The following is a 72,089-nucleotide window of genomic DNA, read 5'->3' as shown; positions in this document are numbered from 1 at the left end:
TTAAAATATGGCATTAACTAAAGTCCATACTTTATTCAGATTTCCTTAGTTTTTCCCTAATGTCTTTCTGTCCCAGGATCCCACATTACAGTGTGTCTTCAAGTCTCCTTAGGTTCCCCTTGGCTGTGATGGTTTCTCAGTCTTCCCTTGCTTTTGATGATGGTTGCAGTTTTCAGAACTGCTCAAATATATTGTAGGATGCCCCTCTATGGGATTTCGTCTGCTCTTTTGTCATGATTAGGCTGGGGTTATGGGTTTTGGGAGGAGGATCACAGAGGTAAAGTGCCATTTACCACATCACACCAATGGTACATATCAACGTGACACATCACTGCTGATGTTGACCTCGGTCACCTGGCTAAGGTGGTGGTTGTCAGGTTTCTCTACTGTGAAGTTGCTATTTCCCTCCTTTACGTACTCTACTCTTTGGAAGGAATTCACTATGTTCATCCCATAATAAGAAATGGAGTTGTGTTCCACCTCCTTGAGGTTGATGCATCTATATAAAATATTTGAAATTATCTTAATGGAACATTTGTCTCTTCTTCCTCATTTATTTACTTTTTCAACAACTTATATTATTAGGGACTCATAGACATATTCATACTATACTCTGGGTTATAATCTAACACCATTTAATTTGTTGTTCAAATTGTTACATCTTTAGCTGTTTAGAGCTCTTTCAGTTGGCTGTTGGTCCCTTTGGCATCCTCTTTCACTGTCATCTATCTATCTATCTATCTGTCTATCTATCTATCTATCTATCTATCTATCTATCTATCTATCTATCTATCTATCTATCATCTATCATCTAACTATCTATCTAATCTATCATCTATCTATCTATCATCTATCTATCCACTTATCCATCCATCCATCAATTTATTTATCTATTTATTTGTTGATTTGTTTTTAAGCACTTCCTTACAGGATGTTCAAGGCTTACTTTGGTTATCTCTTGACCCAGTGCTACAATCAGCCATTTCTCCAAGGACCCTTAAGTGTGCTTCTTGCTACTGGAGCATCATTGTTTCTGACACTTTCAGCTGATAGAGCAAATAAATATGTGTGTGTGTACTAACCCATGTATGTGGACATATTTATAAATATTTTTATATGCTAACACCGGTATCCAATGCCTTCAGTGCAGCTTGGACTTCTTCCTTTGGGACCATCAGTTCCTGATCATATTCTGCTTCTTGAAATGGTTGAATGTCGACTAATTCTTTTTGGTATAATGACTCTGTATATTCCCTCCATCTCCTTTTGATGCTTCCTGTTTAATATTTTCCGCATAGAATCCTTCACTATTGCAACTCAAGGCTTGGACTTTTTCTTCAGTTCCTTCAGCTTGAGTTGAGAAATGCCAAGCATGTTCTTTCCTTTTGGTTTCCTGTCTCCAGCTCTTTGCACATGTCATTATAATACTTTACTTTGTCTTCTCGAGCCACCCTTTGAAATCGTTTGTTCAATTCTTTTACTTCATCATTTCTTCCTTTCACTTTAGCTACTCGATGTTCAAGAACAAGTTTCAGAGTTTCTTCTGACACCCACTTTGGTCTTTTCTTTCTTTCCTGTCTTTTTAATGACGTCTTGTTTTCTTCATGTATGGAGTACTTGATGTCATTCCACAACTCATCTTGTCTTTGGTCATTAGTGTTCCATGTGTCAAATCTATTCTTGAGATAGTCTCCAAATCCACTCAAGGTCATACTTTGGCTCTTGTGGACTCATTCTAATTTTCTTCAGTTTCAACTTGAACTTGCATATGAGCAATTGAGGGCCTGTTCCACAGTCATCCCGCGGCCTTTTTCTGACTGATGATATTGAACTTTTCCATCATTTCTTTCCACAGATGTAATCATTTTGATTCCTGTGCATTCCATGCTGGGTCCACATGTTTAGTTGCCATTAATATTGGTGAAATAGATATTTGCAATGAAGAAGTTATTGGTCTTGCAAAATTCTATCACGTGATCTCCAACATCCTTTCTATCACCAAGGCCATATTTTCCAACTTTTCCTTCTTTGTTTCCAACTTTTGCACTCCAATCACCAGCAATCATCAATGCATCTAATTGCATACCTGATGAATTTCAGGCTGTAGAAGTTGATAAAAATCTTCAATTTCTTCATCTTTGGCCTTAGTGGTTGGTGCATAAATTTGAATACTAGTTGAATTAACTCGTCTTCCCTGTAGGTGTATGGATATTATGCTATCACTGACAGCTTGGAACTTCAGAAGAGATCTCAAAATGTTCTTTTTGACGATGAATGCAATGCCATTCCTCTCCAAGTTGTCATTCTCAGTAGAGTAGACCATATGACTGTCTGATCTGAAATGGCCAATACCAGTCCATTTCAGCTCACTAGTGTCTAGGATATTGATGATTATGTGCTCCATTTTATTTATTATTTATTTTTTATTGTACTTTAGATGAAGGTTTACAGAACAAACTAGGTTCTCACTAAACAGTTAGTACATATATTGTTTCATCACATTGGTTAACAACCCCATGATATGTCAATACTCTCCCCTCATGACCTTGGTTTCCCTATTACCAGCTTTCCTGTCACCTCCTACCTTCTGTTGCTTGCTCCTGGGCTGGTGTGCCCCTTTAGTCTCATTTTGTCCTATGGGTCTGTCTAATCTTAGCCTAAAAGGTGAACTTCTGGAGCGACTTCATTACTGACTTTATTTTTGATGATTCCCAATTTTCCTAGATTCGTACTTCTTCATACTTTCCACATTCTGATTATTAATGGATGTTTGCAGCTGTTTCTTCTCATTTTGAGTTGTACCACATCAGCAAATGATGGTCCTGAGAGCTTGACTCCATCCAGACGTCATTAAGGTTGACTCTACTTGGAGGAGTCATGCTTTGGGTGCCTTCTAGCCTGAGGTGCTCATCTTCCAGCACTATATCAGACAGTGTTCCACTGCCTATTCATCAGATTTTCACTGGCTAATTCTTTTCAGAAGTAGACTGCCAGGTCTTTCTTCCTAGTTTATCTTAGTCTGGAAGCTCAGCTGATACTGTCTGCATGGGTGACCCTGCTGGTATCTGAATACCGGTGGCACAGCTTACAGCAACACACAAGCCCCCACAGTATAACAAACCGACAGACCTGTGGGGGTGAGCCCCAGGCACTATTTAAGTGGCATGTTGTCACATTTAACTACAAGCAATAACTTGATTAATTGTGATGCCACTGCATGCTATTGTTTTTGTTATTGTTTTTGGGTCCCATCAAGTCAGTTTTGACTCATAGCAACCGTGTACGGCAGAGTAGAATTGCTCCCAGAAGGTTTCCTAAGCTGTAACCTTTACGAGAGTACATCACCAGATCTTTTCTTCCAGGAAGCCGCTGAGTGGTTTTGAACCACTGGCCTTTCAGTTAGGAGCCAAGAGCTAAACCTTTGTGCTACCATGGCTCCATTTACAATGTATAGCACAGGTTAATGCTATTAGCATTTCACACACACAATGTGCTCAACAAAAGCACAGCCAAACCAATCCAAAATCCCCATGTTTGAGGATGGTCTCCTAGGACTGTGTCATGGATTGAATTGTGTCCTCTCAAAATATGTGTCAAGTTGGCTAGGCCATGATTCTGTTTTGTGTGGTTGCCCTCCATTCTGTAATCTAATTTTCCTATGTGTTATAAGTCCTAACTTCTTTGATGTTAATGAGGCAGAATTAGAGACAGTTATGTTAATGGGGCAGGATACAATCTACAGGGTTAGGTTGTATCTTGAGTCAATCTCTTCTGAGACGTAAAAGAGACAAGTGAGCAGAGAGGAGAGGGACCTCCTCCTACCACCAACAAAGAAGAGACAGGTGCGGAGCCCAGGGTCTCTGTGCTGAGAAACTCCTAGACCAGGGGAAGATTGATGTCAAGTGTGATGGTTAAGGTTGTATTAAACTTGCCTGGGCCATGATACTCAGTGGTTTGGTAGTCATACGATGTTGTGATCAACTCCATGATGGAATCTGCTGTGCGTAGCCAAGCAGTCGAAATAGAGTTTCCTTGGGTGTGTGGTCTGCTTCAAATACATATGGACATTCTGGCAAGGCTCGTGGGCTTTTTGCTCATACTGGATCCTGTAACTGGCTCCTGTTCTTCTGACCTTCAATTCTTGGGATTTGAGCTAGCATCTTACCGTCAGTCTTGCCTGCCAGTTTTGGAGTTCATCGATCTTTGCTGCCTGTGAGCAAGAGCCCTGCTCTCTGACCTGCTGATCTCGGGTTTGTCAGCCCCTGCAGCTAAGTAAATCAGGAGAAGCCTCTATTCTGACCCACAGACTTGGGACATTCCAGCCTTCACACTCCTGTGAACCATTTCCTTGCTATAAATTGCTGTCTGTATATACTTACACGTCTTGCTGGTTTTGCTTCTCTAGAGAGCCCAGCCTAAGACAACAAGGACCTTCCCCCAGAGCCAACAAAGAGAGGAAGTCTTCCCCTGGAGCTGGCACCCCAAATTTGGATTTCTAGCCTCCTAGACTTTAAGAGAATAAATTCCTGTTTGTTAAAGCTGTCCATTTGTGGTATTTCTGTTACGGCAGCACTAAATAACTAAGATAGCTTTGGCACTGATTTTATGCTAGTGAAGGTCTACTCAGGAGGCAGAAACCACACTGGTAATTTGAAAAGGCAGAACTTTAGTAAAATACTGCTTTTTCAGTGAAGCATTCCCAAACAACCCTTTCATGCCCAGTGATACATAAAGCGACCAGGAACTTTTTCAGCCTCTGGAGCTTATTGGGAAGCTGCTATACCACTGACAGTGCATGCTGCTACAAAACAGGGGCCTTTATGACTTTGAATTCAAATGAATAGAGGTGTGCCTCAAATTACTGTTCTGACGAGATATTGTGTAAGGTGTCTGAATTTTTGGTAGGAAAAATAGAAATTTTGAAAATGTTTATTTGTTACAGATAGGTACCAATAGACCCCAGCAGGGACTCTGGGGTATGATTGGTGACACTTCATATGTACCACTAAACATTTAGGGTAGGCTTGTAGAATGGAGCAGGAAAAAAATAAGTCCATATTACCTACCAAAAATTCAGACAGACTTTACGATTCAGCATGCTTCCATTAACGAAAACACACAGTATCAACGAAAAATTCAAAGCAGAAAATAATCAGGTGACCAAAGGGTTAAAATTGCAGCTCATTCATACATTTCTAGCCCCTCTTGACTTATTTTCCTCCAACGCCATTAGTGTCGTTCATTAATATATATATTATTTTTATGTGTTTTATACACCAAAATATAAGCTCCCTAATGTCAGAGACGTTTGCCTGTTTTGTTCATTGCATTATCCCCCACCACCTAGAAATCTGCCTGGGATACGGCAGGCATCAACATACATTTGTCACATAAATTGAGTGGCTTCCATTACAAATAAAGAAGGACGGGGGTTCCTGGGTGGTGCAAACAGCTGCTAACTGAAAGGTTGGAGGTTGGAGTCCACTCAGAGGTGTCTCAGAAGAAAGGCCGGGTGATCTACTTCTGAAAAATCAACTGTTGAAAACCCTGTGGAGAACAGTTCTGCTCTGAGACGCCCTGGGTTGCCGTGGCTACAAACCAACTCAACAGCAACTGGTAACTAGACAGAAGGAAGGGCTTGAGTTTCCTTCTTGGAATTGGGACAAATCATAATCCTGGCATTTTTAAGAGACACATACGTATCTTGAGAAATCTGATGAAATGTTGTTTGAGAGGTAATGCTGAAAAAATGATATTGTCTTCATGAAAGTTTTTGGCTTTAAACATTAAAAGCAATTTTGTGGGAATGCATTTCTCGACCATTTGAGAAAAAGTAAAGAGAATATGTTTTGTCTTTTTAAAAATTCTTTATATTAATAATGATGGCACCTAACAGCAACAACAAATAATGAAATTGAAATTTGTGCTAAAGAACTGATGATGTTGCAATAAAGTTGTACATTTAGTGGGTATTTACATGCTTTTAGCTTCAATAAATGCTCTAATATTTCTGACACTGAAAATGAATAAGCGCTTAACATCCTGCCGTAGAAAAAGTGTCCCATCTGCACGTTGGTTATATTTGTCTTTTCTGTTTATGTCCTGGCCTTCTTGCCCAGAGCAAAAGGAGTAAAAAAGAGCCAGTAATGGTATTTATTACAAAGCGTAATCAAGCATAAAGACTATAATTGAACACACAAGTGTAGTCATTACACGATTAATTTCTTTGGCAATTCAGCCTCCTACAGATATCAGAAAAACATTCCGAGGAGACCAGAACAGAGTGTGCAAAGGCAGGCCTGTCGTGAGCATACTTATTGCCATCAGCAGCTTATTTGTTTTCAGTATTTCTCAGTTTTCACCATTTTTTCTGTCTGCTAATTCTGCATATTCACAGCACTTTAAAATAAATGCTTTGATCCTCAAATGGTGGCAATGCAGGCATTGGCTGAGGCAAACGTTTTTTCAAGTTTCTGTCACACACACAAAAGATTAAACAGCGATTTATTTGGCAATGTTTGCATCTATTGTTGACTGATATATTACCAAGCACCTTCCTAATAGTTCTATAATGCCTCACTTGTTTTCACTTGTTTGGAAGGCAATATATCAACATTTTTTTTGTTTTGTTTTTTCCTCAACTTACAACCAATTCAATGTGCTATAGAAGGCACTGGAAAAACACTGCAGAGAATGAAGTCCTGAATACTGATTGGTGAGGGATAGTTCTTTTTGACTCTGGATGTCATCATGCCCGAAGTGTAAACCTAGAACTTCTGCAGCCACCCCATGTCCCTGAGGGGAACCAGCCTGAGAAGAAAGCTGATGCTGTCAGAGGGCAGGTGAGAGATGGGAAGGCCCCAGCACATGGACGCCTGCAGAGTCTTGAATAAAGTAGTTAGAGTTTGCCTTGAATCTGGACTTCGCATCTCTTCAGGCTGTTTCTCTTGCTTAAAAGCCTACCAGGTGCCTCAATTACCGACATCATATTATTAAAATCATTTAGCTATACAATCAAAAGCAACAGGAACCTAGCTTCAACTTATTTCTCACAGTCTACCTTGGAGTCTTCTTTATGTAGTCCAAGCCCTCCACTCAAATTATTCATTTTCTCCCAAAACTTATGATGGAATTTCTAATACACATACTTTGATCAAAACACTTACTGAATGGTGTATGTTTCCTCTTATCTGCTTCATAAGAGAGTGAGTAGCTGTCTTTAAACCAGTTGCTGTCAAGTTGACTGACTCATGAGGACCTCGTGTGTGTCAGAGTAGAACTGTGCAGCACAGGGCTTCCAATGACTGTTTTTATGAAAGTAGATCACCAGCCCTCTCTTCCAAGGCTTTTCTGGATAGACTCAGATTTGGTAGCCTTTTGACTAGCAATGATTGCATTAACTGTTTGTGCCACCTGGTTGTCTTCATGACACTCCAAATTCTATCCCAAGATGACTGGCCGAGGTGACGGCACCTCCTTCAAGCTGGGCCATAGGTTTCTTTCCCTAAAGAAATTTCACACTTGGTCTGATTGTTTCAATAAATGATGAAGATGTAACTCTGGAGTGTGGGTGGTCATGTTTTCTGGCAGACTGATTTAAGAAACTTTGAGAATTCATCTTCATTTGCAAAAAAGATAATAGGAGATTTGGCCACTCAAACAGAGGAGATAATGGAACAGTTTGGGAAGGTGTTTTATTATCATGTTACACATTGAAAGAGAAAAGAAAGCCGAGAAAGCATAAGGCTAATACAGTAGAATATGGAAAAAGTTTTTTTTTTTAATATAAAAATAGCCTTTAAAAGATAAAAATGTATTCTCTACAATTAAAGAGAAAAAAACTCCATGGATTTGACCAAGGATTGCAAGGATTGATTAGGTACAACTCAGAAAAGGCATAGTGATTTGGAACATGGAGCTGAGGCAATCAGAAATACAGCATAAAAACATAAGAAAATATGACAGTGTTTACCATAATTGGCAAAACAAAAGAAGGGACAAAACAATAAGACTTGAAGGAGATGTAAATAAAGAATGAGAAAAAGTCAATAATCAAGGGAAATTGGTATATGTAGTTTCAAATATTGGAGAAAAAAAATTACTTCTTAGATTGAAGGAACATATTGACTCTCGAGCCAGACTAGTCATGAGGCATTTACTGCTAGAAAAATCACAGTGAAACTGAGAAAGTCAGGGACAAACTCTTACCAGCTACCAGAGATTAAAGATTACATTAAAGACAATAAAGTTAGGGCTAACTGCAGACTTCTCCTTAATAACAAAAGATGCCAAAGGCAGTGCAATAATATGATGCTCAAAGTTCTGTAAAAAATAATTTTCTACCTAGAATTTTCTGCCTAGAAGAAAATATAGGGGAGACATTTAGACAAATACAGAGAGCTTGTAGTTCACTGAGTATCACTAAAACAGTATTCAGAGACGCCCGTTGGCTAGTATGAAATTAAGCTCACAAAGGACTAGAAGACTAAACGCACTGATGAGCAAAGACATCGGCAAACTTATCAATCTGTCGAAATGGTCATTGACTGTAAACAAGTAGTTATCGATGGAAAAATTTAGGTACATTTTAAAGAGGGATGATGGATGACACCAAAGAGAGAGGCAAATGAAGACCCAGAAGATACCAGATAAAGTTCTTTGATCCAAATTAAGGGTTTTCCAAGTCCAGTTGAGAGTGTGTGATTATAATCGTTGACACACAGGTCTGATGGGCATGAGCCGGTCAGTAAATGCAGGTTAGGACGAACGAAACACCCCAATATTTGTCTCATAAATTGTGCTGATGGACTTCATGCAAAACCAAAAAAATTACAGAAGCAGCAAAAGAATCCAGCTTCTGACCTCTGGAATATTATCACCTAAAACTGATACCAGAAAGTAAAAGTGAATCTGAACAAATAAATCATGGATCCCTTCATTGACTTCAGTAAGGTAGGTAGACATAGCTGCCTTTGAGTCGGCTCTGACTCATGGAGAAGCCATGTGCAACAGAAGGAATTACTGCCTGGTCCTGAGCCATCTTCTTGATTGTTGCTATGTTTGAGTCCGTTGTTGTGACCATGCTGTATTTCGAGTACTTCCAACCTACAGACTTCGTCTTCCAGTACTATACTGGACGACATTCTGTTGTGATCCATAGCATCTTTATTGGCAAATTTTCAGAAGTAAATCACCAGGCCTTTCTTCCTAGTCTGTCCTAGTCTGGAAGTTCTGCTGACAGCTGTCCAACCTGGGTGGCCCTGCTGGTATTTGAAGTGCCCCTTGCGCAGCTTCCAGCATCACAACAACACACAAACCACCACGGTACAACAAACTGAAAGATGGGTGATGGCCAGTAAAGTAAGTTTAATTAAATTAAATCAGGTGTTCAAATATATGTTTGATTTCCCATGGTTTTTGTCCTCTTAAAATCAGTTCATATTTGACTCTGATTATTTTCTAAGCACCATGTGGAAATACATCTAGTCCTAATTATTGCTATTTTCCCATTGAGTTCTTTCGTAGCCCCGCTGGCACTTCCTCTCCTCCTCATTTTTTCATCCCGAGTCCTTGCCTGTGATTGCACTTGGCAGGACTTCCACACTGAGCAATGATCAGCATTGCAGTGTACATGCTGAACAGAAACAATTGTGTGCATGTTACAGTTTGTTAATTAAATACACAAATGGTCCGTTCCAGGTTTTTATGACGATCTGGAATTTACCCCAGAAATTAATTAAATTCCTTTTTGCCATCACTAGCCACATGATTCATAAAAGCTTGCAGAGATTAATTCTAAATTATTATATTGTCAAAAGAGAAGACTATGTGATGAAAATGCAAATGACAAAAGATGTATCCCTAATTATTCTGATATAATTGTCTTAATTATTAACATATCTGATTTTATGCATCTGCATCTATGAAAATATCTGCCTTTCAGATATCAGAGGCAGATATTTTCAACAGAAACTATTGATTATGTTATTCAAAGATGAGACTACTCCATTTATCCAGACATCATTCATGCCACAACCTAAGATTGCTAAAAAGAAATCCAGTAGACCTGAAATAAGTGGAACACAATGTTTCTGACCAGCCATAGTAGATATAAACCACTACAGAAATATTATATGCACTTAAGAAAAAAATATTTCCATACATTTAGAACTCTCCAGTATCAAACATAAATGTATTATTATAGTTTAAAAGATTATATAACTAAGACCACACATTTGATTATCATCTATTTTTCATGGGAGACTTCCTTCAGGAATACTTGCCATTTGTTCAGGGTACATGAACTTGCCAACAACACTGAGCCAAACAGCATGTTAGAATGGAACACTTCTACAGGCAAACCTTTGGCAACAAAAGGATTAGGTTCTAATACATGTATTTATATGTATTTTATTTCTGTGAGTGCAAGTTGGGACAATATTTGGAGCAAAAATATAAAAAATGATTTAATGAAGTATATTTTGTTATATACTTTATTTGATTAAGAACTTTCTTAATGAAATGAAATTCCTGATGAATCACCTTATGTAAGAAATATTTTTTCAAAGCCTTATTCTTTGTTGTGAATATGAAGATACCTCATAATTCCTCATCCAAGGCCACCTAATATTTAAATTTAATATATATCTATCAAAACAAGAAAAAAAATTATATTTGATGCCCTACTAAATTGACTTTTATTTTCTTCTACTTACATATTTTTAAGTCAGGTTCATTGAGGTGCCTTTGCCTACAATGACATGGACTCTTCTCAGTGCACAAACTTGTGAGTTTTGGCAAATGCGTACAGTCAAGTGAAACCACTACAGTCAGGATATAGAACAGTTAGCTCAATCCCTCAAACTCCTCCGTGCCATTTTTGTCACCTCCTCACCCAAGCCCTACTGGCTTGTTTTCTGCCCCCATAGATTTGTGTTTTCCTGAAAGTCATACAGATGGACTCACACAGTGTGTAGCCTTGTTAGTCCATTTCTTTCACTTATAATACTACATTAGAGATTTGTCCATGTTGTAGATGTCAGTAATTTTACTTAATTTCAAAAAGCAAAAACTCAATTTTGATGTGGCACAGTTGTTAAGTGTGCAGCTGCTAAATGAAAGGTCAGCAGCTCAAACCCACCAGCTGGTCCATGGGAGAAAGATGTGGCTATCTGTTTCTGTAAAGAACAGCCTTGGAAACCCTACGGGGCAGTTCTACTCTGTCCCATAAGGTCATTACAAGTCAGAACTGACTTGACAGCAAGGGGAATAGAGTTAGAAAAAAAAATAAAATAATCAAAGAAGCATTAGCCGACATTTTAGGAATTATAGACTATAGGGAAGAACATGTTCAGCACTTCTCAAGGTGAAAGAACTAAAGAAAAAATTGAAGCTTCCAGTTGCAATAGTGAAGGATTCTATGGAGAAAATATTAAATGACACAGGGAGCATCAAAAGAAGATGGAAGGGATACACAGAGTCATTATACCAAAAAGAATTTGTCGATGTTCAACCATTTCAGGAGGTAGCATACGATCAGGAACCAATGGTACTGAAGGAAGAAGTCCAAGCTGCACTGAAGGCGTTGGGGAAAAACAAGGCTCAGGGAGTTGATGGAATATTAATTGAGATGTTTCAACACATGAATACAGTGCTGGAGGTGCCCAGCTATCTATGCCAAGAAACCTGGAAGACAGTTACCTGGCCAGCCGACTGGAAGAGATCCATATTTATGCCTATTCCAACAAAGGTGGTCCAACCAAAAGCAGAAATTATAGAACAATATCATTAATATCACACGCTAGCGAAATTTTGCTGAAGATCATTCAAAAGCAGCTGCAGCGGTATATCGACAGGGAACTGCCAGAAATTCAGGCTGAATTTAGAAGAGGATGTGGAACCAGGGATATCATTGCTGATGTCACATGGATTCTGGCTGAAAACAGAGAATAACAGAGAGATATTTACCTGTGTTTTATTTACTATGCTAAAGCATCCAACTGTGAGGATCATAACAAATTATGGGTAACATTGCAGAGAATGGGAATCCCAGAACACTTCCTTGTGCTCATTTGGAATCTGTACATGAATCAAGAGACAGTCATTCAAACAGAAAAAGTGATACTGCATGGTTTAAAGTCAGGAAAGTTGTGCGTTAGGATTGTATACTTTCACCATACCTATTCTTTCTGTTTGCTGAGAAAATAATCAGAGAAGCTGGACTATATGAAGAAGAACGCGGCATAAGGATTGGAGGAAGACTCATTAACAACCTATGTTATGCAGATGACACAACCTTGCTTGCTGAAAGTGAAGAGGACTTGAAGCACTTGCTGATGACAAAGACCACAGCCTTCAGTATGGATTGCACCTCAACATAAAGAAAATAAAAATCCCCACAGCTGGACCAATAAGTAACATCATGATAAACAGAGAAAAGAATGAGATCGTCAAGGGTTTCATTTTACTTGGATCCACAATCAACACTTATGGAAGCAACAGTCAAGAAACCAAAAGACCCATTGCATAAGGCAAATCGGCTCAAAAGACCTCTTTAATGTGTTGAAAAGCAAAAATGTTACCCAAGACATGATGTCTTCAGCCACTTCATATGCATGCGAAAGCTGGACAATAATAAAGAAGACTGAAGAAGAACTGGCACCTTTGAATTGTGAAGTTGGCAAAGAATATTGAATATACCATGGACTGCCAAAAGGACAAAGAAATGAGCCTTGGAAGAAGTACAACCAGAATGCTCCTTAGAAGCAAGAATGGCAAGACTGCATCTCACATACTTTGGACACATTATCAGGAGAGATCAGTCCCTGGAGAAGGACATCATGCTTGGTAAAAGAGAAGGTAGGTGGAAAAGAAGAAAACCCTCAACGAGATGCATTGACACAGAGGCTGCAACAATGGGCCCAGCATAGCAGCAATTGTGAGGATGGCACAGGAATGGGCAGTGTTTCCTTCTGTTGTGCATGGGGTCACTGTGAGTTGGAAAGGACTCAATGGCACCTGACAACAACAACACACATGATAGCATAATAATTATTCAAGACAAAAATAAAACTATAACCACAAACTGAAGAGAAAAACAGTGACAGAAATACTATATATAAAAAATGCCATCAGCAAATCCTGTAAACACCAAGTGATATTCATAAATTTACATACTCTTTAAAAAATAATATTAAAAATCAACTCTGAAATAATGCGATACACTACAAAAGCCCACTAGAAATAATTCTGGAAAATAAGAGGAATAAAATAATAATTGATGATAATGTGTATGTAAAATAAAGCAGGAAAACAGGACTTCCTTTTTATATCCATTGCTCATAGCTGCGCAGACTTCACCCATTAGAAGCAAGTCTCCATCTCTGTTTTTCTGCCTTTCTGTCTCTCTCCCTTGCTCCGTCAATAATAAACTCTTCTTTGTGTACAGTGTTCCAAGAATTTAAATGTTAAAAAATACATTCATACTTTATCACACCTGTAATCTGACATGGTATAGGTGGCACGTTTTTATTTTCTTAGTTTCCAAAAGAAAAATGTTTTTTTACAGAATTCAATTTTCCTTCTCCTTGAGTTTTGAGATCTCATCGAAAATTAAGAGCAAAGTTTCAGTCAGGATCCCGGGAGCTACTGGGAAGAGAAGTGGTGCTCTCTTCTCCTCCAGAACTTTCTAAATGGGGAAGGGAGTGAAAAGAGAGGCAGAGCACAGGCAGTGAGTCTGTAAATGTGTTAGCTGGAATTCCAAGTTTTCCAGTAAAACAATGATGGATGGAATATTTTTACCCTTCATTTTTGGAAATGCATGAATTTTTGATCTACTTTTCTAAAGAAAAAGAATGTTCTTGCTCCCGTAGACACATTCTGTTTAAAATTAGGGATTGGTTTATTTGGAATCTGGAAGCCAACCTTTCTGAGTTTTGTGAGCTTATTATGATTAGTTATTGTTGAGTCAAGTTTTAATCATGGCAGCCCCAAGTGTGCAGAGTAGAACTACTCCATAGGGTTTTCGATGACTGTGACCTCTCAGAAGGATATGGCCAGGCCTGCCTTTTGAGGCACCTCTGGATGGGTTCAAACCATCAAATTTTCAGCTAGTAGCTGAGCACTTAACCCTTTGCCCCATGCGGGGACTTTGAGCTTATAATTTCTCTCTCTTTATTTGTTATGTGATTTCCCCTTTACACCTTCAATTAAACTATGTTGTGATGCATGCTAGTTTATAAAATGTTGGCTGTTCTTGAGTTTTGTGGGCTTTTTTTGTGAAATCACTGTTGAATTACTGACCTGCATGCAGTAATATTTTCCCTCATTTTGTAATTTGATGAAAGTTATAAGCTCTTTAATGAATCAATTTTCTACCCTTACTGTACTTGTCAAACTTAATGTTTCATTATCTATGGTTTGGCACCCCAGATAGCACACTTTTAGAGGTCTATTCCTCTAAAAAGAAGTAATTCATTTTCAAATTATGAAAATTAAAAAAAAAAAAAAGATGCAGACTTACTCATGCATAGCAAACCTATCTTAATTACGGAGCACTTGTGAGTGAGTTAACTGAATTAATCCTTGCCTGTCTTAACTCCTTATATAAATAAGTGCTGGAATACCTTCTGTGTATCCATGCAGGGTAGGCTGGTCTTCAGTACTTAATCACCTCTCAAGTGCTATCTTCCTTAATGATAGTGTAAGAAATCACTGCTGCAATGGACTTTGTGATAACACACATAAAAATTATTGTAACATCATATAGAATGTAAATCCTTTGGCCTGGGACTTTTATCTAATTTGTAATGGTTAGGTGATTTTTTAATACCTTTCCATCCATCAGGACTGGTAACCCCCTCTTTACGAGGTAAGCTGTGCCTATCAGAGTATACAGAACCGAAGTACAGGAGCTTTGTTTCACTGCCATCTTTCTACTCATTTTTTTTTTCCTTCCCCTTATACCATCTGTTTCAAGTCAAAAGAATCTCACATTCTTATTGGTGTTTCTTGCTATGCACATGGTCTGTTACAATTGTCTTTTCTTATCTTGTATTTTTCTAGAGTCAAGTTCACCCCAGACAGGTCATCTTTCATTGAATATGTCACATTTTCTTTCCATACTGAAAAATTCACATGTTCAGAGTCCCCCAACCTTTACAAATTGAGTTAAATTGTAAAGTTTCTTGAAGTTTCTCAGTGTAAAATCAACACTATTTTTCAGAAGCATTCAAATTCTTCTCTCTTGGACTTTAAGTTTGTAGGTATCCACCTACAAAAGATGTGATTTCACACTGAGGTTTGTGAAAGCATGGGTTCTTTAAAAAGACATCAGCTTATTGAATTGGTGGCTCAGATGGACATTTTAATAAATGGTCATGATAGCTGAAGATCTGTTTTCAAGATGATGAAATTGGATCCATACTTCACACTGTAATCCAAGATAAACTCAAAACAGGTCGTATGTACATAAATGTACTATCAGAAAACAGGAAAATTCCTTTATAACTGGAGAGTAGGCAAAGGCTTTTAACTGCAACTTTAACTATGAAAAACATTATAAACATAAGTCAAGATCAAATGACAGGTGAAGGATAAGACAGTACACAATACTGGGGAAGCCAGCACAACTTGTACAAGGCAAGGTCATTGAAGCTCTGTAGAAATATCCAAACTCCCTGAGGTACTGAATTACTGGGCTGAGCGCTGTGAGGATCATGGTCTTGGGGAACATCTAGCTCAGGTAGCATAACATGGCTTATAAAGAAAATGTTCTACATTCTACTTTGATGAATAGCCTGTGGGGTCTTAAAAGCCTGTGAGCAGCCATCTAGGATAATCCACTGGTCTCACCCCTTCAGGAGCAAGGGAGAATGAAGAAAACTAAAGAGAAAGATTAGTCCAAAGGGCTAATGGTCCACATCTACCATGGCCTCCACTAGACTTGAGTCCAGTACAAGTAGATGGTGCCCAGCTACCACCACTGACTGCTCTGACAGGGATCATAAGAGAGGGTCCTGGACAGAGCTGGAGAAAAATGTAGAACAAAATTCTAACTCAAAAAGAAAGACCACACTAGCTGGCCTGACAGAGACTGGAGAAACCCTGAGAGTATAGCCCCCTGGATGCCCCTCTATCTCAGTAATGAGACCACTCCTGAGGTTCACCCTTCAGCCAAATATTAACAGGCCTAAGGAAAAAAACAAGACTAAAGGGGCACACTAGCCCTGAGGCAAGGACTAGAAGGCAGGGGAAGGGAGGAGAGCTGGTAATAGGGAACCCAGGGTTGAGAAGGGAGAGTGTTGACGTGTCATGGGTTTGTTATCCAATGCCATAAAACAATACGTGTACTATGTGTTTAATGAGAAGCTAGTTTGTCCTGTAAACCTTCATCTACAATACATTAAATAAATGAATTAATTTAAAAAAAGATCAAATGACAAACTGGGAAGAATATTTGGGTATATGTTGTCAAAAAAGCAAGTTATATATAAAAAATCATTTAATATATAAAAGTAGGGTATAAATACATGTATATTCATATTTGCATTCATATTTATATTTGTTTAGAAAGCAAGATATAGAAGGGATGAGCCGGAAACTACTGAAACTATAATCTCTTAAGAGTGGGGTATGGGAAGGAATGGAGATGAGGTGAATGGTTGCAGTACATCTCAATATATTTTTTATAGCTTTAATTTTTGAACTCTGCAAATGCTTTGTATTTTCAACAGAATAAAATTAAATCAAAGTCAGTCACAAAAAGATAAATATCGTATGACCCCAGCTATATGAAATATCTAGAATCAGCAAGTGTGTAGAGATCAAAGTTTATTTCGAAGGGTGGATGAGGAGGAACAGGAAAGGAAGACACAATGAGTAGGGGGCAGTGAGCTTTTGTTAAGGGCAATGGGAAATTCCAGGAATGCTTAATGGTGATGGTTGAAAAGCTTGATGAACGTAATTAATGTCACCAAACAGTACACGTGAAGACTGTAGAAACGGCAAATGTTCTGTTACCTATATACTTACCAAAATTAAAAAAAAAAAAAAATTAAATTAAAAAAAATCATCAGCAAATGAAACTGGAAACAAATTAACTTAAAGTAAAATAACTCCACAGAGAAAAAAGAAAAAAAAGAAGTATTTCAAATAGTTTAAAACAGTATTTTGATTGCACATTTTTACTGGGATACACTCCAATAACAAAAAGTACCCCAAGCAAATTTTAAATTTCATTAAGTTATATTGCTTATTGTAATATTTATATCAATCTATTAAAATTATATTAAAATAAGTAATTGCACTAATGTTGTTCAAGCAACTTTTTTTTTCAATTCACAGAAAGTTCTGCAATAACAGAAGACCAAGGAGGCAGAAAGTACGATTAGCAATCCAGAAAAAAAAATGTGGTATCTAAACACCTTTTCCCACTAGAAGTAAAATGATGGGTCTTGGGGGAATGATTTCTGATACATTCATAGATTGTTAGATAAATAGATGGTAGATAGATGGATAGATGGATGGACAGATACATACATGCATGCATACAGACATACATAGATACTGATGGTATAACATATACAAGGCAATCCCAGAATAACCTAAAGTACCAGACTTGGAGGACCAGAAAGAGAAGAAGACCAATGGATCCTGATGAATCATGTCAAAGAAAGGTCACAGGTCACCATGAAAAGGCTTCTACTTCATAAAGTTAGGAAAATTTCAGCATTAATATACACAAATCTATAATTATACTTAAGAAAGCCTTTTAAAAAATACACCTCATTTGTTGCCAAAGGAGATTTTTAAAACTAAATTTAGAGAATTAAGTATTAATCCTGCATTTTAAAAGGAAGTATATTTCCAGGTTATATATATACCCCCTTTTGATGAACGAAAGCTCATCAAATGGCTGTCTTTTTTTTTTTTTTTTTTAAACAAAAGAAGGACAGTTTATCAATATAGAAGAAACAATAAGATAAGAACATCAGAGGCAGGGCCAAGATGGCTGACTAGGTAGAAACTACCGCAGATCCCTCTTGCAACAAAGACTCGGAAAAACAAGTGAATCGATCACATACGTGACAATCTACAAACCATGACCATCAAACACAGATCTAAAGAGTTGACCCAAGTGACAGGGGACCGAAAAGCCGTGCCCGGAAGCAGTGACCGCCTCTGGAACCAGCATCCCGCTCCACAGTCCTGAGCCCTTGCGGTTCCCTGGTGCCGAGTGGCGGGGCTGATTGTGCCTTGCTGACGCGGGGCAGGCACAGGACACAGCCCTAACCCCTAGCACCCTGGGGTAACTTTGGTAGAGACTCAGCCAGCCCAAGCAGGCTGCACACTGATGCGGCTAACGAGAAAATGAGCAACCACGGGGAAGCAGCGACTGTTTTTGGAGCCTAGAGCCAGTGTCCCAGTCAGAAAACCTTGGCACCGGGCTTTGGACTGGGCATAGGAGAGCTGAGCACGGCTTCCTGAGATGGCGCAAGCATGAGACATAGCCCTAGCCCCCAGAAGTGACCTCGGGGGAAACCCAGCCAGTGCATGCAGACAGCGCAACAACGTGGCTGACAGGAGGAGAAGTCACGGGGAGGGAGCGACTAGTTTTGGAGCCTAGAGTGAGGCGTTCCAGCGGGGGAACCTTGGTGCTGGGCTTTGGACTGGGAGCTGAGGAACTGACCACGGCTTCTGAGACAGCACAAGCACGGACACAGGCCTGACCCTCACGAGCAATCTCGACCCAGCCAGCTCACATAGGCTACATGCCCATCAGGAATCTCAGATAAAACAGTCATCACCAAGCAAGATAAGTAACTTTGTCTATATTGCTGGGTGCTACTCTCTCCTATCTATCTGACCCCTCCCCTACCTGCCCCAGGCAGCTTCATTAACACTGGAATTTCCTGGGCCATGGAGTGACGTGCTCTGTGTTTTTCTGTTTTTGTTTTTTCCCCAACCCATTCTCCTGGACTGAGAAGCAGCTACTAACAACCCAGGGATGAAAAATCCTTCCCTGACTTCCCTAAACTGGAATAAAAATACAGAACCAGCTCCAGCCAAGCATATGAGATCCACAGTCTTTGGCTTTCATCCCTACGGGGAACAAGGTGGCTATTATAATGCAAAGGCAATTCTGATAGAGATCTGATTGTAATTGTTTTAGCAGATCACTGGAAAGACAAGTTTTCCAGGTCTGATATCTCTGCCTATTAAACAGAGCCCTCACTGATCCACAATGGAGAACTGAGGGCTGAAGCTCCACCCAAACCATCTAGCCACCTGTGAAAGGGGTCTGAGGATACTGACACCTACCAAGCTTTAGAGGCACAAGCATTGGGTGCCTAAAGTACAGCTGCAGAGCCCAATCACCAAAGTGCTTTAGGAATAGAGACACACCTACCTCACTGGCAGATGGGAAGGCTGTCAGCAACCTGCCCCCCTGGAATGTGGCCCCCTGCCACTACTAGAATCTGGTGCACACAACTGTCACCACTACTCCTCTAAGTGAATAGGTGACAGTCTACACCACACACCTGGTGAACCAAAATCAGAACACCTAAGCTGATTCTATTCAAAAATAGTGAATGGACTCTTAGGCTTATATATCTGGTAACAGCCCAAACTAGCTGGTAATAGGACATAAGTGATTCAAAGGCTACAACAATCAAGACAGCACAATCTAGTAGCCCATCTACACATATTGAAAGAAAACAAAACAAGATAAGACACAGCAAGCAAATATAAAATAAATCATTATGATATCTTTTAGGTGGCTTGGAGACAGCAGTCGATATCAAACCACATAAAGAAGCAGACCATGATTGCTTCTACAACTCCCCAAACTAAAGAGTCAAAACCTTTCACAAATGAAGATACAATCCTGGAATTGCCAGATGCAGAATATAAAAAACTAATTTACAGAATGCTTCAAGACATCAGGGATGACCTCAGAAATGAAATAGGGCAATCTACAGAAAAAGCCAAGGAACACACTGATAAAGCAGTTGAAGAAATCAAAAAGATTATTCAAGAACATAGTGGAAAAATTAATAAGCTGCAAGAATCCATAGAGAGACAGCACTCAGAAATCCAAAAGATTAACAGTAAAATTACACAATTAGACAACTCAATATGAAGTCAGAGGAGCAGAATTGAGCAACTGGAATGCAGAGTGAGGGAACTGGAGGATAAGGCAATTGACACCAATATAGTTGAAGAAAAATCAGATAAAAGAATTTTAAAAAATGAAGAAACCCAAAGAATCATGTAGGACTCTATCAAGAAGAATAACTTGCCTGTGATTGGAGTTCCAGAATGGGGAGGGATAACAAAAAATACAGAGAGAATAGTTGAAGATCTGTTGGCAGAAAATTTCCCTGGCATCATGAAAGACGAAAGGATGTCTATCCAAGATGCTCATCGAACCCCATATAAGATTGATCCAAAAAGAAAATCACCAAGGCATATTATCATCAAACTTGCCAAAACCAAAGTTAAAGAGAAAATTTTAAAAGCAGCCAGGGATAAATGAAAAGTCACCTACAAAGGAGAATCAATAAGAATAAGTTCGGACTACTTGGCAGAAACCATGCAGTCAAGAAGGCAATGGGATGACATATATAGAGCACTGAAGGAGAAAAACTGCCAGTCAAGGATCACTATCCAGCAAAACTCTCTCTCAAATATGAAGATGAAATTAAAACATTTACAGATAAACACAAGCTTAGAGGATCTGCAAAAAACCAAAGCAAAGCTACAAGAATTACTAAAGGAAATTGGTCAGAAAAGCGATAATATCAGATAGCAACACAACAAAAGGCCACAGAACAGAACATCCTGACATCAACTCAAATACGGAAATCACAAAAACAAAATAAGATTAATTTTACAAAGAAAAAACTGCTCAAAACGGAATCATTGAAGTCATTATGTAAAAGGTCACAATAATCAAAAAGAGGGACTAAATACAGGAGGCATAGATCTTCCATACGGAGAGGAAAACAAGGCTATATAGGACAATACAAGTTAGGTTTTTACTTAGTAAAATAGGGGTAAATATTAAGGTAACCACAAAGAGGTCTAACAAGTCCATAATTCAAAATAAAAACTGAGAAAAACATAACGACTCAGCAAACATAAATTCAACTACTATGAAAATGAGGAACACACAACTTACAAAGAAAAACTTTTCAGCAAAAAAAGTAAGTGGAAAAATGAAATTGTCAACAACACACACAAAAAGGCATCAAAATGAGAGCACTAAACTCATACTCATCTATAATTACGCTGAATGTAAATGGACTAAATGCACCAATAAAGAGACAGAGAGTGGCAGAATGGATTAAAAAAACATGATCCATCTATATGCTGCCTACAAGAGACACACCTTATACTTAGAGACACAAAAGAAACAAAAACTCAAAGGATGGAAAAAAATATATCAAGCAAACAACAATCAAAAAAGAGCAGGAGTGACAATATTAATTTCTGACAAAATAGACTTTAAAGTTAAATCCACCACAAAGGATAAAGAAGGACAGTACATAATGATTAAAGCGACAATTTACCAGGAAGATATAACCATATTACATATTTATGCACCCAATGGCAGTGCTGCAAGATACAAAAAACAAACTGTAACAGAATTGAAAAGTGAGATAGACACCTCCACAATTATAGTAGGAAACTTCAACACACCACTTTTGGAGAAGGATAGGACTTCCAGTAAGAAGCTCAATAGAGGCACAGAAGATCTAAATGCTACAATCAACCAACTTGACCTCATAGACTCATACAGAACACTCTACACAACAGCTGCAAAGTATACTTTTTTTTCTAGTGTTTCACATGGAACATTCTCTAGAATAGATCACATACTAGGTCATAAAACAAACCTTTAAAGAATCCAAAACATCAATATATTACAAAGCATCTTCTCAGACCACAAGAACATAAAAGTAGAAATCAATAAAACAGAAAAATTAGGGAAAAGAAACCTAATACCTGGAAACTGAACAACACCCTGCTCAAAAAAGACTGGGTTACAGAAGACATTGAGGAGGGGATAAAGAAATTCATAGAATGCAATGAGAATGAAACACGTCCTATCAAAACCTCTGGGACACAGCAAAAGCAGAGCTCAGAGGTCAATTTATATCAATAAATGCACACATATATAAAGAAGAAAGAGTCAAAATCAGAGAACTGTCCCTGCAACTTGAACAAAGAGAAAGCGAGCAACAAAAGAATCCATCAGGCACCAGAAGAAAACAAATAGTAAAAATTAGAGCTGAACTAAATGAATTAGAGAACAGAAAAACAATTGAAAAAATTAACAAAGCCGAAAGCTGGTTCTTTGAAAAAATTAACAAAATTGATAAATCATTGGCCAGAATGACTAAAGAAATACAGGAAAGGAAACAACTAACCCGAATAAGAAATGAGATGGGCCATATCACAACAGACCCAACTGAAATTAAAAGAATCATATCAGATTATTACGAAAAATTGTACTCTAACAAATTTGCAAACCTAGAAGAAATGGATGAATTCCTAGAAAAACACTACCTACCTAAACTAATACAATCAGAGGTAGAACAACTAAATAGACCCATAACAAAAGAAGAGATTGAAAATGTAATCAAAAAACTCCCAACAAATAAAAAGCCCTGGCCCGGATGGCTTCACTGCAGAGTTCTACCAAACTTTCAGAGAAAAGTTAACATCACTACCACTAAAGGTATTTCAAAGCATAGAAAGTGATGGAATAATACCTAACTCGTTCTATGAAGCCAGCATATCCCTGATACCAAAACCAGGTAAAGACAGCACAAAAAAAGAAAATTACAGACCTTTATCCCTCATGAACATAGATGCAAAAATCCTCAACAAAAGTCTAGCCAATAGAATTCAACAGCATATCAAAAAAATAATTTACCACGACCAAGTGGGATTTATACCAGGTACGCAAGGTTGGCTCAATATTAGAAAAACCATTAATGTAATCTACCACATAAATAAAACAAAAGACAAAAACCACATGATCTTATCAATTGATGCAGAAAAGGCATTCGACAAAGTCCAAAACCCATTCATGATAAAAACTCTCAGCAAAATAGGAATAGAAGGGAAATTCCTCAACATAATAAAGGGCATCTATACAAAGCCAACAGCCAACATCATTCTAAATGGAGAGAGCCTGAAAGCATTTCCCTTTAGAACGGGAACCAGACAAGGATGCTCTTTATCACCGCTCCTGTTCAACATTGTGCTAGAGGTCCTAGCCAGAGCAATTAGGCTAGACAAAGAAATAAAGGGCATCTGGATTGGCAAGGAAGCAGTAAAATTATCTCTATTTGCAGATGACATGATCTTATACACAGAAAACCCTAAGGAATCCTCCAGAAAACTACTGAAACTAATAGAAGAGTTCAGCAGAGTTTCAGGTTACAAGATAAACATACAAAAATCAGTTGGATTCCTCTACACAAACAAAAAGAACATCGAAGAGGAAATAACCAAATCAATACCATTCACAGTAGCCCCCAAGAAGATAAAATACTTAGGAATAAATCTTACCAAAGATGTAAAAGACCTATACAAAGAAAACTACAAAGTACTACTGCAAGAAACTAAAAGGGACCTAAGTAAGCGGAAAAACATACCTTGCTCGTGGATAGGAAGACTTAACATAGTAAAAATGTCCATTCTACCAAAAGCCATCTATATATACAATGCACTTCCGATCCAAATTCCGACATTTTTTAATGTGATGGAGAAACAAATCACCAACTTCATATGGAAGGGAAAGAAGCCCCAGATAAGTAAAGCATTACTGAAAAAGAAGAAGAAAGTGGGAGGCCTCACTCTACCTGATTTTAGAACATATTATACAGCCACAGTAGTCAAAACAACCTGGTACTGGTACAACAGGCACATAGACCAATGGAACAGAATTGAGAACCCAGATATAAATCCATCCACATATGAGCAGCTGATATTTGACAAAAGCCGTGTCAGTTAATTGGGGAAAAGATAGTCTTTTTAACAAATGGTGCTGGCATAAGTGGATATCTATTTGCAAAAAAATGAAACAGGACCCATACCTCACACCATGCACAAAAACTAACTCCAAGTAGATCAAAGACCTAAACATAAAGACTAAAATGATAAAGATCGTGGAAGAAAAAGTAGGGACAACGTTAGGAGCCCTAATACAAGACATAAACAGAATACAAAACATTACCAAAAATGACAAAGAGAAACCAGATAACTGGGAGCTCCTAAAAATCAAACACCTATACTCACCTAAAGACTTCACCAAAAGGGTAGAAAGACCACCTACAGATTGGGAAAAAATTTTTAGCTATGACATCTTCGACCAGTGCCTGATCTCTAAAATCTATATGATTCTGTCAAAGCTCAACCACGAAAAGACAAACAACCCAATTAAATATTGGGCAAAGGATACGAACACGTACTTCACTAAAGAAGATATTCAGGCAGCTAACAGATACATGAGAAAACGCTCTCGATCATTAGCCATTAGAGAAATGCAAATTAAAACTACGATGAGATTCCATCTCTTTCCAACAAGGCTGGCATTAATCCAAAAAACACAAAATAATTAATGTTGGAGAGACTGTGGAGAGATTGGAACTCTTATACACTGCTGGTGGGAATGTAAAATGGTACAACCACTTTGGAAATCTATCTGGCGTTTTCTTAAAAAGTTAGAAATAGAACTACCATACCATACAACCCAGAAATCCTACTCCTCGGAATATATCCCAGAGAAATAAGAGCCGAACAAATATATGCACACCCATGTTTATTGCAGCACTGTTTACAATAGCAAAAAGATGGAAGCAACCAAGGTGTCCATCAACGGATGAATGGATAAATAAATTGTGGTATATTCACACAATGGAATACTACACATCGATAAAGAACAGTGACGAATCTCTGAAACATTTCATAACATGGTGGAACCTGGAAGGCATTATGATGAGTGAATTAGTCAGATGCAAAAGGACAAACATTGTATAAGACCACTATTTTAAGATCTTGAGAAATAGTTTAAACTGAGAAGAACACATTCTTTTGTGGTTACAAAAGGGGGGAGTGAGGGAGGGTGGGAGAGGATTATTTACTGATTAGATAGTAGATAAGAACTACTTTAGGTGAAGGGAAGGACAACACTCAATACAGGGAAGGTCAGCTCAACTGGACTGGACCAAAAGCAAAGAAGTTTCCTGAATAAACTGAATGCTTCAAAGGTCAGCGGAGCAAGGGTAGGGGTTTGGGGTCTATGGCTTCAGGGGACATCTAAGTCAATTGGCTAAATAAATTCTATTAAGAAAATATTCTGTATCCCACTTTGAAGTGTGGCATCTGGAGTCTTAAATTCTAACAAGTGGCCATCTAAGATGCATCAATTGGTCTCAACCCACCTGGATCAAAGGAGAATGAAAAACACCAAGGTCATAAGTTAATTATGAGCCCAAGAGACAGAAATGTCCACATGAACTAGAGACTTAAGTCATCCTGAGACCAGAAGAACTAGATGGTGCCCAGCCACAACCGATGATTGCCCTGACAGGGAGCATAACAGAGAACCCCTGAGGGAGCAGGAGAGCAGTGGGATGCAGACCCCAAATTCTCATAAAAAGACCAGACTTAATGGTCTGACTGAGACTAGAGAAATCCCGGCAGTCATGGTCCCCAAACCTTCTATTGGCTCAGGACAGGAATCATTCCTGAAGAGAACTCATCAGACATGGATTGGACTGGACAATGGGTTGGAGAGAGATGCTGATGAAGAGTGAGCTACTTGTATCAGGTGGACACTTGAGACTGTGTTGGCATCTGCTATCTGGAGGGGAGATGGGAGGGTAGGGAGGGTTATACCTACACAAACTGGCAAAACAGTCACGAAAGGAGAGACTGGAAGGAGGGAGCGGGCTGACTCATTAGGGGGAGAGTAAATGGGAGTATGTAGTAAGGTGTACGTAAGTTTATATGTGACAGACTGACTTGATTTGTAAACTTTCACTCAAAGCACAATAAAAATTATTAAAAAAAGAAAGATTAGAACATCACAAAGAGTCACGCATTAATGACCAATGGGTGCTAGAATTTGCAGTAAAAGTCAATGTGGAACTGAATCTACACAGAGGGCCACAGTAGTTACAGGTTACGTGTGATCTGCAAGGGGGAAATGTAACTGTGCAGTAAAGGAAGAGGCCTGCTATCATCTTCAACACGTGACCAGTCTCAGAATCGGGAACAGACAGACCCCCAGACCTCGCATGCCCCCTGCTGCACTTGGCTATCAAGTGTGTGTGTGCGGTGCCTCCCAGGGAGCGTTCTTGCTGAACACCTGTAATCTGAGTCTAGTTGAGCATTTATATCTACCTTCTAGTTTATATAGGCAATAGAAGGATTTACTAAATGAGCTTCACTCCACTACAAGGAAACAATCAGGTATCTCCCAAAGGTGTGGCATATTTTACAGGAAAATTAGCCTGGCTTCTTAAAATACTCTATGATGTTAAAGAAACAAGCCAAAAAAAAAAAAAAAAAAAAAAAAACCTGATGTGGACCAGGACTGCTGCTGTAGATTAACTGTAGGTAATTTTGTATCTGTTAGGATTAAATTCATCCGTATACAACAACTAAAACAATAACAACAGCAAAACAAATAATGGTGTCTCAAAGAATGCCTATTTTTAGTGTCTGTCTCCTGTTAAAGGACTCCAAACTCAGACAGGTCAGGGCTAATGTGGTTTCTACGGAGTCTCCATAGTCACTGGGGTTCTTTTTTTATCTGCTCTGCGATCTTGGTGACAAGTTTCCAAACTGAGTAATTGCCTCGTTTTGGGGAGACAGCCACTGTAGCTCCAGGCATCAATCCACATTCCAGGGTGATAGAGAGTTAGCATAAAAGATCGGAGCACCAAGCAGAGTCCGCCCTCTGGAAGAGCGTTTCTGGGAAGCAGAATCCAACAGTCTTGTTTGGAAAGATAATTTTATAACTTAGTATGTTTTCACAACTTTAGTTAGTTTTCTAACTCAAAAAAAAAAAAAAAAGGTGGGGAATACATACTAGGTAGGTGATTAGGAATCTCTGTGTTCTGATCCTACATTATTTGTGTTTTATATGTGACTTATATGTCTTCCTTAAAAAATGGACAAATCATCAAGAAAGACCAATCACTACAAAACGGCATCGTGTTTTGTAAGGTAGAGGGTCAGTGAAAATGAGGGCCAGCCCCAGGAGATGGATTGACACGGAGGCTGCAACAATAGGCTCAAACATAGCAACGGTTCTGAGGAAGGCCAGGGCACAGCAGGGTTGCCATGGGTGGGAGCTGGCTCGACAGGCTCAAACATAGCAACGGTTCTGAGGAAGGCCAGGGCACAGCAGGGTTGCCATGGGTGGGAGCTGGCTCGACAGGTTCAAACATAGCAACGGTTCTGAGGAAGGCCAGGGCACAGCAGGGTTGCCATGGGTGGGAGCTGGCTCGACAGGTTCAAACATAGCAACGGTTCTGAGGAAGGCCAGGGCACAGCGGTGTTGCCATGGGTGGGAGCTGGCTCGACAGAAACTAACAACAAAAACATATGTCACACATCACAGGGACACTGAGCTCTGAGCATATAACCAGTATGAATACGGGTGAGTTGGTATCGACCTTGTTCCCATACAACTTTTGAGGAGTTCCATCAAGTGCATCGAGTATTAGCAAACTCAATGAAACAGCGTATGTTTCAATACACTCATTTCCTGGTAAGCATACTTTAGTGCTCTGCTATCTGGGTGCCACTTTCCATTTCTTATTTTATGTCAAGTAACAAATACTGATAAGACTTAAAAAAGAAAATACCCTGCAGTAACTTTCAGATCAGATTTTGTTTTTATATTGGTGTTACTGTTAGTTTTTAATGGGATTTTCTGAGACAATGAAGCAGTTTACGAGATTAAGCTTTTTTTTAATGAAGCCAATTTTATACATTAAAACTAGAATAATTTAAAAGATAACATTGACTGTCACCACTGAATAGTGCAGATTTAGTAGCTTTTTTCCTTGTTTTTTTACTACATCCAGTTTCAACTTCCTATGCAGCTAGAGAAATATCACATATATACGTATATATGTATATATATTTCTCTAATTATATATATTATGTGTATATACATGTATATAGACCCCACTGCCATCAAGTCGATTCCAACTCATAGTGATCCTATAGGAGAGAGTAGAACTTCCCCCATAGCGTTTCCAAGACTGTACATCTTTACAGAAGCAGACTGCCATGTCTTTCTCTCACAGAGAAAATGGGGGATTTGAACCACCCACCTTTTGATTAGCAGCAGAGTGCTTTAATCACTATGCCACCAGGGCTTTCTCTCTATTTCTCCTTCTGTCTCTCTCTATCTCTCTCTATGTATACATAAACTTGATGTCCTCCTCCAGGGATAGGTACCTCCTGATGTAACAAAAGCAAAGTGAGCTGGACAACATATCCACAAGGTTTACATTGGCTAATTTTCAGAAGTAGATCTCCAACCCTTTCTCTCTAGTCTTTTCTAAAGAAAACATATATATATATATATATAAACCCATTGCCATTGAGTCGATTCCAACTCATAGCAATCCTATAGGACAGTATAGAACTGCCCCACAGGGTTTCCAAGGAGCACCCGGTAGATTTGAACTACCAAGCTTTTGGTTAGCAGCCGTAGCTCTTTACCCCCTACACTGCCAGGGTTTCCATGTATGTAAATACATATATATATACACCTGCCTGTCAGTTTGTTGTACTGTGGTGGCTTGTGTGTTGTTGTGATGCTGGAAGCGATGCCACTGTTATTTCAAATACCAGCAGGATCAGCCACAGTGAACAGGTTTTGGTGGATTTTTCAAACTAAGACAGACTAGAAAGAAGCCTTGATTGAAAGCAAAGAATAGCAGAAAGGCCATTACCTGTGCTTGATTAACTACGCAAAGCCATAACATATCATGGATAACATTGCAAAGAATGGGAATTCTAGGACACTTAATTGTGCTCATGAGGAATCTGTACCTAGATCAAGAGGCAGTTATTCCAACAGAATTAGGGGCTATTGCATGCTTTAAACTCAAAAGGTGTGCACCAGGGTTACATCCTTTCACCTTACTTATTCAATTTGAATGCTGAACAAAGGATGTGAGAAGCTGGACTATATGAAGAAAAAGACATTAGGATTGGAGGAAGACTCATTAGCAACTCATGATATGCAGATGACACAACCTTGCTTGGTAAAAGTGAAGAGAATTTGAAGCACTTACTAACGAAGATCAAAGTCTATAGCCTTCAGTATGACTTATACTTCAACATAAAGAAAACAACAAGCAGCGTCATGGCATACAGAAAATACTGAAGTTGTCAAAGATTTCATTTTACTTGGATCCACAATCAACGTCCATGAAAGCAACAGTCAGAAATCTAATGATGTGTTGTATTGGGTAAATCTGCTTAAAAGTTTTCTTTAAAATCTTAGAAGGCAAAGATGTCACTTTGATGAATAAGGTGTGTCTGATCTAAGCCATGGTATTTTTAATTTTTTCGTATGCATGTGAAAGCTGGACAATGAAAATGGAAAACTGAAGAAGTGACGCATTTAAATTATGATGTTGGCAAGGTCCTCAGAAGCGAAGATGTTGCCAGTCCATGGAGAAGGACATCGTGCTTGGTAAAGTAAATGGTCATCAAAAACAGGAAGGCCTTCGACAGATGGACTGACACAGTGGCCACAACAATGGCCCCAAACAGCAAAGATTGTGGGATGGCACAGGGCTGGACAGTGTTTCCTTCTGTTCTACTTAGGGTTACAATAAGTCAGAAAAACCTCAGTGGCACCTAACAACAACATATATGTATATTTGTTGGTATTGTTAGGTGCCATCTTTGTACACACATATATACAATATGTATGTATATATATTTGCTGCTGTTGTTGTTTGGTGTCGTCAAGTGGGTTCTGACTCATAGCGACCCTGTGTACAACAGAACACTGCATGGTCCTGAGCCATCTTCACAATCATTGTTATGCTTGAGCCCATTATTGCAGCAACTCTATCAGTCCATCTCGTTCAGGATCTTCCTCTTTACCAAACATGATGTCCTTCTCCAGTGGCTGATCCTGATACATGGATCGGTATGTGAGATCAAAGTATGTGAGATGTAGCCTCACCATTCTTGCTTCTAAGGAACATTCTGGTTGTACTTCTTCCAAGACAGATTTGTTCATTCTTTTGGCAGTCCATGGTATCTTCAATATTCTTTGACAATGCCACAATTCAAAGGCTTCAGTTCTTGTCGGATCTTCCTTATTCATCATTCAGGTTTCACACGCATATGAGGTGAGTGAAAACACCATGGCTTGGGTCCGGCGCACCTTAGTCTTCAACGTGACATCTTTGCTTTTTAACACTTGAAAGAGGCTTTTTGCAGCAGATTTGCCCGGAGCAATGCCTCATTTGATTTCTTGACTGCTGCTTCCAAGGGTGTTGATTGTGGATCCACATAAAATGAAATCCTTGACAACTTCAATCTTTTCTCCATTTATTGTGATGTTGCTAATTGGTCCAGTTGTGAGGATTTTTTTTTTCTTTATGTTGAGATTAATCCATACTGAAGGCTGTGGTCTTCAATCTTCATCAGTAAGTGCTTCAAGTCCTCTTCACTTTCAGCAACCAAGGTTGTGTCATCTGCAGATCGCAGGTTATTAATGAGTCTTCCTCTAGTCCTGATGTCTTTTTCTTCATATAGTCCAGCTTCTTGGATTATTTGTTCAGCATACAGATTGAATAAATATGGTGAAAGGATACAACCCTGACACACACCTTTACTGACTTTAAACCACACAGCATCCCCTTGTTCTGTTTGAACAACTGGCTCTTGATCTGTGTACAGGTTTTTCATGAGCACAATTAAGTGTTATGGAATGCCTATTCTTCTCAATGTTATCCATAATTTGTTATGATCCACACAGTCAAATATATATATAGCAACCTCTAGAAAGAGAAATATTTGTTAAATTGCATTAACTGTGCTTAAAATATTTTATTTTGCCCTTTTTTGTGCTTCTAGTTGACCCTGTCCAAGAGTAAAGACCAATAAAAATGTAGTTCAAATAAAACAAAGAGTCTACTGTAAGAATAGGTGTACAGTGTAAACTGGGGAAAAGCGAAGTGAAAGACCTTCACTGAGTGCTCCAAAGAGCATTCTACTCACAGGGTTTAAGGTGGCAAAAACCACAAGCTGACTGGTTGATCCCTAAGCTAATTAGAGCATGGTTGTGGGAAAGCACAAAGGTTAGAAAAACATTTTTTGAGGGGAATCAAAGGGCATCTTCTGAGAATGGGCTTAACCACCAAAGTCACATGTTAACACCTGTATCTAGTTAGTAACCCTGGACCTAGTTAACAAACTTTCTGAGAACTGCAAACAGAAGTAACTTCTTGGGAAATAGTCAACCCGACAAGATGGAGTCAGGCCTACTCCTCAGCCAGAAGCCTCAGCCAAGTCAAGTGCCTTGAATTTTTTAATGATCTCTGTCAACCCAAATGTTAAAATTAATATAACTTAGACAATTTCTCACTTTCCAAATTTCAAACAAAGAAAAAGTTTCATAAATAACATATAAGAACAAAACTCGCAATTAATTCTTTTATGACATCGATTTGGATCCATACTCGTCTTCTCACTGATCGATCTGCAGACCCCAGTTTATTCATTTATCGATCCATGTGGTAAAAGTGTTAACTTGTAGAATTAGGAACAGAGACCCTCCCCTAAGGACAGGCCTCGAAATTAAGAGCAGTTTAATTCTTAAGAAGTATTAACTCTACTGAAAGCTTTCTCTGGTACTACAAGGACTTAGCAATAAAGCGGTTGAGGCAGTAACATTCACTCATCGGTAATTTAAGTAAACAAAGACAAAAATTATATTTTAAAAGTTTTGCTCACCAGCTGGATCATGGCTGTATTTTTACCTTAGTTTTGTTTCTTTAGAGTAAGTGTTTAGATATATGATATCTACTAAAATCTAAATATCTGTGCTAAAAGCAAGAATCAAGTCTAAGCTATCCATGAAAAATCTTCTTTAAACACAAGGACAAATGAGATGTCATCAAGGCGACTCCAACTCATGGTGACCCCACGTGTGTGAAAGTAGAAATGTGCTCTGTAAGGTTTCAACGGCTGATTTTTCAGAAGTAGCTCTCCAGGTCTTTCTCCTGAGTTGCTGCTGAATGGAGTCAAACTTTCAACCTTCCAGTTAGCCACTGAGTGCATTAACCATTTGCAAAATCAGAAACACCAACATAAAGATATTCTGTTATTGTTGGTTACCATAAAGTCGATTCCGACTCATAGCAAACCCGTGTGTGCACAGCACAACTGCTCCCTAGAGTTTTCAAGGCTCTGACTTTTTGGAAGTGGATCACCAGACATTTCCTCCGAGGCGCCTCTGGGTGGAGTCAGTCCTCCAACCTTTCAAATAGTAGCCGAGCGCTTAACCATTTGTACTACCCAGAGACTCCATCATAAAGACATAGACATGTTAAAAATAAAATGATGCTTAAAGATACAGCATAAAACACTAACCAAAAGAAAGCTGGAATAAGTTTACGAATATCAAACGAAGTAGTCTTCAGAACAAGGAGTATTATCACAGGGAAACAGAGATATTGCCTAGTAATAGAGCAGCCATTTTTCCAAAAAGACATAATAACCCTTGGTGTTCCTTTGCTTGTAGACAGATCTTTACTGGGTCTGTTCTGTGTATCTGTCTATCTATTCTACTCTTTCCATAAGACATGCAGTCCTCTGCTTATAGATAGGAAGAGCTGTCCATGAAATATTCCTAAAGGAAAAAGAAAAACCCAGGTGTCAAAAAGGAAACTATGCTAGCTATTGTGTGATTAAAGTATAAAATAAAAAATAAGTATTTTTTCTACAGTATTTACCTAAAGAAATTCTGGGGTAATATTCGAGAATTTAGAAATGTAATTCCCTTGGCTTGATTGGGAAGGAGTGCAGGAATTGGGTGAGAATGGATATTTTTTCTGTATATTTCCCATTGTTTTGATCTTTCAATCATGTCATATGAATATAATGCCCTATGAATTTTTTTTAATATGGATGAAAATCTAAAGTATTTTAAACTAGAAATGTTTAAAAATAGTTAACCTCTGCAGAGTGAAATTGAGGGTGAAGAATATTACAGATGGAGAACCCTTGATTTTCATTTTAAACATGATGCTACAAAATGATTTTGTCATCTATATATTAACTTGACAATTTTAGAAATTGGAAATACCACAAGAAAGGGTGGTATTTAAAGTTATCAGCTTTTCTAGAGTGTAGGTCTGATAAGATAATTGGTACATAAATTTGAATAATAGTCATATTAACTGGTCTCCCTTGTATGAATCTCATCCTATCACTGACAGGGTTGTACTTCAGGAGAGATCTTGAAATGTTCTTCTTGACAATGAATACAATGCCATTCCTCTTCAATTTCTCATTCCCAGCATGGTAGAACACATGAGTATCTGATTCAAAATGGCAAATAGCATTCCATTTCAGCTCACTAATGCTAGCATATCTATCTTTATGTGTTCTGTTTCATGTTTGGTGACTTTCAATTTTCCTAGATTCAGACTACATTATCGGAGGTAGGATATTATCCATACGCCTACAAGGAAGACCAGTTAATACACTACCATTCAAATTTAAGGAACCAAAACTAATGCCAAAGATGCAGACAATAAAGATTTTACCAATTTCTGCAGTCTGAAATTGATCAAACGTGCAATCAAGATGCAATAATAATTACTGGGAATTGGAACACAAAATGTGGAAACAAAAAAGAATGATTTGCAATTGGAAATACGGCCCTGGTGATAGAAGCAATGTTGGAGATGGCATGATAGAATTTTCCAAGACCAACGTATTCATTGCAAATATCTTTTTTCAACCACAAAAATGGAGATTATACACCTGGACTCCACCAGATGGAATACACAGGAATCAAATTGACTACTTCTGTAGAAAGAGATCATGGAAAAGCTCAATTTTGTCAGTCAGAACAAGGACAGGGGCCAACTGCAGGACAGGCCATCAATTGTTCTTATGGAAGTTCAAGTTGTAGCTAAAGCAAATCAAACAAGCCCAAAGAGAGCCAAGGATGACCTTGAGTATATCCCACCTGAATTTAGACACCATCTCAATAATAGATTTTTTTTTATTGTGCTTTAAGTGAAAGTTTACAAATCAAGTCAGTCTCTTATACAAAAATTTATATACGCCTTGCTATGTACTCCTAGATGCTCTCCCCCTAATGAGACAGCACATAGCTTCACTCCACCCTGTGTTCCCCGTGTCCATTCAGCCAGCTTCTGTCCCCCTCTGCCTTCAATCTCCCCTCCAGACAGGAGCTGCCCACATAGTCTCACGTGTCTACTTGAGCCAAGAAGCAGACTTCTCACCAGTATCATTTTCTGTCTTAATACTCCACTCTAACCCCTGTCTAAAGAGTTGGCTTTGGGAATGGTTCCTGTCTTGGGGTAACAGAAGGTCTGAGGACCATGACCTCTGTGGTCCGTCTAGCCTCGGTCAGACTGTTAAGCCTGGCCTTTTTATGAGAATTTGAGGTCTGCATCCCACTGCTCTCTTGCTCCATCAGGAATACTCTGTTATGTTCCTTGTCAGGGCAGTCACTGGTTGTAGCCAGGTACTATTTAGTCCTTCTGGTCTCAGGCTGATGTAGTCTGATTTATGTGGCCCTTTCTATCTCTTAGACTCACAATTACCTTGTATCCTTGGTATTCTTCATTCTCCTTTGCTCCAGGTGGGTTGAGACCAGTTGATGAATCTTAGGTGGCCTCTTGCTAGCATTTAAGACCCCAGACACCACTCTCCAAAGTGGGATGCAGAATGTTTTCTTAATAAATTTTATTATATCAATTGACCTAGATGTCCCCTGAAAGGATGATCCCCCCACTGCTACTCTGGCCTTCAAAGCTTTGGGGTGTATTCAGGAAACTTCTTTACTTTTGGTTTAGTCCAGTTGTGCTGACCTCTTCTTATCGTGTGTTGACTTTCCCTTCACCTAAAATAGTTCTTATCTACTATCTAATTAGTGAATACCCCTCTCCCTCCCTCCCTCCCCACCCTCATAACCATCAAAGAATATTTTCTTCTGTGCTTAAACTATTTCCTTAGCTCTTATAATAGTGGGTTCATACAATTATTTGTCCTTTTGCAGCTGACTAATCTCACTCAGCATAATGCCTTCCAGGTTGCTCCATGTTATGAAATGTTTCACAAATTCCTCACTGTTGTTTATCGATGCATACTATTCCATTGTGTGAATACACCATAATTTATTTATCCATTCATCCGTTGATGGACACCTTGGTTGTTTCCATCTTTTTGCTATTGTAAGCAGTGCTGCAATAAACATGGGTGTGCATATATCTGTTCGTGTAAAGGCTCTTATTTCTCTAGGATATATTCCAAGGAGTAGGATTGCTGGATCGTATGGTAGTTCTATTTCTAGCTTTTTAAGGAAGCACCAAATCGATTTCCAAAGCGGTTGTACCATTTGACATTCCCACCAGCAGTGTAGAAGTGTTCCAATCTCTCCACAGCCTCTCCAACATTTATTATTTTGTGTTTTTTGGATTAATGCCAGCCTTGTTGGAGTGAGATGAAATCTCATTCTAGTTTTGATCTGCATTTCTCTAACGGCTAATGATCGTGAACATTTCCTCATATATCTGTTAGCTACCCGAATGTCTTTACTAAAGTGTCTATTCATATCTTTTGCCCATTTTTTAATTGGGTTATTTGTCTTTTTGTTGTTGAGTTTTTGCAGTATTATCTAGATTTTAGAGATCAGGCGCTGATCAGAAATGTCATAGCTAAAAACTTTTTCCCAGTCTGTAGGTAGTCTTTGTACTCTTTTGGTGAACTCCTTGGATGAGCATAGGTGTTTGATTTTTAGGAGCTCCCAGTTATCTAGTTTTTCTCCTATATTCTCTATAATGTTTTGTATACTGTTTATGCCATGTATTATGGCTCCTAATGTTGTCCCTATTTTTTCTTCCATCATCCTTATCGTTTTAGATTTTATATTTAGGTCTTTGATCCATTTTGAGTTAGTTTTTGTGCATGGAGTGAAGTATGGGTCTTGTTTCATTTTATTGCAGATGGATATCCAGTTACGCCAGCACCATTTGTTAAAAAGACTGTCTTTTCCCCATTTAACTCTTTTGGGGCCTTTGTCAAATATCAACTGCTCATATGTGGATGGATTTATGTCTGGATTCTCAATTCTGTTCCATTGGTCTATGTATCTGTTGTTGTACCAGTACCAAGCTGTTTTGACTACTGTGGCGGTATAACAGGTTCTAAAATCAGGTAAAGTAAGGCCTCCCACTTTAATCTTCTTTTTCAGTAATGCCTTATTTATCCGGGGCCCCTTTCCCTTCCATATGAACTTGGTGATTTGTTTCTCCATCTCATTAAAGAATGTCATTGGGATTTGGATCGGAATTGCATTAAATGTATAGATCGCTTTTGGTAGAATAGACATTTTTATAATGTTAAGTCTTCCTATCCATCAGCAAGGTATGTTTTTCCACTTATGTAAGTCTCTTTTTGGTTTCTTGCAGAAGTGTACTGTAGTTTTCTTTGTATAAGTCTTTTACATCTCTGATAAGATTTATTGCTAAGTATTTTATCTTCTTGGAGGCTACTGTAAATGGCATTGATTTGGTGATTTCCTCTTCGATGTTCTTTTTGTTGGTGTAGAGGAATCCAACTGATTTTTGTATGTTTATCTTGTATCCTGATACTCTGCTGAACTCTTTTATTAGTTTCAGTAGTTTTCTGGAGGATTCCTTAGGGTTTTCTGCGTATAAGATCATGTCATCTGCAAATAGAGATACTTTGACTTCTTCCTTGCCAATCTGGATGCCCTTTATTTCTTTAGCCTAATTGCTCTGGCTAGGACTTCTAGCACAATGTTGAATAAGAGAGGTGATAAAGGGCATCCTTGTCTGATTCCCAATCTCAATGGGAATCTTTTCAGGCTCTCTCCATTTAGGGTGATGTTGGCTGTTGGCTTTGTATAAATGCCTGTTATTATGTTGAGGAAATTTCCTTCTATTCCTATTTTGCCAAGAGTTTTTCTCATGAATGAGTGTTGAAATTTGTCAAATGCCTTTTCTGCATCAATCAATAAAATCATGTGATTCTTTTGTTTTATTTATGTGGTGGATTACATTAATTGTTTTTCTAATGTTGAACCATCCCTGCATACCTGGTATGAATCCCACTTGGTCATGGTGAATTATTTTTTTGACATGTTGTTGAATTCTATTGTCTAGAATTTTATTGAGGATTTTCGCATCTATATTCATGAGGGATATAGGTCTATAATTTTCTTATCTTGTGGTATCTTTACCTGGTTTTGGTATCAGGGGTATGCTGGCTTCATAGAGTGAGTTTGGTAGTATTCCTTCCTTTTCTATGCTCTGAAATTCCTTTAGTAGTAGTGGTGTTAACTCTTCTCTGAAGTTTGGTAGAACTCTGCAGTGAAGCTGTCCGGACCAGGGCTTTATTTTCGTTGGGAGTTTTTTGATTACCTTTTCAATCTCTTCTTTTGTTATGGGTCTGTTTAGTTGTTCTACCTCTGTTTGTGTTAGGTAGGTAGGTAGTCTGTTTCTAGGAATTCATCCATTTCTTTTAGGTTTTCAAATTTGAGTATAGTTTTTCATAGTAATCTGATAGGATTCTTTTAATTTCCATTGGGTCTGTTGTAATATCGCCCCTCTCATTTCTTATTTGGGTTATTTGCTTCCTCTCCTGTTTTTCTTTTGTCATTTTGGCCAGTGGTTTATCAATTTTGCTGATTAAAAAAAAAAAAAACAGCTTTTGGTCTTGTTAATTCTTTCAAATGTTTTTCTGTTTTCGATTTCATTTAGTTCAGCTCTAATTTTTATTATTTATTTTCTTCTGGTGCCTGTGGGTTTCTTTTGTTGATCTCTACTTGTTCAAGTTGTAGGGATAATTCTTTGATTTTGGCCCTTTCTTCTTTTTAGATGTGTGCATTGACTGATATAAATTGACTTCTGAGTGCCGCTTTTGCTGTGTCCCAAATATTCTGATAGGAAATGTTTTCATTCTCATCAGATTCTCTGAATTTCTTTATTCCACCCTTAATGTCTTCTATAATACAGTCTTTTTTGAGCAGGGTATTGTTCAGTTTCCAAGTGTTTGATTTCTTTTCCCGGCTTTTCCTGTTATTGATTTCCACTTTTATGGCCTTATGGTCAGAGAAGATGCTTTGTAATATTTCAATGTTTTGGATTCTGCTAAGGCTTGCTTTATGACCTAATATATGGTCTATTCTAGAGAATGTTCCATGTGCACTAGAAAAGAAAGTATACTTGCTGGCTGTTGGATGGAGTGTCCTGTATATGCCTACAAGGTCAAGTTGGTTGATCGTGGCATTTAGATCTTCCGTGTCTTTATTGAGCTTCTTTCTGGATGTCCTGTTCTTCACCGAAAGTGGTGTGTTGAAGTCTCCTACTATTATTGTGGAGCTGTCTATCTCACTTTTCAATGCTGATAAAGTTTGTTTTATGTGTCTTGCAGCCCTGTCATTGGATGCATAAATATTTAATATCGTTATATCTTCTTGGTGTATTGTCTCTTTAATCATTTTATATTGTCCTTCTGTATCCTTTCTGATGGATTTAACTTTAAAGTGTATTTTGTCAGAAATTAATATTGCCACTCTTGCTCTTTTTTGATTGTCGTTTGCTTGATATATTTTTTTCCATCCTTTGAATTTTAGTTTGTTTGTGTCATAAGATATGTCTCCTGTAGGCAGCATATAGACGGATCTTGTTTTCTAATCCATTCTGCCACTCTCTGTCTCTTTATTGGTGCATTTAGTCCATTTACATTCAGGGTAATTATGGATAGGTATGAATTTAATGCTATCATTTTGATGTCTTTTTTTGTGTGTTAATAGTTTATTTTTCCCCCTTGATTTTATGTGCTGAGTAGGTTTTCTTTATATATTGTCCTTTACTCATATTTGTTGTTGCTGATTTCGTTTCTGCTGAGTCTGTATTTTTCCCTTGTATTTTATTTTGATGAGTAGGATAGTTTGTCTCCTTTGTGATTACCTTATTACTTACCCCTATTTTTCTAAATTTAAAACTAACTTTTATTTCTTTGTATGGCCATATCTTCCTCTCCATATGGAAGGTGTATGATTACATTTCTTAGTCCCTGTTTATTATTTTAATGTTGTCTTTTTCTTTTATATAGTAACATCGCTGTTACTCTGTTCTGGGCTTTTTAAAATTTTTTTATAGACTTTGTTTTTTTTTTTTATTTCCTAGTCTGGGTTGACTTCTGGTTGCTTAGCCCAGTATTCTAGTCTTGGGTTGATACCTGATATTATTGATTTTCTAACCAAAGAACTCCCTTTAGTATTTCTTGTAGTTTTGGTTTGGTTTTTACCAATTCCCTAAACTTGTGTTTATCTGGAAATGTCTTAATTTCACCTTCATATTTAAGAGACAGTTTGCTGGATATATGATCCTTGGCAGGCAATTTTTTTCCTTCAATTTTTTAAATATGTCATCCCATTGCCTTCTTGCCTATATGGTTTCTGCCAAGTAGTCTGAGCTTATTCTTATTGGCTCTCCCTTGTAGGTGACTTTTGTTTTATCCCTTGCTGCTCTTATAATTGTCTCTTTATCTTTGGTTTTGGTGAGTTTCGTTATAATATGTCTTGGTGACTTTCTTTTAAGATCTACCTTATGTGGAGTTCAATGAGCATCTTGGATAGATACCTTCTCATCTTTCACAATATCACAGAAGTTTTCTGCCAACAAATCTTCAACAATTTTCTCTGTATTTTCTGTTATCCCTCTGTGTTCTGGTACTCCAATCACTCGTAGGTTATTTCTCTTCATAGAGTCCCACATGATTCTTAAGGGTCCTTCATTTTTTGAAATTCTTTTATCTGATTTTTCTTCAAATATATTAGTGCCAAGTGATTTGTCTTCAAGTTCAGAAATTCTAGCTTCTACTTGCTCAATTCTGTTCCTCTGACTTTCTATTGAGTTATCTAATTCTGTAATTTTATTGTTAGTCTTCTGAATTTCTGATTGCTGTCTGTCTATGGATTTGTCCAGCTTATTAAACTTTTCATTATGTTCCTGCATAATCTTTCTAATTTCTTCAGTTGCTTTATCTGTGTGTTCCGTGGCTTGTTCTGCATATTGCCTCATTTCCTTCCTGACGTCTTGAAGAGTTCTGTATATTAAACTTTTGTATTCTGTATCTGGTAATTCCAGGAATGCACTTTCATGTAGAATATCCCAGGATTCTTTGTTTCGCAAGCCTGTTGAGGGGATCATGGTCTGTTTCTTTACATGACTTGATATTGACTGTTGTCTCCAAGCCATCTGGAAGTTATTGTATTTAGTTTATGCTTGCTTACTGTATCATAGCTGCTTGCTTTGTTCTGTTTTGTTATACCCTTATGGGTTGCTTGAGTGAGCTAGCTTGATTATTTTCACCTTTGGTGCTCTGGCGTCCTGTCCCCAGCTGGCTAGAGCTCTTATCAGGTATATCAGTCTAGAAGTCCATTCAGTTTTCTTGTATGAATTCAGCTCAGGTTTCCAGGTAGCTGATATCAAGTGTGTGGTACAGGCTCTGTCCTACAGTCTTAGAGGGGCAGGGATGATTGATGTATATACCGGTATCTGATTGCAGCAGGGGGTCATGCTCTGAACAAGGCAGGGGGCTGAGAACTGACCCCCAAGTGTCTCTGAAGAAAACCCGTCTCTGTTCCCTAGAGCATGCTGGTGGGTGGGTTCTGCAGAGGGACCATGGGCACCCAAAGTTTTTGTTGTAAGGACTGGGAGGTACCAGTTATCTTTGGACCCCTGTCACGGGTGTCTGGGTGACCTGAGTGGAGCTACCAGTCCTTAGGTCCCTGATGCGGGTAGGTGAGGACCTTGTTTAACAGGCAAAGCAATGTCAATTGTCAAACACCCACCTCTCCACCGCATAGCTGAAATGGTTGGAGTCTGCCAACAAGGGCCTCTTCTCCCAAAATAGGCCCACACAGGTCCATGCAGAGGGGAAAGGTGCTCAAGGTCCATGGACGGTTTATGCCTGGACAGGAGCTGCTTCTGTCTTGCACTCCCCCAGTTAATGGAGCTACCAAATTATCTTTTCCCCCAGTTGCAAATTTTTTCCTTCCCCGAGGCTGGGAGGATGGCTGTACATGCTCACCAGGGTCTATCTCAGGCCCAGGGATTCAGCCACTGAAGCTGGCTTGGGGGTGGGGGCGTGTGGTAAAATATACACAAGTACTTAGCTTTTGCCAATAGTGCTGTTTTCCTCAGGTTCCAGAGGTGTGAGTGGGCTGTGTGGCTGGCTGCTTCTTCCTGAGGAAACTGTGGCTGAGCTCTAGTACCAACCCACCACAGCCGCCGCCGCCGCTCCAGGAATGGTACCTGAGGGCTCCCCGCCATTCAGGTCCGGCAACTCTTCTCCACTTCTGAACAGTCTCTTCCTTCCCCTGCCCCTCAGTTCCTCATCTAAGCATGCCTTTGATGCTCAGGGCTCCCAGCTTGTCACAAATATACTCATTTCACTCTTTGGAGGGGGAGTTTGTTGTAAAGAGGGCTTGTCAGAAGCATCTGTCTATTCTGCCATCTTGGCTCTGCCTCCTCAATGTACTTTTGATTTGCTTTTCTCTAATGGCTAATGATTGTGAGCATTCCCTCATGTATCTGTTAGCTGCCTGAATGTCTTCTTTAGTGAAGTGTCTATTCATGTCCTTTGCCCATTTTTTAATTGCATTGTCTTTTTGTTGTTGAATTTTTGCAATATCATGTAGATTTTAGAGATCAGAAGCCGATCGGAAATGTCATGGCTAAAAACTTTTTCCTAGTCTGTAGGTGGTCTTTTTACTCTTTTGGTGAAGTCTTTGGATGAGTCAAGAATAGATCTGACACATTGAACACTCATGGCTGAAGACCAGACAAGTTGTGAAATGGTATCAAGTACTGCACACAAGAAGAAAGCAAGAGGTCATTAAAAAAAACAAGATAGAAAGAAAATACCTAAATGTATGTCAGGAGAGACTCTTTAACTTACTCTTGGACATGGAGCCGCTAAAGTGAAAGGAAGAAATAGTGAAGTAAAAGAGCTGAAAGGAAGGTTTCAAAGGGCAGCATGAGAAGATGAAATATTATAATGACATGTGCAATGACCTGGTGATTGTTGTTGTTGTTCTTAGGTGCTGTCGAGTCGGTTCTGACTCATAGCGACTATGCACAACAGAACGAAACACTGCCCGGTCCTGAGCCATCCTTACAATCGTTATGCTTGAGCTCACTGTTGCAGCCACTGTGTCAATCCACCTTGCTGAGGGTCTTCCTCTTTTCCGCTGACCCTGTACTCTGCCAAGCATGATGTCCTTCTCCAGGGACTGATCCCTCGGACAACGTGTCCAAAGTATGTAAGACGTAGTCTCGCCATCCTTGCCTCTAAGGAGTATTCTGGCTACACTTCTTCCAAGACAGATTTGTTCATTCTTTTGGCAGTCCATGGTATATTCAATATTCTTCGCCAACACCACAATTCAAAGGTGTCCACTCTTCTTCGGTCTTCCTTATTCATTGTCCAGCTTTCACATGCATATGATAAGATTGAAAATACCATGGCTTGGGTCAGGCGTACCTTAGTCTTCAGGGTGACATCTTTATTCTTCAACACTTTGAAGAGGTCCTTTGCAGCAGATTTGCCCAATGCAATGCATCTTTGATTTCTTGACTGCTGCTTCCATGGCTGTTGATTGTGGATCCAAGTAAAATAAAATCCTTCACAACTTCAACCTTTTCTCCATTTATCATGATGTTGCTCATTGGTCCAGTTATGAGGATTTTTGTTTTCTTAATGTAGAGGTGTAATCTATACTGAAGGCTGTGGTTTTTGATCTTCATTAGTAAGTGCTTCAAAGTCCTCTTCACTTTCAGCAAGCAAGGCTGTGTCGTCTGCATAACGCAGGTTGTTAATGAGTCTTCCTCCAATCCTGATGCCCCGTTCTTCTTCATATAGTCCAGCTTCTCGGATTATTTGTTCAGCATACAGATTAAATAGGTATGGTTAAAGAATACAACCCTGACACACAACTTTCCTGACTTTAAACCAATCAGTATCCCCTTGTTCTGTCTGAACAACTGCCTCTTGATCTATGCAAAGGTTCCTTATGAGCACAATTAAGTGTTCTGGAATTCCCATTGTTCGCAGTGTTATCCATAGTTTGTTATGATCCACACAGTCGAATGCCTTTGCATAGTCCATAAAACACAGATAAACAACCTTCTGGTATTCTCTGCTTTCAGCCAGGATCCATCTGACATAAGCAATGATATCCTTGGTTCCACATCCTCTTCTGAAACCAGTCTGAATTTCTGGCACTTCTTTGTTGATATACTGCTGCAGCCGTTTTTGAATGATCTTCAGCAAAATTTTGCTTGCATATGATATTAATGATATTGTTCTATAATTTCCACATTCGGTTGGATCACCTTTCTTGGGAATAGGCATAAATATGGATCTCTTCCAGTCAGTTGGCCAGGAAGCTCTCTTTCATATTTCTTGGCATAGACGATTGAGCACCTCCAGCGCTGCGTTTGTTTGTTGAAACATCTCAATTGATATTCCATCAATTCCTGGAGCCTTGTTGATAGAAAACCAAAAAAGAAAACACGCTCTGCAAATCTGAGATAACTAAAGAAAAAAATTCAAACCTCGAGTTGCAATTTTGAAAGATTCAATGAGCAAAAGATTGAAGGACACGGGAAACATCAAAAGAAGATGAGAATGGTTCCTGTCCTGGGCCAGCAGAAGGCCTGGGGGCTATGACCACCAGGGTCCTTCTAGTCTCAGTCAGACCATTAAGTCTGGCCTTCTTATGAGAATTTTGGGTATGCATCCCACTGCTGTCCTGCTCCCTCAGGAGTTCTCTTTTGTGTTCCCTGTCAGAGCAGTCATCAGTTGTTGGGCACCATCTAGTTCTTCTGGTATCAGACTGATGTAGTCTCTGGTTTATGTGGGCCTTTCTGTCTCTTGGGCTCGTAATTACCTTGTGTCCTTCATTCTCCTTTGATCCAGGTGGGCTGAGACTCATTGATACATCTTAAATGGCCGCTTGCTAGCATTTAAGACACAAGAAGCCACTCTCCAAAGTGGGATGCAGAATGTTTTCTTTATGGATTTTGTTATGCCAATTGCCTGGGATTTGACTGGGCAATGGGATGGAGAGGGATGCTGGTGAGGAGTGAGCTTCTTGGATCAGGTGGACACTTGAGACTATGTTGGCATCTCCTCCCTGGAAGGGAGATAAGAGGGTAGAGGGGGTTAGAAGCTGGTGAAATGGACAGGAAAAGAGAGAGTGGAGGGAGGGAGTGGGCTGTCTCTTTAGGGGTAGAGCAATTGGGTGTGTGTAGCAAGGTGTATATAAGCTTTTGTGTGAGAGACTGACTTGATTTGTAAACTTTCACTTAAAGCACAATAAAAATTAAAAAAAGAAGAAGATGGAAGTTACACAGAGTTACTGTACAAAAAACAAACGGGCAGATGATCGGCCATTTTGGGAGGTAGCATCTGATCAAGAAGTGATGATATTGAAGGAAGATGTCCAAACTACATGGAAGGCATTGACAGAAAACGAGACTCCAAGAATCTCCAGAATATCGATTGTGATTTCTCAACAAACTGATGCAGAGCTGGAGGTGCTTACCTGTCTACGTCAAGAAATCTGAAAGACAGCTACCCAGCCAATTGACTGGATGAAGTTCAGACTGGTGCCCGTTCCAAAGAAAGGTGATCCAACAGAATGTGGAAATTATCTAAGAATATCCTTAATATTACAAGCAAGTAAAATTTTGCTGAAAATTATCCAAAATTGATTGCAGCAGTACATTAACAGGGAACTGCCAGAAATTCCAGCCAGATTTAGAAGAGGACAGGGAACCAGGGATATCATTGCTGATGTCAGATGGATCTTGGCTAAAAGCAGAGAATACTAGAAAGATGTATACCTGTGTTTTATTGACTAGGCAAAGGCATTCTACTCTGTGTATCATAACAAATTATGGACAACATTCCAAAGAATGGAAGTTCCAGAACACTTAATTGTACTAAAGAGGACCCTGTACATAGACCAAGAGGCAGTTGTTCAAAGAGAACAAGGGATACGGCACAGTTTAAAATCAGAAATGCTGTGCATCAGGGTTGTATCCTTTCACCATGCTTATTCAATCTGTGTGCTGAGAAATAATCTCAGAAAATGGGCTATATGAAGAACAGCACATCAGAATTGGAGTAAGCCTCATTAATAACCTTTGATATGTAGATGACACAACCTTGCTTGTTGAAAGCAAAGAGGACTTGAAGCACCTACTGACGAAGCTAAAAGACAATATAGCCTTCAGTATGGATTATACCTCAACATGAAGAAAACAAAAATCCTCACAAGTGGACCAATGAGCAACATCAGGATAAACAGAGAAAAGACTGAAGTTGTCAAACACTTCATTTTACCTGGATCCAAAATCAATGAACATGGAAGCAGCAGTCAAGAAATCAAAAGACGCATCGCATTGGGCAAATCTGCTGCAAATCACCTCTTTAAAGTGTGGAAAAGCAAAGGTGTCACTTTTAGGACTAAGGTGCACCTGACCCAAGCCATGGTATTTTCAATTGCTTCATATGCATGCAAAAGCTGGACAGTGAATAAGGAAGACTGAAGAATATTTGATCCCTTTAAATTACAGTATTGGTGAAGAATACTGAATATACCGTAACCCTCCAGAAGAATGAAAAAATCTGCCTTGAAAGAAGTACAGACAGAATGCTCCTCAGAAGTGAGGATGGGAGACTTCTCATGTACCTAGGACATGTTATCAGGAATAATTGATCCTTGGAAAAGGATATCATGTTGATAAATAAAGGGCCAAGAAAAGAGAGGAAGATTCTCAGTGAGATGGCTTGACACAGTGGCTACAACAATGGGCTCAAGCATACCAACGATTGTGGGGATGGTGCAGGACCAGGCAGTGTTTCCTTCTGTTGTACATGGATTCATTATGAGTCTGAACTGACTCGATGGCACCCCTTATCCCCCCAAAATTTTCAAAGTTACCTGTTTTCTTTTTTCTATGCTGTGAAGTTTCATCAACTGGTGTGGTATGTGTTGACGGCATAAGATTGGTTATTTATCTACTCAAAAAATATATTTGTAAGTCTACTGTCAGACATATTGACCGAGGAAAATTGAATAAAGCTTACTTAAAATATCTATATGTAAACGATAGTAATAGTTTATATTAAGAATCTATTTTTTCACAGGTAGGTATTATTCATTTAAAGTTCACGAATTATGAGATTTTTGTTGGCTTCTACTCATGGCGACATTACGTATAAAAGAAGGAAACACATGTTTTAGCTCATTGTGTGGCTATTGTGACAATCCATCTCACTGAAGTTTTCCCTTGTTTTCATTGGCCCTCTACTTAACCAAACTATGTCCTTTTCCAGTGAGCCGTATAAGACAGGTATTTTAAATGTTCTTTAGTAAGAAGTGGGAATCTGAATGGGAGCCCCTTATCAATGGAGAGAAAGGTACCCAAGGAGTTAGGTCAGGAAATTCAGGAGAAATTTCTGTAGAAATTAGGTAGAATTATAAAATGAATTTTATTAACAACAACACCAACAGCAAAAGACTGGGGATAAGTGAGAATGCTGATTAAATATGACCATATGTTGTTGTTAGGTTGTTAGGTGCCATGGAGTCAGTTCTTAACCACAGCAATGCTTTGTACAACAGAACAAAAAATTGCCAGGTCCCATGCCATTCTCACAATTGCTGTTATGCTTGAGCCCATTGTTGCACCACTGTGTCAATATATCTCACTGAGGTTCTTCCTTTTTTTCAATGACCCTCTACTTTACCAAGCATGATGTCTTTCTCCAGGAACTGATCCCTACTGACAAAATGTCAAAGTATGTGAGACAAAGTCTCGCCATCCTTGCTTCTGGGGAGAGCACTGCCTGTACTTCTTCCAAGGAAGACTTGTTCATTCTTCTGACAGTTCATGGAATATTCAATATTCTTCACCAATACCATAATTTAATGGCCTCAAACCTTCTTTGGTCTTCTTTATTCATTGTCCAGCTTTTGCATGCATATGAGGAAATTGAATTTCAGCTGAATTTCTGGCAGTTGCCTGTTAATGTACAGCTGCAACCGCTTTTGAACGATCTTCAGCAAAATTTTACTTGTGCTTCGTATTAATGATATTGTTTGATAATTTCTGCATTCTGTTGGGTCCCCTTTCTTTAGAATGGGCAGATAAATGTACCTCTACCATTCAGTTGGCCAGGTAACTGTCTTCCAAATTTCTTGCTAAACGAGTAAGCACTTCCAGTGTTGCATCTGTTTGTTGAAACATCTCCACTCATATTCCATCAATTACTGGAGCCTTCTTTTTTGCCACGCCTTTTCAGTGCAGCTTGGACCTTTTCCTTCAGCGCCAACAGTTCTTGATCATATACTACCACCTGAAATGTTTGAGTGTCAACCAATTCTTTTCGGTACAGTGACTCTGTGTATTTCTCTCATCTTTTTTTAATGCTTCCTTCATCAATTGGTATTTTCACAGTAGAATCCTTCAATATTACAACTTGAGCCTTGGATTTTCTCTTCAGTTCTTGGTGCTTGAGAAATCCCAAGTGTGTTCTTCCATTTTGGGGCTCCAATTCCAGGTCTTTGCACATTTCATTATAATACTTTGTCTTCTTGAGCTGCCCTTTGAAATCTTTTCAGCTCTTTTGCTTCAGCATGTCTTCCTTTTGCTTTAGTTACTCTACATTCAAGAGCAAGTTTCAGAGTTTCTTCTGACATCCATTTTGGTCTTTTTTTTTTCCTCCTGTCCTTTTTATGGCTTCTTGCATTCTTCCTGTATGATGTTTTTGATGTCATTCCACAACTCATCTGGTCTTCGGTCATTAGTGTTCAATGAGTCAAATCTACTCTTAAGATGGTCTCTAAATTCAGGTGTCTATATGGTCCGTTTCATTTTTGATGATTTCCAATTTTCCTAGATTCATACTTGGTACATTCCACGTTTTTATTATTAATAGATTTTGCAGCTGTTTCTTCTCGTTTTGAGTCATCCACCTCAGCAAATGAAGGCCCTGAAAGTTTGACTCTATCCACGTCATTAAAGGTCAACTCTGCTTTGAGGAGGCAGCTCCTCCTCAGTTGACTTTTGAGTGCCTTCGAACCTGAGGGCCTCATCTTCTGTCATTATATTGGACAATGTTCTGCTGCTATTCTTAAGGTCTCGCTGGCTGACTTTTTTAAGAAGTAAATCACCAGGCCTTTCTTCCTAGTCTGTCTTAGTCTGGAAGCTCTGCTGAAACCTGTCCACTATGGGTGACCCTGCTGGTATTTCAAATACCGGTGGCAGAGCTTAGAGCATCACAGCAACACGCAAGCCACCACAGAGAGACAAACTGACAGATGCGTCAATATTGTGCTCAGAGTTACGCTGCTTATGCTTCATGTGGACCGCACAGCAAGTAGGACACACCCATCGTTGATGGCTTTACAAACCAGAAACCACATACCATGCAGTACCAGTAACTAAAGACGGTTTTGTTATGAAGCCCAATTTCCCATTGCAGGTGAATTCTAATATATGTTCGGGCTCATATAGTTGGCCCCTAATCTGGGTCATACAAATGCTTAACATGCTTGGCTACTATCTGAAAGGTTACACGTTCAAGTCTAGCCAGAGAGGCCTTGGAAGAAAGGCCTGGGGATCTGCTTCTGAAAAACCAGCCCTTGAAAACCTTGTGGAAGACAGTTCTACACTGACACACATGGGGTCACCATGAGTTGGAGTCGATTCAACAGCAACTTTTTTTCTTAACGTGATTCAATATACTGTGTAATTGTGTGTGTGTGTGTGTGTGAGAGTGAGTGACAGCCTGTGGGTTATATCTGTATACGATTTAGGGGTTTATATTTTAAAACTATCAAGTACGGGCATATAGTGGGGCTCTTATTTTCTTTTCCTTATGCATTATTGCCACTTGCTTGGGTTTTTTGTCTACTCCCATACCAGACACTCCCTGGAGATTGTTGCAGTGTTTAAAATGTCTTACAATAGTTTTACACCATACAGTGGAATTAGTTCATTGTTCAAAAATTACAACTGTCAAATAGGTCAGTAAAGATGGGGGTATAACTAAATATTAATCCAAGGAGATGTTTGTTTCATGTTTTTATATGACAACTTAAGTTAATGGTATAAAAAAAAATGGTATACTTGCTACAATGTGTTTAAATGCAAGCATTTCATATTATTTTATTAAAATATCACAAAGTACATAAAAAAGGGCTAAAGAAGAGGGAATTATTAGGAAGTACTGTTTTTTTTTTTACTGTTATAATTTCTTTTGTAATATATGAGCTCTTTATCATATTTTAAATATAAAAAATAAATTTGTTTTTAACAAGTTTTCTCTACCTGAAATAAACTTAGTAGTGATCAGATGAAACATCACTGAAATTAGCATGAATACATATTAATATAACGTATATAAAAAAATTTTTTTTTTAATATCTAGCATCAAATCATGGTTTCTGAAGGCTATTTTCATTCTTCATATATAATAACCCTACTCCTCCCTTTTGATTAGCAGCCCAATGCACTGCACCCCCGAGGCTCCATTAACCAAAGATCGGCAGTTTGAACCTCTGTGGGAGAAAGATGTGGCAGTCTGCTGCCATAAAGATGTGCAGTGTTGGAAACCGTATGGGGCAGTTCTACTTTGTCCTACAGGGTCACTATGAGTCAGAATCAACTCAACAGCAATGGGATTTTACTCTCACTTATCGCCCACCTCGTTATCCAACATCTGGCATTTATGACAATAGTAAAAAATCGACTATCCTACCATTTTGCTCATTAACAATGTACGTCTTGCAGTAGGGAATACTGAGGTGTGAGGTGAGAGTAACGCTGGATTTGAGAGTTAAGGTTATGAGTCAGCTTGACTGGGCCATCATATGCAGTGGCTTGGCAGTTGTGCAATGATGTAATTTGGCAGTTATGCAGTGATGTAATTTGGCAGTTATGCAGTGGTGTAATTTGGCAGTTATGCAGTGATGTAATTTGGCAGTTATGCAGTGATGTGATTTGGCAGTTACGCAGTGGTGTAATTTGGCAGTTATGCAGTGATGTATTTTGGCAGTTATGCAGTGATGTAATTTGGCAGTTATGGAATAATGTAATTTGGCAGTTATGTAATTATGCAGTCATCCTCCATTTTGTCATCTGATGTGGTCATCCTCTGTTTTCACATAATGCCAGTTTTTGCATAATGACCTGGTCTTTGAAACCTAACCACATCTATAAGTGATTAGAGGGTGTATTTATAATACAAATATGCATAGCTTAACATCTATGATATGTTCTGTGAAATAGGAGTTTATTTGGACGTTTTGAGAGCACCATATTATCTATAGTATATATGTTTGTACGTATTCTGTACACATAAATCACAGCAACCCCCAGCAAGGTGCTCTGGTTCCTCCTTAGCACCGGGAACCTCAGGGTTTTCAAATCCACATCTACACTTAGCTGCCTCTGGGTGCACACTGCTCTAGGGGAGCCTGGCTGCAATTGGAAGCTCTGAGGGACAGTGTGGAGCAGGTGCTACATGGTGCCTCTTGGCAGGCTCCATCTCATGGGGCAGCCGGCAGGGCAGGTAATGTGCCAGTGGCCTCAGGTGACCCATAAACTTGGCTCCAGCCCCACCTCCTGCCGCCCTTCAGGCCAGGCTCTCCTCCCCGCCTCCTGGACGTACATGTGGTTGATCGTTTCCCGAATGGATGTAATGTGGCACATACATGTGTAGCATCTTTTTATGCAAATAATATGTGCCTTCTACATTTGTTTGCCAACCACACCCTCCTGCTGCGAGGTATTTTTGTAAGTGTGCTATGCTGATCTTCTTTTACAGTAACATGTAAAAAATACCTCAAAGGGGGAGGGCTCATTTGGCAAACAAACAGAAGATGCGTGTTCTCTGCATAAAAATATGGAGATTCGGAGAATATTTTCACTTACAAAATTTTACAGACTTTATGAGTATGGACTGAATACTCACATTCAATGATATCATTAATATGGGAATATATTCATGCTTCTGAAATTTATTGCAAAATATTCCTTCTTCTAAAGTCTTCCAATGTCTATTTTTATCCTAAAAGAGTCTTTTATCATGAAAAAAATTGTTGCAAGTGGAATTATAGAACTTAGGAAATTTGAATTGCCTGGCGTATGTAAGTTTCAAAGATGCTCAAAGGAGCATGATTACCCCATTTGCAATTCAGTTTTACAATCTGAATACAATGTACACATTATTTGTCACGATTTCTCTGTTAGAATTCTAAAAGATGACAGCCCACAAATGAATCTGAGCGTTCAAAAATATACTTATGGCACAAAAACAAGCCAAAATTTTGGATGATTACACATGTTGCATTTCTCTCTTTGAAGTTTTGTTTTCATAATAATGCTACATTGTTACACCTATAAACATTATACATTTACATTGTGTCTGGCACTGGGCAGAAGGCAGTCTGTACAAGGTGTGCTCAGTGAATGGAAAAGAATGTGACTTGTTTGGTTTGGTTTGGTATTGGTTGCTTACTGCACAAGCCTCATGCCACAAGCTGGTGGAAGGGAAAAGGAGATTGTAGTCCCTGGGTGGTGCACATCTTAATGCATTCTGCTGCTAACCGAAAGGTTGGAAATTTGAGTCCACACAGAGGTGCCTTAGAAGAAAGGCCTGGCTGTCTACCTCCAGAAAACCAGCCATTGAAAACTCTGTGGAGCACAGTTCTACTTCACATACCTAGACTCTCCCTGCATGAATTGGAGTCAACTGGACGGCAAACCGGTTTGGTCTGAAGAGAGATTGTGGCATACTTAATGGAATGCTAAATCTCATTTATTTTCCAACATAGTGGCTATTCTGACTTTTTTAAAAATTATGTTTCATCAAGAGATGAACATCATTAACATTTCAGAAGTCTAATATGCCAGTGGTGACACAGTGGTTAAAGCACTCAGCTGCTAATCAAAAGGTAGTTGGTTGGAACTCGCCAGGGGAGAAAGAGGCAGCACTCTGCTTCTGTAAAGGTTTACAGCCTTGGTAACTCTATGGGGCAGTTCTGCTCTGTTCTATAGGGTCACTGTGAGTCAGAATCGTTTCTGCAGCAGTGGGTAATGCAGGAAAAGGAAGAAAGCCAGGGATTTGGAGGAGGGGAGAGTGGAGACCAGAGTAAAGATACTGCAGTATTCTGGGTAACAGTATTCAGACTCTAGACAACTCGAGTGGTGGCAGCAATACAAAGGTCTGGAGAGATATAAGACTTGACGGCATGTGGGGGAGGAATTGGAATAACTTGACAGATCGTTGATTACTACACAGATAAGGGAAGGACACAGCATTTCCTCCACTGGCACTGAGGGGTGATGATTCTACTGAGAAGAGCACAGAAGTCAGTTTGGTGTGTCAAGGGTATGGGGGAGGAAAAATACGAGGGGCGGGGTAGAAGGTTTATAATACTCTTAATTTTAGGATGAATTAGTTCACAGGATGGATACGATATATGACCATTGTTGTTTCTGTCGTTAGCTGCCTTCAGTTTGGCCCCCAACTCATGAAGACCCCATGAACAATGGAAAGAGACATTGACTGCTCCTGCACCATCCCCATGATTTATTGTGAACCAGACTGTTGTGATCTGTAGGGATTTCATTGGCTGGTTTTCAGAAGTAGGTAACCAGTCCTTACTTCCTACTGTCTTAGTCTGGAAGCTACACTGAAACCTGTTTAGCATCACACAAGCCTCCACTAACAGATGAATGGTGGGTGCACACGAGGCACGTTGGCCAGGATCAAACCCAGCATCCCACACGGAAGGGAGAATTCTACCACTGAACCAAATAACCATTGTTGTCATTGTTAGGTGCCGTTAAGTTAGTTCCAACTCATAGCAACCCTGTGTACAACAGAACAAAACACTGCCCAGTTCTGCACCATCCTTACAATTGTTGTTATGCTTGAGCCCGTTGTTGCAGCCACTGGGTCAATCTATCTCATTGAGGGTCTTCCTCTTTTGCACTGACCCTCTAACCATAGGGCAGTCTAAATGTGCAATTGCTTCCTAAGAAAGAAATGTTTCTGAAAATTACACTTTGGTGTAAGACAATGACCCTCTCTTCTTGTAAAGGAAAACTATAAACCTGAGTTGATTGAGGAGAAGATTGCACAAATTTCTTGCCCTCACTGCTGGGTGGCTGAAAAACACAGCTGTGTGATTCTAGGTTGTAGGTGGCTGTTAAAATGCCCACCACTGAGCCTTCCTCTTCTGTAAGGACTACTGTTTGTCATCCCAAGAACCCTCCAGATGGTCATCAATATTTTCTGTACACAGAACACACAGCGCATCAGCTGCCCTCTCAGATCTGAAAGTCTCAAGTTCTGAGAGTCCTATCAGAGTGAGATGCTAAGGTCAGGAGGACACCTGCTACCTCGAGTCAGGTGTAGATGGTTCTCTTAATTCAGTTCTGGTTGTTGGGGGCGGTGGGGGGGGGCGGTAAAACACAATGAGACTGACTTTAGCCAACTCTGCAAAACCCAGATTGTATTAAATCATCCCATCCAGCTGACATTTACCACTATTGGTTTAGGCCGCAGAGGAATTATTAGTTACCTATAGCTCAAAAAAAAAAAAAAAAAGATCCTTGTGTCTGCATGCATCTGGAAATTTTAATGGCAACATGAATTTGTTTTTGTACCACTTCAGAAGTTTTTAGGGTTACCAAATAAAAATTTATTAGGTAGTGTCTCTTTATTGCCTGGGGACTGAGACTCCAAAGCAAGAAGAATACTACCCAGGAAGACAAATGGAATCGCATTACAGCTCCTTAATCCCAAAGAAACGAATCATTATTCTTAATAAATTTATATGGAAAATATTAATAACACTGTGTTTTAAAAGTCTGGTCTGTCTTCTTTGAAAAGGAAACTTAGCTTTGCTCCAGGGCATATTTTATCATTTAAATTGTATAAAAATGTGATGAACATAATATTTGAAATACTAGAACCTGAAATTTCCCTTAAATGAGATTAGACTATGCTAACTGGTCCTAAAGGTATATGTCTTTTTAAAACAGCTTTTGGGAAACGAATTTATCATTTCAATATCTATTGTAAGGCATTTACTCTGTATCTTTGTGAGATAAATTGGCTCCTCAGAATTTCCCATCTACGTGTTAAGAAAGAAGACAGCAGAGAGCTGCCATCCTTGTAGCTGAAGGTCTGCTCCCAGTTAACACAACTCTGGAAGCATGTGTTCACAGGTACAGACCCTAAGGGGTATTTAATAATCTCTGTATCCTTTTCCATAAAATCTTAGTAGCGCTTTTTCATGAGAGTTTATGGGGGAAACCTTGACTAATCCAAGAAAGCCATCTCATTTATTTCCTCTATCATATATATACATATATTTTATATATATATATATACATTTTAATGAAACATCTACAGGGAAAATTCAGAACTGGACAGGGTTTGAAATACACATTTGGTATATCAGTATTCAAAGGGGGTCTCTATGATGATCTCAAATTTCTTATTTAACTTCTGATTTGCTAACAGAATATTTTACAAATGGCAGATGGAAGTTAGTGATACTAAGATATATATAGATAGAGAGAGAGAGAAAGAGCCCTGGAATTGGAAGAGATGGTCTCCAGTTAACCCCTGGGTAAATAGGGATTTTTAGCCTCAGAATACAAAACATAGGCTAACTTTTACTCTTGTCGTTTCTTCTATCCCAGTGGGATAAATTCAAGGCTTGAGTTGATAATAAGAGGTATCAAATGTTTGATTGCAATCGTTGTAAATAATTTCATGAAACTTTACGATGTAACAAAAAAACCTTAGAACCCATAATTATATTCCATTTTTATGATGAAATGTTGAATCCCACATGATACTTCACTTGAATACATACATGGGAATATGCAAATAATCTCTTTGATCATTTTCTCCGATTTTGCTATTTCAGTATTATTGCTTCAGCCTAAATTCTCCTTTCTGCAAAACGTAATTGCCATTGGGGTTTTCTGTGGTTGTTCAGGGGCAACGGTTTGACCCTGTAGTGTAAGTACCAGCCAAACTGGTCACCACCAAGTTGACTCCAGCTCCTGACAACCCCATGTGTGTCAGAGGAGAGCTTGCCCCACGGGGTTTTCAGTGGCTTATTATTTGAAAGTAGGTTCCCAGGCCTTTCTTCTGAGGCATCTCTGAATGGACTCAAACCTCCAACCTTTTGGTTACTGTTTATACCACTCAGGGACCCCAGCGCAAGTAAAACTGAAAAAAAAACAGTTGCCATCCAGTAGACTCTGACTGAGGGCAAACCATGTGTGTCAGCATAGAACTGTGCTCCACAGAATCTCCAGTGGCTGATTTTGGGGGACTGGATCTCCAGTCTTTTCTTCCGAGGCACCTCCGAGTCGATTGGATCTCCAACCTTTCAGTTAGCAGTTGAGGCCTTAACCATTTTTGCCACCCTAAACAAAGATTTAATTATGCTCAGTACAGGTGATACCCAGACAGGAAAGATCAAAACACAGAAGGTGATAAGGAGGTGCAGTGTCAAGAGGTGGAGAAAGAGACTGAAGCCTACTGTCTCCTGCTTCACAATCTTTCTTTGTGCTGTGGCTACTCAAAAGATACTAGAACTTTCCTGTTTCTATATCACAAATGCGGATAACTCCTTCACTGCAAGACAAAACAAATACTTTCCAATTCTTACTTCATTCCATTCTAAAAAAAAAGCCAAATAAAAGTCAAACTGAAAGTGATAAATATTAAAAAATATTGTCTTTCAAATTTCTAGCAGTGATTATCTACTTCAGTTGCATATAACCAATTTTATTTGAAACAACATCAAAAAGAAACAAGTAAAATATTAAAGATTTTTTTCATATAGTAAGACAACAAAAATAGATCAATTGAGCCATATGTTATTAAGGGCACTTCATTTTTGTAATGACTTCACTTTCACCAAAGGACAATATTCCCTTATCTATTTTTAGCAGAGTTAATACAATAAAATAATATCCATGTATAACCCTAGAGTATTTTTTCAGGTGTAAGTTAAGTTTTCTCAGTTATCATATATTTTGTTTTGGTTAGACTGTGGTAATAACAATATAATAAAACTAAATTAAAAATGAGACTTTCTTTTCCAAAAACATTAATCTGGAAAATGTCATATTCTATTGATTAAAGTAGACATTTAGACAGAGACAAAAGGAAAACAAAAATCCTTACAACTGGACAAGAAGTGACATCATGATGTTATTGTTAGGTGACCTCAAGTCAGTTCCAACTCACAGTGCCCGTGTGTACAACAGAAACGGTGCCTGGTCCTGGGCCACCTTCATAACCTTTACTATGTTTGAGCCCATTGTTGCAGCCTCTGTGTCAAACCATTTCACTGAAGGTCTTCCTCTTTTTCGCTGACACTTTATCAAACACGATGTCTTTCTACAGGGAATGGCCCCTCCTGATAATACCTCCAAAGTGCATGAGAGCAAGTCTCGTCATCCTTGCAGCTAAGGGGCATTCTGGCTGTACTTCTTCCGAGACAGATTTGTTTGTTCTTCTGGCAGTCCATGGTGTATTCAACATTCTTCGCCAGCACCATAATTCAAAGGCATCAATTCTTCTTAAGTCTTCATTATTCATTGTCCAGCTTTCCCATGCATCTGAGGAACTGAAAACACCATGGCTTAAGTCAGGCTCACCTTAGTCCTCAAAGTGACATCTTTGCTTTTTTAATACTTTAAAAATGGTCTTTTGCAGCGAATTTTTCCAATGCAATGCATCCTTTGATTTCTTGACTGCTGCTTCCACGGGTGTTGATTGTGGATCTAAGTAAAATAAAATCTTTGACAACTTCAGTCTTTTCTGTTTATCAGGGTATTGCTTATTGGTCCAGTTGTGAGGATGTTTGTCTCTTTATGTTGAGGTGTAACCTGTACTCAAGGCTGTGGTCTTCGATCTTCAATGGTAAGTGCTTCAAGTCTTCTTCACTTTCAGCAATCAAAGTTTGTGTCTTCTACATACTGCAGGTTGTTAATGAATTTTCCCCTATCCTGATGCCATGTTCTTCTTCATATAGTCTGGCTTCTCGGAGTATTTGCTCAACATAGGGATTGAATAAGTATGGTGAAAGAATACCACCCAGACATGCATCCTTCCTGATTTTAAACCATGCAATATCCCCTTGTTCTGTTTAAACAACTGCTTCTTGGTCTATGTACAGGTTCTGCATGAGCACAATTAAGTGTTCTGGAATTCCCCTTCTTCACAATGCTATCCATAATTTATTACGATCCATAGAGTTGAATGCCTTTGCATAGTCAATAAAACACAGAAAAAAATCTTTCTGGTATTCTCTGCTTTCAGCCAAGATCTATCTGACCTCAGCAATGATCTCCCTCATTCCATGTGCTCTTCTGAATCTGGAAGTTCCCTGTTGCAGCTATTTTTTAATTATCTTCAGCAATATTTTAGGAGCATATGATATTAATGATATTGTTCAGTAATTTCAGCATTCTGTTGGATCACCTTTCTTTAGAATGGGCACCAGTATAAATCTTTTCCAGTCAGTTGGCCAGGTATTTGTCATCCAATTTTCTTGGCATAGACAGGTGAGTGCTTTCAGAGTTCATTGCTTGGTTGAAACATCTCAATTGGTATTCTGTCAATTCTTGAAGCCTTGTTTTTTCATCAATGCCTTCAGTGCAGCTTAGACTTCTTTTTTCACTATCAATGGTTCTTTTTTTTTTTTCTTCTTTCAATTTCTTAGACATTTTTTTTAATGGTACTTTAGATGAAGGTTTACAGAACAAACTATTTTCTCATTAAACAGTACACATATTGTTTTATGACATCAGTTCACAACCCCACAACATGTCAGCACTCTCCCTTCTCAAACTTGGGTTCCCTATTACCAGGTTTCCTCTCCCCTCTTGCATTCTAGTCCTTGCCCCGGGGCTGGTGCACCCCTTTAGTCTTGTTTTGTTCCATGGGACTGTTTAATCTTTGGCTGAAGGGTGAACCTCAGGAGTGACCTCATTACTGAGCTGAAAGGGTGTCTGGGTTTCTCCAGTCTCTGCCAGGCCAGCTAGTGTGGTCTTTCTTTTTGAGTTAGAATTATGTTCTCAGTTTTCTCCAGCTCCATCTGGGACCCTCTATTATGATCCGTGTCAGAGCAGCCAGTGGTGGTAGCCGGGCACCATCTAGTTGTATTGGACTCAGTCTGGTAGAGGCCCTGGTAGGTGTGGTCCATTAGTCCTTTGGACTAATCTTTCCCTCGTGTCTTTAGTTTTCTTCACTCTTCCTTGCTCCCGAAGGGGTGAGACCAGTGGAGTATCCTAGATGGCTACTCACAGGCCTTTAAGACCCCAGACGCTACTCTCCAAAGTAGAACGTAGAACATTCTTATTATAGACCATGTTATGCCAGTTGAACTAGATGGTCCCCCAGACCATGATCCCCACAGCCCTCAGCCCAGCAATTTGGTCCCTCAGGGAGTTTGGGTGTGTCTGTGGAGCTTGCATGACATTGCCCTGTACAGGTTGTGCTGGCTTCCCCAGTATCATGTACTATTTTACCCTTCACCAAAGTTACCACTGTCATCAGTTCTTGATCACATGCTACCTACTGAAACGGCTGAAAGTTGACCAGTTCTTTTGGTACAGTGACTATTTATATGCCTTCTTTTAATGCCTTTTGAACCGTTTAATATGTTGCCTAGAGAATCCTTCAATATCACAACTCAAGGCTTGAATTTTTTCTTCCATTTCTTTCAGATTGAGAAATGCCTAGGATGTTCCTCTTTTTTGGTTTTCTAACTACAACCTTTGAACATCATGATAAAATGAGGCATTATGACAAACAGAGAAAATATTGAAGTTGTTAAGGATTTTATTTTACTTGAATCAACAATCAACACCTATGGAATGGGGAGTCAGGAAATCAAATGACATATTGTATTGGGCAAATCTGCTGCAAATGACCTCTTCAAAGTGTTGAAAAGCAAAGATGTCACTTACAGGAAAAAGGTGCTTCTGACCCAAGCTATGATATTTTCAATTGCTTCATGTGCACAAGAAAGATGGACAATAAATAAGGAAGACCAAAGAAAAATTGATGCCTTTGAATTATGGTGCTGGCGAAGAATATTTCATATACCATAAAATGCCAGAGTCTTGGAAGAAATACAGCCAGAATACTGCTTATGAGGACGGCGAGACTTCATCTCACTTATTCTGGACATGTTACCAGGTAGAAAGGGTCCCTGGAAAAGGACATCATGCAAGATAAAGTAAAAGGGTTGTCAAAAAAGAGGAAGACCGTCGACGAGATCAATTGACACAGTGGCTACAACAATGAGCTCAAACATTGTAAGGATTATGAGGATGGCGTAGGAACCAGTAATGTTTCTTTCTCTTGAGCATGAGGTCACTGTGAGTCGGAACCAATTCAATGACATTGAACAACAAAAATCCTCCTAATAATTATATTTAATATGCTGTGCCATCGTAAGAGCGTATTTTGAAGCAAGAAAGCAGGTTTTTGTTTTGTTTTATAATCTAGGCATCAACTTGCAGTAAACATGGAGCAATGTGTTGTTGTTAGTGTCTGTCAAGCTGATTCTGCCTCCTGCCAACCAGTGTATTACAGAGTTCAATTGAGCCCTAGGGTTCTGTTGGCTGTAATCTTAATGAAAACCGGTTACCTGGCCTTTGCTTCTGCAGCACCCCATTTGCATTGGACTGCTAACCAAAAGATTGGCAGTTCATGTATTGGTCCCATACCATCTAAAGCAGAGGAGAATGAAGAAAACCAAAGACACAAGGAAAATATTGGCCCAAAGGACTAAAGGATCACATGAGCCAGAGACTCCACTGCCTGAGACCAGAAAAACTAGATGGTGCCTGACTACCACCAAGGACCACCCTGACAGGGATCACAACAGAGAGTCCGGACAGAGCAAGAGGAAAATATAGAACAGAATTCAAATTCACACACACACAAAAAAAGACCAGACTTACTGGTCTGACAGAGACTGGAGGAACCCTTGAAACTATAGCCCTTGGATACTCTGCTAACCTGGAACTAAAACTATTCCCAAAGCCCATCTTTCAGACAAAGATTAGACAGGCCTATAAAACAAAACAAAAAAAAACACACTTTAGGAGCGTGCTTCTTGGTTCAAACAAATATAAGATGAAGTTGGCTACTCCTGTCCAAAAGCAAGGCAAGATAGCAGGAAGGGACGGGGCTGAAGGAATGGACACAGGGAAGCCGGGGCGGAAAGGGAGCCCGCTGTCACATTATGGGGATTGCAACCAATGTCACAAAATAATGTATGTCTAACTTTTTGAATGAGAAATTAACTTGAGCTCTAAACTTTCACCCAAAGCGCACACACACACACACACACACAGTAAGATTGGCAGTTCAAACTCACCCAGCATTATAGCTGAAATAGAGTGGAGTAATAGGGACTGGATTTACCCTACGGCTGGAAACAACGAACAAATGAACCAAATTCATGAAACAATTGTTGTAAAGAGACCAGCATCAAGCGACAATGGACAGCAAGCCCTGAGATGCAGCAAGGAACCAAAGCGAGCCCTTGGTGAGTCCATAATGTACGATTCCATTTATTCAAAACCCCAGGATGTACAAGCTGATGGATAGTGACGTATAGCAGCTCACTGGTTGCCTGTGGGTTAGGTGGGAGTGGGAAGCACTTCCAGGGAAAGAGAAAACTTGGGAGGGTGATAAGCTCGTTCTCTACCCTGATCGTGGTGATGGTTTCACAGGCGTCTGGTGTGTTAACACTTACAAAACGGTGTGGAGTTAAATATGTGCAATTTGTTATGTGTAAAAGAGAATAAAATAACAACAACAAACCCAGGGCAAGCACTCTGCATTCCCGAGTGTGTGACTGTGTTATCCTAAGTGTTACTTAAGCCCATCCGTTTGAGTTCAGTCATTTATGCAGTGTATTTTATCCACTACTTTAGGGGGTGCTTCTAGTTTAGAGAGGACTGCTGGTGGCACAGTAGTTAACAGCTCGGCGGCTAACCAAAAGGTTGGCATTTGGAATCTACCAGATGCCCCTTGGAAATCCTGTGGGGAAGTTCTACTCTGTCCTAAAGGTCCCTGTAAGTTGGAATCAACTTGATGGCAATGGGTTGGGTTTTTTTGTTTTATAGTTTAGAGAAGAGTCCCTGGGTGATGCAAATGGTTAAGTACTCAGCTACTAACCAAAAGGTTGGTACTTCAAATCTACTCAGGAGTACCTTGTGAGACAGGCCTGGTGATCTGCTTCTGAAAGGCCACAACCAAGATAACCCTACAGAGCAATTCCACTCTATAACACATGGGGTCGCCATGAGTCAGAATTGGCAGGAAGGAGTAGTAAAGTAGTGATCGATCGCTGCATGATAGGTCTGTTGTTGTCTCTGTCATAATAGCACTTCATTTAAAATAAAACGTATCTCCATCAAAAACAAACAAATCTAGTCCTTCCCAGCTTGAATCTCCAAGAAATTTAATGATGAAGGTCTTCCTTATAGACGTAACTCAGAGAAGACATCAGTCATCCAATATTCATTCCATCCCACTGGCGGCCTAAGGACTTTCTCCTCTTCTAGGTGATATTGTTTTTATGTTAAGCAAATGATACCTAACAGTGAAAATGCTTCTTGTTGTTAGGTGCGGTCGAGTCGATACTGACTCATAACGACATCATGCACAAAAGAACAAAACACTGCCTGCGCCATCCTTACAATCTTTGTTATGTTTGAGCCCATTGCTTTAGCCACTGTGTCAATCCAGCTTGTCGAGGGTCTTCCTCTTTTTCACTGACTCTCTGCTTTACTAAGCATGATGTCCTTTTCCAGGGACTGATTCCCCCTGATTACATGTCCAAAGAATGTGAGACTTAGTCTCTCCATCATTGCTTCTAAGGGGCATTCTGGCTGTACTTCTTCCAAGACAGATTTGTTCATTCTTTCGGCAGTCAATGGTATATTCAATACTCTTCCCAAACACCACAGTTCAAAGGTGTCAGTTCTCTTTCATCTTTCTTATTCACTGTGCAGCTTTCACAGGCATATGATGCAATTGAAAATACCACGGCTTGTGTCAGGCGCACCTTAGTCCTCAAACTGATACCTTTGCTTTTCAACACTTGAAAGAGGTCCTTTGCAGCAGATTTGCCCAGTGCAATGTGTCTTTTGATTTCTCCACTGCTGCTTCCACGGGTGTTGATTGTGGATCCAAGTAAAATGAAATCCTTGATAACTTCAATCCTTTCTCTGTTTACCGTGATGTTGCTTATTGGTCCAGTTGTGAGGATTTTTGTTTTCTTTATGTTGAGATGTAATACATATTGGAGGCTGTGGTCTTTGTTGTTCAACAATAAGTGCTTCAAGTCCTCTTCACTTTTGATGAGCAAGGTTGTGTCACCTGCATAACAGGTTGTTAGTGAGTCTGCCTCCAATCCTGATGTCCTGTATTTGCTCAGCATAGAGATTCAATAATATGATGAAAGATATAACTCTGAAGCACACCTTTCCTGACTTTAATCCAGGCAGTATCCCCTTGTTCTGTTGGAATGACTGCCTCTTGATCTATGTACAGGTTCCTCAGGAGCACAATTAAGTGTTCTGGAATCCTCATTCTTCGCAATGTTATCCATAATTTGTTATGATCCACAAAGTGGAATGCCTTTGCGTAGTCACTAAAACACAGGTAAATATCTTTCTGGTATTCTCTGCTTTCATCCAGGAGCCCTCTGACATCAGCAATGATATCCCTGGCTCCATGTCCTCTTCTAAATCCAGCCTGAATTTCTGGCAGTTCCCTGTCAATATACTGTTACAGCTGCTTTTGAATGATCTTCAGTAAAATTTTACTTTCCTGTGTTATTAATGATATTGTTTGATAATTTCTGCATTCAGTTGAATCACCTTTCTTGGGAATGGAAATAAATATGAATCTCTTCCAGTTGGTTGGCCAGGGAGCTGTCTTCCAAATTTCTTGACGTAGATGAGTGAGCACTTTCAGAGCTACATTCTTTTATTAAAACGTATCAGTTGATATTCTGTCAATTCCTGCAGCACTGTTTTTTGGCAATGCCTTCAGTACAGCTTGGACTTCTTCCTTCAGTACCATTGGTTTCTAATCATATGCTACCTCCTGAAATGGTTGAACATTGACCAATTCTTTTTGGTGTGCTGACCTGGATATATTCCTTCCATCTGCTTTTGATGCTTCCTGCATCATTTAATATTTTCCCCCTAAAATCCTTCAGTATTGCAATTCAAGTCTTCAATTTCTTCTTCAGTTCTTTCAGCTTGAAAAATGCTGAGCATATTCTCCCTTTTTGGTTTTCTGTCTCCAATTCTTTGCATATGTCACTATAACACTTTGTCTTCTAGAGCTGCCCCTTGAAATCTTCTGTTCAGCTGTTTACTTCATCATTTCTTCCTTTTGCTTTAGCTACTGGACTTTCAAGAGAAACTTTCAGGGTCTCTTCTGACATCCATTTAGGTCTTTTCTTTCTTTCCTGTCTTTTTAATGACCCTTGCTTTCTTCAAGTACTATGTCCTCGATGTCATTCCACAACTCGTCTGGTCTTTGGTCATTAGCGTTCAGTGTGTCAAATCTATTCTTGAAAAAAAAAAAAATTTTTTTTAAGTGGTCTCTAAATTCAGGTGGGGTACACTCAAGGTCATACTTTGGCTCTCGTCCACTTATTCTAATTTTCTTCAGTTTCAGCTTGAACTTGCATATGAACAATTGATTGTCTGTTCCACAGTCAGCCCCATCCTTGTTCTGACTGATGATATTAGGCTTTTCCATCATCTCTTTCCACAGATGTAGTCGATTTGATTCCTGCGTATTCCATCTGGCAAGGTCCATGTGTCTAGGTGCTGTTTATGTTGGTGAAAAACATGTTTGCAGTGAAGAAGTCATTGGTATTCCAAAATTCCGTCATGAGATCTCTGGCATCATTTCTATCACAAAGGCCATGTTTTCTGAGCACCAATCCTTCTCCTTTGTTTTCAAATTTTATATTCCAATCACCAGTAATTATCAATGCATCCTTACTGTATTTTGATCAATTTCAGGCTGCTGTAGTTGTTAAAAATCTTTAATTTCTTCATCTTTGGCTTCAGTGGTTGATGCATAAATTTGAATAATAGATGTATTAGCTGGTCCTCCTTGTAGGTGTATGTATATTATCCTATCACTGACAGTGTTGTTTTTCAGGATAGATCTTGAAATGTCCTTTTTGATGATGAATGCAACGCCATTCCTCTTCAAGTTGTCATTCCTCGCATAGTAGAACATATGATTGTCTGATTCATAACGGCCAATTACCAGACCATTTCAGCTCACTAATGCCTAGGATATCAAAGTTTATGCTTTCCATTTCATTTTAGACAATGTCCAATTTTCCTAGATTCATACTTTGTACATTCCATGTTCTGATTATTAATGGATGTTTGCAGTTGTTTCTTCTCATTTTGAGTCGTGCCACATGAGCAAATGAAGGTCCCGAAAGCTCGACTCCATCCATGTCATTAAGGTTGACTCTACTTTGAGAAGGCAGCTCTTCCTCAGACAAGCTAAATGCTAAAAGCTTAGCAAATACAAATTCCATTTATTGCCTTTGAAAATATTAATACATGTGAGTTTGATCTATCTTAAAGTGCTAATACTGAATATTTTATTTATTAAGCCTGTACCAAAAAAAAAAAAAAAAATGAGAATATCATTTGGTTCAGCCTCATGATTTACATTAAAGAGAATTATTAAAAGAAGATCATCTCAGAATTATAACTAAAATTACAATGGAAAGGGCGTGTTGACTCTTTATCCATTTTTAGTAATGATTTTAATTGATTTCATTAGATTCTTCTTATAACTCTACTACTCCATGTGATGCTGGATAACATTTTAAAAATTTTTTAATATTTGAAGAGCTTTTCTTTTTGGAATGTCATCTTCTGTTCCCATATCCTATTTCACAAAGAACACAAGTAAAACTGATATAAGCATCCTCAGTATTTTTAGCACATTCATCTAACAAGTAAAAAAATGGATGTTCTTTGTATATTACTTCACCTGAGACAGGTACTTTTGTGGAAGGAAATCAAGGCAAAAGTCCTTGTCTTGCAAAGGATGGCGTGTAAAGAGATGCACTGGTATTGCAGTAATGGGACGAGGGTCAGTGTGGGCCCAGGCATATCCAAAGACAGGGGGAGTTACGACAAGAGAGCAATTTAATAAACTGAGAGAATCCAGAGCAGGTGTGTTTTACAAATCACTAACAGCAGAATGATGGATTATGAGCCCTTAAAAGCCAGAAAGAAGGATTTAGACTTGGTGTTGTCAGAAAAGACATCCTCAGCAGTATCATTTATGACAAGGATAAGTCAAGAGAAACCTAAATATCCAAGGAGAGGGACATATTTGAATATTTCCTTGATGGAATGTTATTTGTAAAAAAAAAAAGTATATGAAGTGATTGTAATGAAAAAAGTTCCGAACACTAGAATGTGAAATAAAAGCATGACTATATAATTATCACAATGTATGTCTGAAAAATATGGCACATGAGAACACTAAGCTGGAGTGAAATAGACAGTATTTACATAACTGCTGCTTCTGGATAGTGGAGGTCCCTGGGTGATGCAAATGGCTTGTGCTTGGCTACTAACAGGAAAATTGATGGTTTGAAACCACCCAGCAGCACTGAGGAAGAAAGGCCTGGTGAACTGCTTCTGTAAAGTTTACAGAAAAGAAAACCTTATGGAAGAGTTCTACTCTGTAACACATGGGGTCACCATGAGTTGGAACCAACTCAATAGCAAGAGTTTTTTTCTGGATGGTGGGAATGAGAAAGATAACTTTACCCGCTTCTAATTTTCCAATTCCAATTTTATAGTAGGTAGAATATGTGAAGCTTTAATATAAATAATAAATACAAAATAAATAGTTACAACACTCATCTGTCAGTTTGTCATGCTGTGGTGGCTTGTGTGTTGCTGTGACACTGGAAGCTATGTCACCAGTATTTCAAATTCCAGCAGGATCACCCATGGTGGACAAGTTCCAGCAGATCATCCAGACTAAGACGGACTGAGAAGAAGCTGACTATCTGCTTCTGAACAAATCGACCAGTGAAAACCTTATGAATAGCAGAGGAACATTGCCTGATGTAGTGCAGAAGGCACTCAAAATATGACTGGGGAAGAGCTGCCTCCTCAAAGTAGAGCCCACCTGAATGACGTGGACGGAGTAAAGCTTTCAGGACCTTCATTTGGTGCTGTAGCTCCACTTAAAATGTCAAGAAAGAGCTGCAAACATCCATTAGTAATCAGAACGTGAAATGTACCTAGCATGAATCAAGGAAAGTTGAAAGCCATCAAATATGAAATGGAATGCATAAACATCAATATATAGGAATTAAAAACCACCCACTGCTGTTGAGTCGATTCCGACCCATAGCGACCCTATAGGACAGAGTAGAACTGCCCCATAGCGTTTCCAAGGAGCACCTGGAGGATTTGAACTGCCAACCTCTTGGTTAGTAGCTGTAGCACTTAACCACTACGCCACCAGGGTTTCCATCTAGGCATTAGTGAGCTGAAATGGACTGATCTTGGCCATTTTGAATCAGAATCACATGGTCTACTGTGCCAGAAATGACAAATTGAAGAGAAATAACGTCACAGTCATCTTCAAAAAGAACATTTCAAGATCTATCCTGAAGTACAACACTGTCAATGATAGGATAATATCCATATGCATACAATAAAGACCAGTTAATACAACTACTATTCAAATTTATGCAGCAAAGGTGAATTCCAAAGATGAAGGAATTGAAGGTTTTTACCAACTTTTGCAGCCTGAAACGGATCGAACATGCAATAAAGATTCATTGATAATCACTGGGATTGCAATTTGAATGTTGGAAACATAGAAGGAGGAGCAGTAGTTGGAAAACATGGCTTCACGTAAAGCATTGGCGAAAAACAAGGCTCCAGGAATTGACGGTATACCTATTGAAATGTTTCAATAAACAAATGCAACGCGGGAAGTGCTCTCTGGTCTATGTCAAGAAATTTGCAAGACAGCTACCTGACCAACAACTGGAAGAGATCTATTTGTGCCCATTACAAAGAAAGGGGATACAATGGAATGCAGAAACTGTCAAACAACGTCATTAACATCACATGTAAGTAAAATTATGCTGAAAATAATTCAAAAATGGTTACAGCGGTACGTACACAGGAAAAATTCCAAAATTCAAGCCAGATTCAGAAAGGGATTTGGAACCAGGGATATCATTGCTGATGTCAAATAGACCTTGGATGTAAGCAGAGAATACGGTAAAGAGGTTTTATTGTGTGTTTAGTGTGTGTTTTATTGAATGCAAAGGCACTCTTCTGCGTAGATCGTAACAAATTATGGATAACATTGCAAAGAATGGGAACTCTGTAACACTTAATTGTGCTTGTGTGAAACCTGTGTGTAGACCAAGAAGCAGTTGTTCGAACAGAGCAAAGGGATACTGAGTGGTTTGAAATCAGAAACTGTGTGTGTCAGGGTTTTAAACTTTCACCATATTTATTCAAACTATACGTGGAGCAAATAATCCAAGAAGGACTATATGAAGAAGAGCAGGGCATCTGGATTGGAGGAAGACTCATTAACAACCTGCGATATGCAGATAATGCGGTCTTGCTTGCTGAATGTGAAATGTACTTGAAGCACTTACTGATGAAGATCAAAGACTACAACCGTCAGTATGGGTTACATCACAACATAAAGAAAACAAAAATTCTCACGATTTGACTAATAAGGAACATTATGATAAAAAGAGGAAGGAACATTTGAAGTTGTCAAGGATTTCATTTTGCTTGGATCCACAATCCACATCAAAGGAAGCAGCAGTCAAGAAATAAAATGACAAATTGTCTTGGGCAAATCTGCTGCAAAAGACTTCTTTAAAGTGTTAAAAAGCAAAGATATCGCTTTAAGGACTAAGGTGAGCCTGACCAAGTCATGATATTTTCCATTGCCTCATATGCATGTGAAAGCTGGACACCGAAGAGTTGATGTCTTTGAATTATGGTGTTTGGGAAGAATATTGAATATACCATGGACTGTCAGACGAATGAACAAATTTGTCTTGGAAGAAGTAAAACCAGAGTGCTCTTCGGAAGCAAGGATGGCAAGGCTTCATCTCACGTACTTTGGACGTATCATCAGGAAAAACCATTCCCTGGAGAAGGACATCATGCTTGGTAAAGTAGAGGGTCAGAGAAAAAGAGGAAGACCCTCAACGGGATAGATTGATACAGTGGCTACAACAATGGACTCAAACCTAACAATGATTGTGAGGTTGGTGTAGGATGGGGCAATGTTTCCTTCTGTTGTGTTATAAGTAGGAACTGACTCTATGGCACCTAAAAGCAGCAACAACAAATTGTTATAAGTGAAATGTTGCTTTAAGAAAACTGTCTGTAAGACTTGTCTGCAGAAAGTTACCAAGTCATTTGATAGAATAGCTATAGGAAAAGACCCCGGAGAAATGAAAGGTTGGAGAGAATGCAGTTAATAACCCAAAGCAGGTCGAGCGGCTGCCACTTGTCCCACCTAATCCTCCTTCTACCCTTTCCACTTGTCCATGTGGAGGCACACCAACCCTTAGGAGAGTCTTCTGGTTTCTGGAATAAAGTCATTTTTAATGGAGGAAAGGTGGACAGAGCTATGTATGGGGGAGCCATTTGTTTTAGAGCTTCGTTGAGGATAGACGCATCACCTCCTCCGGAGTCACATTTGTTACTGAATTGACAAAAAGGGCCAGATGAGACTGGGAAAGAGGGGTGGTGGTCTTTCTCCCTTTTTTTCCCGCCCCTTTTGCTGTATGGTACACCCTGTTGGCTGTATGGTATACTTAATGGAAGGAGAAGGAGGCTTGGAGTTCCTGCTGGGTTTCAGGCCCAGCGTCACCATCACATTAAAGGAGATAAGCCTGGAACAGGAACGACACGTGTATATGTCTGACAGAGTGGTCCACAGTGCCTTCTTTCTCAGAAAACTGAGATAAACAACAACTGTGTTCCCTCCTGCCTCTCCAACTGTCCTGTATTCATGGTTGAATTTATAAGAAGATTCTTTTTTTTTTTTTTTAGATCAGGGACTATCTTGGTTATTTGTTTAAATTCTGATCCTAAACTAAGAGTGTATTTTTATTGTCAATTCTACTAACTCCCAAGAAAACAAAGGTTGGAGATTTTAACCATTTAACCTTTAATGAAGAGCTCATTTATTATTCACTGATCTTTTAAAACATAACTGCTAAATAATTTTGTTTTTGATAATATTTCAAGGTACTTGAATTAAATATATAATTTTTAAAACATGAAGAATAAACAAAAATTTATTCAAACTTTCAGTAATTAAAACCTGATTTTCTTCATAATGATTTTCATAGCCGTGAATGTGAAACCTAATACCTTTACATTAAATCTGAAGGTAACAATGATATGATCAATATTCACAATGTGTTTGTTTAAAGGTCAGAATTTGAAAATTAACTTGCTTGTGAAAACCCTAGCGAGGACTATAATTTGATTTGTTTTCAAGTTTGAAGATTTAGAAAATACAGAGCATTAGTATGTGACATATTATGCCATATTAGGTAAATTCAGAACTTACTTAATTCTACACATAAACATATAGCAAAACATAAAGTCAAGCCAATTAATACTTTTATACAAAGTATTTCCATAAACTTTCAGACTCATAGCCCTCCAGGATATTACATTTTGAGTAGGATATTTTCTGTGTTTTCTTCCTCATAAAGTAGGTAGAGTGTTACCTCTCAAAGACAAGGTATGTGGATGTCTGCATTTATGGTTTAATTACTTCTAGAGATCTCCTTGATTTAAACTGCAGTGTCCTGATGTGAAAAAAAAATCCAATTTTCATCAGATATTTGTAATTTTTAAAAAGATACTTTATACAAATCAGACATGAAAGCAATTAAAACTTTTCCTTTAGTTATATAAAATACAGAACTCTGTTTCAAAATATAAATTATAATACTTGTAAAAAAGAAAGATTATCTCATATTTACTGACATATTTCTTCTGACATCCCAGTACTTCATAAGTCAAAGTGATACACGCAAATCAAAATTATTGAATTAACATAAAACGTTAAATGTCACCCAGAATGTGACCTAATGCCAAGACCGGGATGAGGAAAGTGTTTGCCTTATCACTTTACTTTGGAAAACAGTTAACTTAAAAAGGATAAATCATTGTAAAATGTTTAGTTCTATCGTTAGGGTTGCTGTTGTTGTTAGGTGCCATTGAGTCGGTTCCAACCCATAGCAGTTCTATGTACAACAGAAGGAAACACCACCTGGTTTGCCCCTTCTCATAATCATTATGTTTCAGTCCATTGTTGCAGCCACTGTGTCAATCCATCTCATTGAAGAACTTCTTCTATATCACTGACCCTCTACCTTACTAACCATGATGTCCTTCTACAGGCACTGGTCCCTCTTGATAACACGTTCAAAGTACCTGAGATGAAGTCTCCCTGTCCTTGCTTCTAAGGGACATTCTGGCTGTACTTCCTCCAAGACAGATTTGTTCATTCTTCTGGCAGTCCATGGTACACTCAGCATTCTTTGCAAACACCATAATTCAAAAGCATCAATTCTTCTTTGGTCTTCCTTATTCATTATCCAGCTTTTGCATTCATATCAGGCAACTGAAATTACCATAGCTTCAGTCTAGGCACTTTAGACCTCAAAGTAACATCTTTGCTTTTTAACCACTTTAAAGAGATCTTTCGCAGCAAATTTGCCCAGTGCAATGAATCATTTGATTTCTTGACTGCTGCTTCAAAGGGTGTTGACTGTGGATCCAACTAAAATGAAATCCTTGACAACTTCAATATTTTCTCTGTTTATCATGATTTTGCATATTGGTCTAGTTGTGAGAATTTTTGTGTTCTTCAAGTTGAGGTATAATCTATACTGAAGTCTGTAGTCTTTGAACTTTATCAGTAAATGCTTCAAGTCCTCTTCAATTTCAGAGAGCAAGGTTGTGTCATCTGGATATCTCAGGTCGTTACTGAGTCTTTCTCCAATCCTGATGCCCCGTTCTTCATATAGTCCAGCTTCTCAGATTATTTGCTCAGCATACAGATTGAATAGGTATGGTGAAAGAATACAACCCTGACGCATACCTTTCCTGACTTTAAACCACTCAGTTTCTCTGTGTTCTGTTCAAATGACTAACTCTTGGTCTATGTACAGATTCCTCATGAGCACAATGAAGTGCTCTGGAATTCTCATCCTTCACAATGTTATCCATAATTTGTAATGATCCACAAAGTGGAATGGCCTTGCATAGTCAATAAAACAGAGGTAAACATCTTTCTGGCATTCTCTGCTTTTAGCCAAAATCCATCTGACATCAGCAACGATATCCCTGGTTCCACGTCCTCTTCTGAATCCAGCTTGAATTTCTGGCAGTTCCCTGTCAATGTACTGCTGCAACCGCTTTTGAATGATCTTCAGCAAAATTTTGCTTGTATGAGATATTTATGATATTGTTAGATAATTTCCCATTCTTTTGGATCACGGTTAGGTTCGTGTTATTGTTATATTAAGTTGAAATTCTTTC

Source organism: Loxodonta africana, chromosome 8, assembly GCF_030014295.1.
Source record: "Loxodonta africana isolate mLoxAfr1 chromosome 8, mLoxAfr1.hap2, whole genome shotgun sequence".
Lineage (NCBI taxonomy): Eukaryota > Metazoa > Chordata > Mammalia > Proboscidea > Elephantidae > Loxodonta > Loxodonta africana.
The sequence above is the reverse complement of the archived record's forward strand: the minus strand, read 5'-3'. Positions refer to the sequence as shown.